Source organism: Nicotiana tabacum, chromosome 2 (assembly GCF_000715075.1).
Source record: "Nicotiana tabacum cultivar K326 chromosome 2, ASM71507v2, whole genome shotgun sequence".
Lineage (NCBI taxonomy): Eukaryota > Viridiplantae > Streptophyta > Magnoliopsida > Solanales > Solanaceae > Nicotiana > Nicotiana tabacum.
In genome coordinates this window covers 76165510-76237598 of record NC_134081.1, presented here as the reverse complement: position 1 = coordinate 76237598, position 72089 = coordinate 76165510, and the positions used below count along the sequence as shown (strand labels likewise).

The 72089-nt window shown below is 38.4% G+C and overlaps 4 protein-coding genes across 4 annotated transcripts; 2 read left to right on the top strand and 2 right to left on the bottom strand.

The window, feature by feature from the left end:
• Window positions 1-16966: 16966 nt before the first annotated feature.
• On the top strand, window positions 16967-34064 carry LOC107791675 (E3 ubiquitin-protein ligase UPL1-like). Its single transcript, XM_016613775.2, is given in 17 exon segments — window positions 16967-17131; window positions 18341-18436; window positions 18537-18743; window positions 19074-19647; window positions 19650-26965; window positions 28121-28438; window positions 28610-28811; window positions 28890-29173; window positions 29277-29566; window positions 29742-30873; window positions 30981-31127; window positions 31216-31296; window positions 31405-31630; window positions 31717-31856; window positions 32407-32513; window positions 32635-32807; window positions 33568-34064. Coding segments are annotated over 16 exon segments (11256 nt in total). The 5' UTR covers window positions 16967-17098; the 3' UTR covers window positions 32738-32807; window positions 33568-34064.
• Window positions 34065-45645: 11581 nt separating this feature from the next.
• Window positions 45646-50334, top strand: LOC107791676 (protein NOI4). Its single transcript, XM_016613776.2, has 3 exons — window positions 45646-45800; window positions 47627-47809; window positions 50138-50334. Exons 1-3 carry the CDS (start codon window positions 45795-45797, stop codon window positions 50189-50191), a joined length of 243 nt encoding a protein of 80 aa, XP_016469262.1. The 5' UTR covers window positions 45646-45794; the 3' UTR covers window positions 50192-50334.
• A 768-nt stretch (window positions 50335-51102) lies between these two features.
• Window positions 51103-54256, bottom strand: LOC107791678 (transmembrane emp24 domain-containing protein p24beta2). The gene is made up of 5 exons (XM_016613778.2): window positions 54121-54256; window positions 53826-54035; window positions 52579-52765; window positions 52386-52493; window positions 51103-51458 (listed from the first exon to the last, which is right to left on the bottom strand). The coding sequence occupies exons 2-5, from the start codon at window positions 54033-54035 to the stop codon at window positions 51325-51327; spliced, it is 639 nt and encodes a 212-aa protein (XP_016469264.1). The 5' UTR covers window positions 54121-54256; the 3' UTR covers window positions 51103-51324.
• A 3232-nt stretch (window positions 54257-57488) lies between these two features.
• Window positions 57489-62025, bottom strand: LOC107791679 (cellulose synthase-like protein E1). The gene is made up of 8 exons (XM_016613779.2): window positions 61473-62025; window positions 61051-61354; window positions 60235-60375; window positions 59904-60035; window positions 59590-59799; window positions 59252-59476; window positions 58747-59094; window positions 57489-58095 (listed from the first exon to the last, which is right to left on the bottom strand). The coding sequence occupies exons 1-8, from the start codon at window positions 61742-61744 to the stop codon at window positions 57541-57543; spliced, it is 2187 nt and encodes a 728-aa protein (XP_016469265.1). The 5' UTR covers window positions 61745-62025; the 3' UTR covers window positions 57489-57540.
• Between the last annotated feature and the right edge of the window lie 10064 nt (window positions 62026-72089).

The following is a 72089-nucleotide window of genomic DNA, read 5'->3' as shown; positions in this document are numbered from 1 at the left end:
GAAGTTGGCAAATATTTAGTGAATAAATCTGTCGGATTGTCACTTGAACGGATTTGTTGCACATCAATGTCACCATTTTTCTGAAGATCATGTGTATAGAATAATTTTGGTGAAATGTGCTTTGTTCTGAAATGTGCTTTGTTCTATCTCCTTTTATAAATCCTCCATTTAATTGGGCTATGCATGTAGCATTTTCTTCGTATAAAATTGTGGATCTTTTATCACATTCCAAACCATATTTTCCTTGAATAAAATGAATCACTGATCTCAACCATACGCATTCCCTACTTGCTTCATGAATAGCTATTATCTCAGCACGATTTGAATAAGTAGCAACAATAGATTATTTTGTGGAGCGCAATGATATGGCAGTACCTTCACATGTAAACACGTACCCGGTTTGAGATCGAACTTTATGTGGATCAGATAAATAACTTGTATCTGCATAACCAACAAGATTTGCACTATCTTTGTTAGAATAAAATAAACTCATATCAAGTGTTCCCTTTAAATATCGCGATATATGCTTAATCTCGTTCCAATGTCTCCGTGCAGGAGAAGAGCTATATATTGCTAGTAAATTAATAGAAAATGTTATGTCGGGCCTTGTAGCATTAGCAAGATACATAAGTGCACCAATTGCACTAAGATAAGGTATTTCGGGACCAAGGAGTTCCCCATCCTCTTCTGGAGGTTGGAATAAATCCTTGTTCACTTCAAGTAATCGAACAACCATTGATGTGCGCTTTGTCCATGTAAAAGCGTTTTAAGACCCTATATGTATAGGCAGATTGATGGATAAAAATCTCGTAAGCTAAATGTTCAATTTGCAGACCAAAACAAAATTTTGTCTTTCCAAGATCTTTCATCTCAAATTATTTCTTAAGATATTCAATTGCCTTTTGGAGCTCTTCTGGAGTTCCAACAAGATTTATGGTATCAACATAAACAGCAAGTATAACAAATTCTGATGCCATTTTCTTTATAAAAATATATGGACAAATAACATCATTTATGTAACCTTCTTTCATCAAATATGCACTGAGGCGATTATATCATATGCGCCCAGATTGATTTAAACCGTACAAAGATCTTTGTAATCTGATTGAGTACATTTCACGATACTTTGAACTATACGCTTCATGCCTTTTAAATCCTACAGGGATCTTCATATAGACTTAATCAAATGAGTCATATAGGTTATGACTTGCATTTAGATGGCATGACATCTTTAGGTGTCTGGACTACAAGTCTGATCCTCACAATCTTTTATAATATTGTGAACTATATTGTATCAAATATATCGTCGGCGATCATTTTGTATCGGTTCCTAAGCGACATAACTTGTTGAGATCTCATCACTTTCTTTATTTTCAGGTACCTGAACTTCTTCTGGAGTTTCATGAAATGTTATGTCGTGGGCTCTTCTAGAGCTCATTTTCTCCTCATTATGATCATTTTCTCCTATCATTTTTCAAGGATTGTTATCTTTGGGACCGATCGGTTTACTACACTTCATGCGTGCAACAAGCTTTATCCTTCAGGGATTTTAATTTTAATAGGAGCATTTGTAGCTAAAATATGATATTTAATTTTGGATCAGCAAATGCTTCTCACATTTGACTTGAATTATCTTCTAAGTGAGGATCATATTAATGATAATTCGATTCATATAGCATATTTTTCAGTTGTTTATTCCATCCCCTAAATGTTAGAAAAACTAATACATATCCCCAATCTTTTTTGGAAAATCTATCTTTGTGCATTGTGGTAGAGAAATTAATCATATACCACACATAAAAAGTTATTAGATAGTAAAAATATTTGGTTTCTGATCCTAAACCAATTGTGAGGGGATGACTTATCATATTTTGTTGGTATGATGCATACAAGTATTGTTGTATACAATTTAGAAAATCTTAATCCAACACATAAGATTTTATTCTCATAAGCAATAGTTTAATCATTAATAGGAGGTATGCAATGCTAAACTAGCTTAGATATAAACCAACATCATCAAGATGAGCTATCTTGATTTCATAATCTGAAAATTATGCCCTTAATTGAGAAAAGCAATTTCAAATGTCAAACTGCAAGTTGACAATAAACAGACATGTGACCATCTCATATATGCATCTATAAGTGGTTTACATGATAGGTGAATGAGCCCATATTCACATTTTATATATTCCAGAATTTAGAGGTCTTAGTCCCAACTTTAGCTGGTATAATCAATTTATTATGAGAACAAGCAACACGAGAGAATTCTTGAAGAATCTTCTAGTTCTTCAATATATGCTTATCTGAATTCTCGAATAGCTCATTTAAAAATGGCAAATGAAAATTTCAAGTTTATCATAGCATGTGCTATATCTTAGTAAGCTTCTGGTTTACTATGGTATAAACTTTTGCATTAGTAAACTTCTGCTTTACTGTAGCTACTTTTGCCTCAGTATAACTTTTGATTTACTGTGACTGGTTTTGTATTAGTAAATTTCTGGTTTACTGTGATACATGATATAGTACAAATTGAGGAATAAGGTGGGTCACTTCTTACATACATATTATTTTACCCCCTATGATTGTGAAAACATGAAGATTTCTAACCCTCCAATCATTTGTAGTCTCAATATGATAGCCATTTGTATTAGTAAACTTCAGGTTTACTACAACATATGTTTTGACCATAATCATATAATATGAATGACATATTTGTATATAAGCTCTTCGAGAGCCTTCGTTTATTATCCACAATCTAATATTTATCGGACACTACTGGTGTCATGTGTCTTCTAGACAAACAGCTAGCTCTTCAGGAATTGTTGATACATTTTGTACTATCAAATATTGCTCACACACTTCTGATATCATGAGAGAAAATTTCTTCAAAATGACATAAAAAAAAAATATGATAGTAAACATCATTATCAAAGCATACTTTTATTTATGTACAACAATTATATAATCATACTATCTATTATAAACAAAAAAAAATAAAATATTTAAATTTTTACAAATTCATCACCGATCACATGACTTGTTTCTCCATCCGGGAGTGCAAAGTAATCAGCTACATCCAAATGCATGAAGTCTAAATCATCTTCAGAAATAAAATTTGCTTCGGCATTTTTCTCTGTCATCTTCAGGGAGGCTTGATACAGCTCAACCAGGTGCTTTGGCGTAAGACATGTACGTGATCAGTGTCCTTTTCCTCCACATCTATAGCATTCATTTTATGCATTTGCTCCTTGCACTGCTTCATGCTTTTGTTCCTTCATTTTCCACTGCTAGTGGTGATGAGGGTTCTTTGGTGCATTATTATTGTCATGACCCAAAACTAACCCCTGTCGTGATGGCGCCTATCGTGGAACTAGACAAGTCGACTCATTTCTAAAACAAACCGATATTTTTATTTTAAATATAATTTCAAGGCTATTTAACATAAAAACCTTCGTAAAGGAGTTCCAATCAAAATAAAAGTGCGGAAGGAAAAGCCCGACATCGGGGTGTCACTAGTCATGTGCATCTACTATAATCTGTCTAACAATATCAAGGCTAACTCAGCCTGGAAAATAGCTAAATACAACTAGAGGAAGATAAGAGGGAGAAGAGCAGGGGCTGCGATCGCCAAACAGCTACCTTGCTATCTCCAAGAAAATCTACAACCAGAACACTCAATAACCGCTACCGTGACCAGCTACACCTGAATCTGCATACAAGATGCAGGGAGTAACGTGAGTACGCCAACTCACTAATTAACAACAATAAATAAAGACTGAGCAGTAGTGACGAGCAACAAAGCATATAACATTCATATCGGAAAATCTCAGTAAAATACCACATGCTTTTAAAATCAGGATTTGAATCAAAATATCTCGTTTAACCCAGTTCCGGTAAAAATCATTTAAAGATATTTTTCAACAGTTTTCAGACAGAGAAAAAATGCAAAGGTGAGCAAAAATGATGAAATCATAAACAGCCCCTCGGACAAAACATCACTCATAAACAGCCCCTCGGGCAAACCTCACAGTCACTCGTGCCACTCGGGCATACCTCACAATCACTCTTGCCACTCGGGCATACCTCACAATCACTCATGCCTCCCAGTCACTCAGCACTCGACACTCACACTCAGTAGGTACCTGCGCTCACTGGGGGTATGTACAGACTCTGGAGGGGCTCCTTCAGCCCAAGCACTATAATCTGTACGAAAAACTCACATGCTGCACGGATAACTTACGTGCCATAATAAGAAAGTATGCTGCAGGCGAGCAGCCCCGAACCGCACTCATCCTCACAAATCAGGCCCCCGGCCTCACTCAGTCATAAACCTCTCGAGCCACTCGGGCATTTCAGTAAAATAGGGCATTCGGACCAAAATATTTATATGCATCAAAATAGAGTCATATAACTCAGTTATGCGGTAAACAAGTATAAACATGACTGAGTATAGATTTTTAATCGAAAACAATGAGAGGATGGTAAGAAACAGCCTCTAAGGGTACAAACAGCATTGGCGCAAGACCCAAACATGCCATTTAGCCCAATTTACAGAACTGCTTTCTAAAACATATAAGTATCATATGGTTTCAACAAAGTATGCAACTTTACAATTGCTACGGGACGAACCAAGTCACAAATCCCTAACAGTGCACGCCCACACGCCCGTCACCTAGCATGTGCATCACTAAAAATAGTAGAATGATAAAAAAAAAATTCGGGGTTTCATACCCTCATGACTAGATTTACAATCGTTACTTATCTCAAACCGGTCAAATCTCTACCCCGCAATGCTCTTGCCTCTGTACTCGGCCTCCAAATGCTCCAAATCTATTCATAATCAGTACAATACCATCAATATATACTAATGGAGTGAATTCCACAAGAAAAGCTTCAAAATTAGACCAAAATCCGAAATTGGCTCAAACCCGCCCCCGGGCCCACGTCTTGAAATCCGACAAAATTTATAAAACTAGAAAGCTTATTCACTCACGAGTTCAACCATGCCAAAGTCATCAAAATCTGACATCGTTTGGTCCTTCAAATCCTTCAATTACTTTCCAAAAATTCCAAGCCCTAACCCCTCATTTTCACTAATTACCATGATTAAACAACGGAAAAATCACCATATATACAAGTATTAGGGCTCAAGTAACTTACCTCAACGAAACCCCCTTGATTCCCTCTTCAAATCTCTCCCCAAAGCTCCAAAACCCGAATAGAAATGGTGAAGAATGCACCAAAATCGCGAAGGGTTCTATTTATGGTTTCTACCCAGGTTTTTCGCACCTGCGGCCATCTTTTTCGCACCCGCGCGACCGTACCCGCGGTCCAAGGAGCCGCACTTGCGCAACTCACTTAATCCCCCAGCTTCCGCACCTACAGACACCTTTCTCGCACCTGCGGACTCGCATCTGCGATCCCTGGTGCGCATCTGCGAAACCAGCCTAAAATTCTCATCTCCGCATCTACGCTTAAGGCCTCGCACCTGCGGGCTCGCAGATGCGGCTAATTCTTCGCACCTGCGTTCCCAGCGTTGCCCGCACCTGCGCACTCCTCACGCGCACCAGCGGCCTTGCACCTGCGAGGCTTTCTTCCGCAGGTGCGAAAATAGCAGTAGCAGCAGCTCCAACTGCAAATTCCAACTTCGACAAATTCGTTAACCACCCGGAATCACCCCGAGGCCCTCGGGACCTCAACCAAAAATACCAAAAAGTCATATATCAACATACAAACTTAGTCAAACCTTCGATTCACTCAAAACAATATCCAATCATCAAATTACCCTCGGATTCAAGCCTAAGAACTTCTAAATTTCCAAATTCGGCAACCGATACCGAAACCAACCAAACCACGTCCGAATGACCTCAAATTTTGCACACACATCACAAATGACACTACGAACCTACTCCAACTTTCGGAATTCCATTCCAACCCCGATATCAAATTTTCCACTGCCGACCGAAATCGCCAAATTTTTAATTTCGCCAATTCAAGCCTAATTCTACCCACGGACCTCCAAATCACATTACAGATGCACTCCTAAGTCCAAAATCACCTAACAGAGCTAACAGAACTATCAGAATTCAAATATGAGATCGTTTACACATAGGTCAACATACGGTTGACTTTTCCAACTTAAGTTTCTACTTAAGAGACTAAGTGTCTCAATTCACTCTGAAACTACTCCGGTCCCGAACCAACTAACCTGACATAATATAATATAGCTGAATAACACAAAAATAAGTAGAAATGGGGAAAAATGGGCTATAACTCTCAAAACGACAGGCCGAGTCGTTATATCCTCCCCCTCTTAAACATCCGTTCGTCCTCGAACAGGTCTAGAAACATACCTGGAGTCTAGAATAGGCGTGGATATCTGCTCCGCATCTCCCGTTCGGTCTCCCAGGTGGCCTCCTCCACAGGCTGACCTCTCCATCGCATCTTCATTGAAGCTATATCCTTTGACCTCAACCTTCGAACCTGCCGATCCAAAATAACCACCGGCTCCACATCATAAGTCATATCACCCTCCAACTGAACCGTGCTGAAATCCAAAACATGGGACGGATCTCCAATATACTTCCGGAGCATGGAAACATGAAACACTGGATGCACACTCGACAAGCTGGGTGGCAAGGCAAGCTTATAATCTACCTCCCTTATTCTCTGAAGCACCTCAAAAGGCCCAATGAACCTGGGGCTCAACTTGACCCTCTTCCCAAACCTCATAACACCCTTCATGGGTGATACCTTCAGCAAAACCTTCTCCCCAACCATAAAAGACATATCACGGACCTTCCTATCTGCGTAGCTCTTCTGCCTAGACTGCACCGTGCGAAGCCGCTCCTGAATTAATTTCACCTCATCTAATGCATCCTGGACCAAGTCTGTACCTAGGAGCCTAGCCTCACCTGACTCAAACCATCCAACCGGAGATCTACACCTCCTCCCATATAAAGCCTCATACGGAGCCATCTGAATACTCGACTGATAACTGTTGTTATATGCAAACTCCTCGAGTGGCAGAAACTGGTCCCATGAACCCCCAAAGTCAATGACACAAGCACGCAACATGTCCTCCAATATCTGAATAGTGCGCTCGGACTGCCCGTCCGTCTGAGGGTGAAAAGTTGTGCTCAACTCAACCTGAGTACCCAACTCTCGCTGCACGGCCCTAAAAAACTGCGATGTGAACTGAGTACCCCTATCTGAAATGATGGAAACTGGGACACCATGCAGGCGAACGATCTCTCGGATGTAAATCTCAGCCAACTGCTCTGAAGAGTAAGTAGTACCGACTGGAATGAAGTGCGCAGACTTGGTCAGCCGATCCACAATAACCCAAATAGCGTCGAACTTCCTCGAAGTCCATGGGAGCCCAACTACAAAGTCCATGGTGATTCGCTCCCACTTTTACTCTGGGATCTCTAACTTCTGAAGCAAGCCACCCGGTCTCTGATGCTCATACTTAACCTGTTGACAGTTGAGACACTGAGCCATAAACCCAACTATATCCTTCTTTATCCGCCTCCACTAATAATGCTGTCTCAAATCCTGGTACATCTTCGCGGCACCCGGATGGACGGAATACCGCGAGTTGTGGGCCTCCTCAAGAATCAACTCTCGAATCCCATCTACATTAGGCACACATATCCTGCCCTGCATTCTCAGCACGCCGTCATCACCAATAGTCATATCCCTAGCATCACCTCTCCGAACCCTGTCCTGAAGAACGAGCAACCGGGGGTCATCATACTGACGCTCCCTGATACGGTCATAAAGAGAAGACCTAAAGACCACACAAGCCAATACCCGACTAGGCTCTGAAATATCCAATCTGACAAGCTGGCCCGCTAAGGTCTGAACATCTAATGCCAAAGGTCTCTCTGCTACTGGAAGATATGCTAAACTCCCCAAACTCTCTGCCCGACGACTCAAAGCATCAGCCACCACATTGGCCTTCTCCGGATGGTACAAAATAGTGATATCATAGTCCTTAAGAAGCTCCAACCATATCCGCTGACGCAAATTAAGATCCTTCTGCTTTAACAGATACTGCAGACTCCGGTGATCTGTATAGATCTCACAATGAACCCCATACAAATAATGACGCCAAATCTTCAAGGCGTGAACAATGGCTGCTAGCTCAAGATCATGGACAGGATAGTTCTTCTCATGGGTCTTCAACTGGCGCGAGGCATATGCAATCACCCTACCCTCCTGCATCAAAACACAACCAATGCCTATCCTCGAGACATCATAATACACGATGTAAGAACCTGAAGCTGATGGTAGAACTAACACTGGAGCTGTGGTCAAAGCAGTCTTGAGCTTCTGAAAGCTCTCCTCACACTCATCCGACCACCTGAATGGAGCACCCTTTTGGGTCAATTTGGTCAAGGGCGATGCAATAGATGAAAATCATTCCACAAAGCGACGGTAGTAACCCGCCAAACCAAGAAAGCTCCTAATCTCCGTGGCTGAGGACGGTCTAGGCCAACTCTGCACCGCCTCTATCTTCTTCGGATCCACCTAAGTACCCTCGCTGGACACCACATGTCCCAAGAATGCTACTGAACTGAGCCAAAACTCACACTTGGAGAACTTTGCATAAAGCTTCTCCTCCCTCAATCTCTGTAATACAATCCTCAAATGCTGAGCGTGCTCCTCCTGGATACGAGAGTACACCAGGATGTCATCAATGAATACAACGACGAATGAGTCTAAATAGGGCTGGAATACACTGTTCATCAAATGCATGAACGCTGTTGGGGCATTGGTCAGCCCAAAAGACATCACCAAGAACTCATAATGGCCATATCGGGTCCTGAAAGCTATCTTAAGAATATCTGAATCCCGAATCTTCAGCTGATGATAACCGGACCTCAAATCAATCTTAGAGAACACCCTCGCTCCCTGAAGCTGGTCGAATAAATCATCAATACGAGGCAAAGGATACTTGTTCTTGACTGTGACCTTGTTCAACTGCCTGTAATCAATACACATTCTTATTGAACCATCCTTCTTTTTCACAAATAGAACCGGTGCACCCCAAGGTGACACACTAGGCCGAATAAACCCTTTATCAAGGAGTTCCTGAAGTTGTTCTTTCAATTCCTTCAACTCCGCCGGTGCCATACGATATGGTGGAATAGAAATGGGTTGAATGCCCGGCACCAAATCAATACCAAAGTCAATATCCCTGTCATGCGGCATGCCCGGCAGGTCTGCAGGAAACACATCCGGAAAATCACGTACCACCGGAACAGAATCAATGACAGGAGTCTCTACACTAACATCCCTCACAAAAGCCAAATAAGATAGGCAACCCTTCTCAACCATGCGCTGAGCCTTCAAATATGAAATCACCATACTTGGTACATAATCTACAGAACCGCTCCACTCAACCCTCGTAATTCCCGGCATAGTCAACATCACCATCTTAGCGTGACAATCTAGAATAGCATGACATGGAGATAACTAATCCATACCCAATATCACATCAAAGTCAACCATATTGAGCAACAATAGATCCACTCGGGTCTCCAAACCCCCAATAGTCACCACACATGACCGATATACGCGGTCCACAATAATAGTATCGCCCACAGGAGTAGATACATGTACAGATGAAACTAAGGACTCATGAGGCATATCTAGAAAATGGGAAAAATACGAGAAAACATATGAATACACGGAACCAGGGTCAAATAATATTGAGGCATCTCGGTGACAAACTGAGAAAATACATGTAATCACAGCATCTGAAGCAATAGTGTTTGGTATGGCAAGGAGAGCATAGAAACGGGCCTAACCAGCCCCTGATCTGCCTCCCCCTCTAGGGCGACCCCTAGCTGACTAACCTCCACCCCGAGCTGACTCAGCGGGTGGTGAAATAACTGGTGTTATAGTCGGAGGCTGACTCATCTACTAAGATAGACCTCCATGATGACGAGGACACTACCTCCACATATTGCCAAGCTCCCCACACTCAAAATAACTCCCTGGTGCTGGCGGCGGAAACTGAAGGGAACCCCTAGCATCGGGATGACTGGTAGAAGAACCTGGCATGGAAGAGCCCTGAGCAGGTGGAGCGCGAGATGAACTCTAAACTGGAAGGGCACTAAGTGATGAGTGGCCCTGGTGAGAACTGTGAGAACCATGGCCAGATGATGCACCCCGATGAAATGGCCGAGCTGACTGAGCCTGCCTGAAATGACGACCTCTACAGTGCTGGAACTGACCCCCCAAAAGAGCACCACTGAATCCACACTAACCACGAGGCCTCTTGGCCTCCCTCTAAACCCTCTCCTGACCGCAAACCATCTCAATCTATTGAGCAATGTCGACAACCTCATCAAAGGTAGCACCCGAAACCCGCTCCCTGGTCATGAGCAATTGTAGCTGATAAGTGAGGCCATCAATAAACCTCATGATCCTCTCTCTGTCCGTGGGAACCAACAAGATAGCATGACGGGCCAACTCAAAGAATCGCATCTCATACTGTGTCACATACATATCACCCTGGCGAAGCTGCTCAAACTATCTGCGCAGCTCCTCTCTGCGGGATCGAGGCACGAACTTCTCCAAAAAGACCACAGAGAACTGCTGCCAAGTAAGGGGTGCTGCGCCAACAGGCCTACGCCTCTCGTAAGTCTCCCACCATCTGAATGCAGCCCCAAAAAACTGAAAGGTAGTGAATGAGACCCCACAAGTCTCCAGAATACCACCAGTACGGAGTATCCTCTAACACCTATCCAAAAAGTCCTGAGCATCCTCTCTCTCTATGCCACTGAAAGGTGGTGGCTGAAGTCTCCCAAACCTCTCCAACCTACACTGATCATCCTCAGGCATAGCAGGTTCCACATAATTCTGAGCAACAACAACCGGTTGGGCTGGTGGTACTTCTGGTGTCTGAAGTCTCTGAATAACCTGCTCGGGTGTGCGAGCGACGGGAGTCTGAGTGCCTCCCCTGGCCTGAGAAGTGGATGCAGCCGTCGAAATAGAGACTGCCTGAGCAAGGCCAGTACACGCAGTCAGAATCTGAGCTAGGGCCTCCTGAAGGCTTGGAATCACAATAGGCACAGATAGTGCTTGAGCTGGTGCATCAACAACTGGAACCTGGTCCTGATCTGGGAAAACTAGTGGATCTGTAGGTACTGCCCCAACTGTTGTATGGGCTGCACCTCTACCCCTACCACGACCTCTACCGTGGCATCGGCCTCTCACGGCCCTAGCTGGTGGTACTGGTGGCTGGCCCACCTGACCGGTAGTATGAGTCCTCACCATCTGTGAGAGAATGAAACAACAGATGTTTAGTTACTAGAATCAACAGATTCGCACGACAAGAATTCAAGAATGTGGAGTTTCCTAAAGGTTCTGCAGCCTCTTGAAGATAAGTACAGACGTCTCCGTACCGATCCGCAAGACTCTACTAAACCCTCTCATGACTCGTGAGACCTTTGTAACCTAGGCTCTGATACCAATCTGTCACGACCCAAAACTAACCCCTGTCGTGATGGCGCCTATCGTGGAACTAAGCAAGCCGACCCATTTCCAAAACAAACCGATATTTTTATTTTAAAGATAATTTCAAGGCTATTTAATATAAAAACCTTCGTAAAGGAGTTCCAATCAAAATAAAAGTGCGGAAGGAAAAGCCCGACATCGGGGTGTCACTAGTCATGAGTATCTACTACAATCTGTCTAACAATATCAAGGCTAACTCAGCCTGGAAAAATAGCTAAATACAACTAGAGGAAGATAAGAGGGAGAAGAGCAGGGGCTGCGATCGCCAAACAACTACCTTGCTATCTCCAAGAAAATCTGCAACCAGAAGACTCAATAACCGCTACCGTGACCAGCTACACCTGAATCTGCACACAAGGTGCAGGGAGTAACGTGAGTACGCCAACTCACTAAGTAACAACAATAAATAAAGACTGAGTAGTAGTGACGAGCAATAAAGAATATAACATTCATATCGGCAAATCTCAGTAAAATACCACATGCTTTTAAAAATCAGGATTTGAATCAAAATATCTCGTTTAACCCTGTTCTAGTAAAAATCATTTAAAGATATTTTTCAACAGTTTTCAGACAGAGAAAAAATGCAAAGGTGAGCAAAAATGATGAAATCATAAACAGCCCCTCGGGCAAAACATCATTCATAAACAGCCCATCGGACAAACCTCACAGTCACTCGTGCCACTCGGGCATACCTTACAATCACTCTTGCCACTCGGGCATACCTCACAATCACTCATGCCTCCCAGTCACTCAGCACTCGACACTCGCACTCAGTAGGTACCTGCACTCACTGGGGGTATGTACAAACTCCGGAGAGGCTCCTTCAGCCTAAGCGCTATAATCTGTACGAAAAACTCACGTGCTGCACGAACAACTTACGTGCCATAATAAGAAAGTATGTTGCAGGCGAGCAGCCCAGATCCACACTCATCCTCACAAATCAGGCCCCCGGCCTCACTCAGTCATAAACCTCTCAAGCCACTCGGGCATTCGGCCCAAAATATTTATATGCATCAAAATAGAGTCATATAACTGAGTTATACGTTAAACAAGTATAAACATGACTGAGTATAGATTTTCAATCGAAAACAATGAGAGGATGGTAAGAAACAGCCCCTAAGGGTCCAAACAACATTGGCGCAAGACCCAAACATGGCATTCAGCCCAATTTACAGAAATTCTTTCTAAAACATATAAGTATCATATGGTTTCAACAAAGTATGCAACTTTACAGTTGCTACGGGGCGGACCAAGTCACAAATCCCCAACAGTGCATGCCTACACGCCCGTCACCTAGCATGTGCGTCACTAAAAATAGTAGAATGATACAAAATCCAGGATTTTATACCCTCAGGACTAGATTTACAATCGTTACTTACCTCAAACCGGTCAAATCTCTACCCCGCAATGCTCTTGCCTCTGGAATCGACCTCCAAATACTCCAAATCTATTCACAATCAGTACAATACCATCAATATACGCTAATGGAATGAATTCCACAAGAAAAGCTTCAAAATTAGACCAAAACCCGAAATTGTCTCAAACCCGCCCCCGGGCCAACATCTCGAAATCCGGCAAAATTTATAAAACTAAAAAGCTTATTCACTCACGAGTCCAACCATACCAAATTCATCAAAATCTGACATCGCTTGGTCCTTCAAATCCTTCAATTACTTTCCAAAAATTCCAAGCCTTAACCCCTCATTTTCACTAATTACTATGATTAAACAACGGAAAAATCACCATATATACAAGTATTAGGGCTCAAGTAACTTACCTCAACGAAACCCCCTTGATTCCCTCTTCAAATCTCTCCCCAAAGCTCCAAAAACCGAATAGAAATGGTGAAGAATGCACCAAAATCGCGAAGGGTTCTATTTATGGTTTCTGCCCAGGTTTTTCGCACATGCGACCATCTTTCTCGCACCCGCACGACCGCACCTTCTGTCCAAGGAGCCGCACCTGCGCAACTCACTTAATCCCCCAGCTGCCGCACGTGCGGACACCTTTCTCGCACCTGCGGACTCACAGCTGCGGTCCATGGTGCGCACCTGCGAAACCAGCCCAAAATTCTCATCTCCGCATCAGCGCTCAAGGCCTCGCACGTGCGGGCTCGCAGATGCGGCCAATTCTTCACACCTGCGTTCCCAGCGTTGCCCGCACCTGCGCACTCCCCTTTCTTCCGCAGGTGCAAAAATAACAGTAGCAGCAGCTCCAACTGCAAATTCCAACTTCGACAAATCCGTTAACCACCCGAAATCACCCCAAGGCCCTCGGGACCACAACCAAAAATACCAACAAGTCATATATCAACATACAAACTTAATCGAACCTTCGAATCACTCAAAACAACATCCAATCATGAAATTACCCTCGGATTCAAGCCTAAAAACTTCTAAATTTCTAAATTCGGCAACCGATACCGAAACCAACCAAACCACGTCCGAATGACCTCAATTTTGCACTCACATCACAAATGACACTACGAACCTACTCCAACTTTCGGAATTCCATTCCGACCCCGATATCAAATTTTCTACTGCCGACCGAAATCGCTAAATTTTCAATTTCACCAATTCAAGCCTAATTCTACCATGGACCTCCAAAACACATTCCGGACACAATTCTAAGTACAAAATTACCTAACGGAGCTAACGGAACCATCAGAATTCAAATCCGAGATCGTTTACACATAGGTCAATATTCGATTGACTTTTACAACTTAAGTTCTACTTAAGAGACTAAGTGTCTCAATTCACTCTGAAACCACTCCGGTCCCAAACCAACTAACCCGACATAACATAATATAGCTGAATAATATAAAAAGAAGTAGAAATGGGGAAAACGAGGCTATAACTCTCGAAACGATCGGGTGGGTCGTTACAATATTACCATGATTAGAGTTTCTTCCCCGACCACGGCCATGACCACGACTGGGGCCACGTCCTCTTCCACGCTTAGTTTGATGGAAGTTCGTCTCATTCACTTCAGGGAATGGATAATAATCAGTAGGTCGGCTTTCGTGGTTTTTCATTAATAGCCCATTATGTTGCTCGGCTACAAGAAGATGTGAGATAAGTTTAGAATACTTTTTGAATCTCATCTCTCGATATTGCTGCTGCAGGAGCATATTCGAGGCATGAAAAGTGGTGAAAGTTTTCTCCAACATATCATGATCAGTAATATTATCACCACATAATTTCAATTGGGAAATAATTTCGAACATAGCAGAATTATACTAACTGATAAATTTAAAATTTTGTAGCCTTAGATGAGTCCAATCATAACGTGCATGTGGGAGAACGACCATCTTCAGGTGATCATATATATCTTTCAAATTATTCCACAGTATGACTGGATCTTTAATAGTGAGATATTCCATTTTCAAGCCTTCATCAAGGTGATGGCGTAGGAATATTATTGACTTGGCACGGTCTTGGTTTGATGCTTGATTTTTGTCCTTGATGGTGTCTGCCAGACCCATCGCATCAATATGAATTTTAGCATCAAGCACCCAAGACATGTAGCTTTTGCCCGATATATCCAGGGCTACAAATTCAAGTTTAGAAAGATTTGACATTATTTAGAAAAAGAAAGTTCGTACCTCTGATACTTTCAAAGTATTTGCTCGAGATGGCAGTCTCGTGCTGATAACGTGTTATAAAATAAAGACTGTAAAGTAAAGACAAGTATAGAGAGAAACTGATATATTATTCAAACTTCAAACTTATGTACATAATGAACTGAAATCTCCTCTATTTATATAAGAAAGCAAGTTATTGTGTAAGCTGTTGTGTAAGCTGCTACTATACTAGATATAGATAATTTTTTACCGGGGGTAATATTTATCCGTAACGGAGTACCGACACGATAAGCTCATTGTACCAGTTATAAATAATCTTCTACCGGAGGTGATGTTTATCCATAACGGGATACCGAAAGGATAAACTCATTGTACCAGATATAGATAATCTTCTACCGGGTGTGATGTTTAACCATAACAGGGGTACCGAAAGGATAAGCTCACTGTACAAGATATAGATAATCTTCTACCGGGGATAATGTTTATCCATAACGGGGTACTGAAAAGATAAGCTCATTGTACCAGATATGGATAATCATCTACCGGGAGTGATGTTTATCCATAATGGGGTACTGAAAGGATAAGCTCATTGTACCAGATATGGATAATCTTCTATCAGGGGTGATATTTATCCATAATGGGGTACCGAAAAGATAAGCTTCTTGAGGAGACTTATTTCCAATAGAGTACTAAATAGATAAACATATTTACGGCGAAGTCTCATACAGATAAGCTTCTTCAGGAAGCTTATTTACAACGGAGTATTAAATGAACATTTATAATATAATATATTTATAGCAGGTAAAACATTGACATGCATCAAATGTACTCATTTTTTTCGAACTTATATTTATATTTTTCTTGCATACTTTTATTTTAGTTTGTTATTTTATGCTAGATGAATCTAGGAGTTATTGTGTCTTTTTTTTAATTATAATTGAAACATCCAATATTTGAAATCTGCATCGGGTAGACTTATTAAACGGGTTAAAGAATTCTCCAACCAAAAGGTTCATTCTCATGACTTGAACATTAAAACTTATATTTAGAAGTAAGGAATTATACTATCCCATCATGTTACTCAATAGTAGTGAATCATGCATTACTAATTACCTGTGCAATAATATGATTTTATCTAAATATACACTTTGCTATAATTTAATGTAAAAATAAAAAAACTGCTTTGCTTCACCAAAGTCTTTAGGTTTCGAAATTAGTAGCGATTTATTGACCAAATTATTATCCATTAAGCAACTTTTTAATTATATTTTCTACTCGTGATTAAGTAAGTAATTTTAATTAGACAATACAAGCAAATTATAAATTTGTTTACCGTCCTATAAGTTTTACAACTATAGGATTTAAAATCTTTTATATTGAATTAAAAGTCGTTTAACTAACTTAATATTTTTATTATATTTTATAATTTTATTATTATTCAAGCAAAAAACTCATAAAATGCAAAGATTTTGTGGTAATTGTACTAAATTATTGTGGTCGAAAAATACTAAATTATTATCTAAACATTTAAACATCACTTATTTTCAAACTAAATTTTTCTACCCCTATTTATATGAATTTAATTTAATATTTCCCACCTTCTATCCACATTCACCTGAAAAAGAAATTCTTCCCCTATTTATTCTCAAAATCCTTGGCATTTTCCTATATATATAGATGCAAGTGGCAAACACACTTATTTTTTGTGTAAAAAAATTAAAATTGCTCTCCTATCTTTCTTCAATTTCTCTCTATTCTCCTCTATCTCTCCGCGATCCTCACTCACCAATCGTTTTAACCAAAAACCCTTTCCCGAAAACCCTAGAAATCGCACGATCTTCCTTAAAACCTCATTGCCTCATTTCAAATTCAATCTCTTTTAGGATATATTAATTTGATCGTTTCAAAGCCTCAGCTTCTTGATTTTACTGATTAATTGGATCGTTTATTGTCCAATGGTTTAATCAATTGGTTGATATTAAGATGAAGTTAAAGCGAAGGAGGGCCGTAGAAGTGGTTAGTTATATATATGTGTGTGTGTTAATTTTCTGATCATACCGATTCGACGTCAATTGATTGAAGTTATCGAGCATGCTTATATAAAATTGATGCTTTTTAGACATCAAGAGTTGATTTTTATTGCTAAGAATTTATTTAATCTAAGTAGTACATGTTAGAAAATTTTGATTATATGTTATAAGCTTTAAATAGATATAGACATTTCATTTAGTTAGGAGCAGTTGATTGATTGATATGTCATAAAGTTTATGGTTTTACGGAGCTGGCACTCATAAGTGGTTGGAGCCCGAGGGGTTTTTCTATCTTGCTACAGACACAGGTGTTGTGACCGGGTCAATACCGACCTAAATTCAGTGGCGGAGCCAGAAATTTTAACAAGGGGATTCAAAGTTTCAAACTTGAAACCTAAAATATGTCAAGGGAATTCAAAAGTTTATATACATATGGAAAAATTTGTTTTTGCCCTATTTGTGCAGTAGAAGGAGATTCAATTGAACCCCGTTCTTGGCTGTGGCTCCACCACTGGTGGTAATTGGCAGAAATTTGTTTTTCATGTCAACTGTTTCTCTCACTGGCAAAGGGGAATGTTTTGTCCACCACCGAGATTAATCTAGTTTGTGTTAGTATAATCTAGGACCCCAGGGAAGAAAATTTAGTCGTGTTTGTTAGTGTATAGTTTGGTAAAGTGAAGATTTTTTAAAGTGTTTTTTGTTAGGCATGCATCCCGGATACTTGGATGGTGGTTAATCAAGGTTGAAGACCATATTTTGTTTGGCAGGAGACACATTTTGTGCGGTTGCTTATATGAATTTAGATATCTGCATTTTAAACTTCCAAAATGACTGGAGCAATTTACTAATCATAGAAGTTGCATAGCCAGGTCCGTCGAGCTTGATCTGTGGAATTTTGGACTTAACATCTCAAAATCATATGATACTTGTATCTTCAAGCTCCTTTAAAAAAAATATATTTCCAAAGTACAGTTTATTTGTGTTTGCTCATTAGGGTGCTTCAGTCAGGCTTCATTTATAGAAGTTTCAAAATTTTGTTGAGTAATTTAGGGAAAGACACCCTCTTGAAGCACACTATTTCATGGTTGGTTTCGTGATAATTGTTTGAAAGTTGCTAGCGTTATATTTAACATATACTGCTTAAAAGAAGTTTAAATATGTGCTGATCACATTTGGTTTGCCTTTCTTTTTTCAGCCTCCAAAGATCCGATCGTTTATCAGTAGCGTCACTGCTACTCCATTAGAGAATATAGAAGAACCCCTGAAAAGTTTTGTTTGGGAGTTTGATAAGGTACTATAGAGATTTCATTTGATGCTGTTACTATTCCCCCTTTTGCACCTCTTCTCTTTTCTTAATCTATTTTTCCCTTTTCTTATTCATGTATATGCAGGGAGATTTTTATCATTGGGTTGATCTCTTTATTCACTTTGATACATTTTTTGAGAAATACATTAAGACTAGGAAGGATTTGCAACTTGATGACCACTTTTTGGAATCCGATCCTCAATTTCCAAGGGAAGCTGTTCTCCAGGTCCTTCGTGTTATAAGGATAATATTGGAGAACTGCACAAATAAGCATTTCTACAGCTCATATGAGGTATCTGAAGATATACTTAAAGCCGCTCTTTTTGTTTTGTTGCTGGCTTTACATGGGTTAGAAGTGGCACATTTTGAGGTGTATTCTTGATAAACTTATATGCATAAGGGGGGATATGGTTTAGTTTCTGAACTGACTTTAAGATGTAGGAAGTTGCTATCTACTCTGAATAAAATAATGTGTATTAATATCTTAGAACGCGTTCCATTTCCATTTTTTGATCCGGTAAAATTATGTTATCGTCTTACTGTTTTTTTAATAATTTTCTAACACACATTGTGAAATTTTATAGTATTTTGAATTTTTGTTTTCTTTTCCCTGGTGCTGCAGCATCACTTGTCAGCTTTGCTTGCTTCCCCCGATGCGGATGTGGTTGAGGCGTGCTTGCAAACTTTGGCTGCCTTTTTGAAGAAAACAATAGGGAAATACGTCATTAGAGATGCTTCTCTTAATTCAAAGCTGTTTGCCCTTGCACAGGGTTGGGGAGGAAAGGAAGAAGGCCTTGGGTTAATTGCGTGTGCTCTGCAGGACCGCTCTGATTCAAGTGCTAATGAGTTAGGTTGCACCTTGCATTTTGAATTCTATGCAGTGACTGAATCTTTAGATGAGCCCACTGCCCCTGCTGGTTTACAGACCATCCATTTGCCCAGCATTGACAGCATACAAGAATCAGATTTGGAACTTTTAAACAATTTAGTCTTACAGTACAAAGTCCCTCCTAGTTTGAGATTTCCTCTTTTGACAAGATTGCGGTACGCTAGGGCATTCAGTTCTCCAGCTTCTCGACAACAGTACACTTGCATACGCCTCTATGCATTTATAGTTCTTGTTCAAGCATGCAGTGATTCAGATGATTTGGTTTCGTTCTTCAACACAGAACCAGAGTTCATTAATGAGTTGGTTACTTATTGAGCTATGAAGACGTAGTTCCTGAGAAGATTAGAATTTTGGCTCTTGTTTCCTTGGTTGCTCTCTGTCAAGATCGGTCACGCCAGCCAAGTGTGTTGACAGCTGTAACATCTGGGGGGCATCGTGGTATTCTCTCCAGCCTTATGCAAAAGGCCATTGATTCTATTGTTAGTAATTCCTCAAAATGGTCTGTTCTTTTTGCTGAAGCTCTGCTATCTCTTGTTACCATTTTGGTCTCATCTTCATCTGGTTGCTCAGCCATGCGAGAAGCAGGTTTCATTCCTACTCTTCTACCTTTACTTAAAGATACGGATCCTCAACACTTGCATTTAGTTAGCATGGCTGTTCATGTTCTAGAAGCATTCATGGATTATAGTAATCCAGCTGCTGCGCTATTCAGAGATTTGGGAGGTTTGGATGATACCATAGCACGCCTTAACATAGAAGTTTCTCGTGTTGAAAATGGTATAAAGATGCCTAGTGCTAGTATTGATCTTGACAGTTCTGACTTCAGTGGTTCTCAGATAGTTGCTGGTACTTCTTCTGATCTAGACAGCAGGCAGGCTCTTTATTCTGATGTGTTGGTTGCTTATCATCGGCGGTTACTGATGAAAGCTTTACTACGTGCCATATCTCTGGGAACCTATGCTCCTGGAACCACTGCTCGTATTTATGGTTCAGAGGAGAGTTTGTTGCCTCAATGCTTGAGCATAATCTTCAGAAGAGCTAAGGATTTTGGTGGAGGGGTGTTTCATCTTGCTGCAACGGTGATGAGTGATCTTATTCACAAAGATCCTACCTGCTTCCCTGTATTGCAAGCAGCTGGTCTTCCTTCTGCCTTCATTGATGCTATTATCGATGGAGTTGTATGCTCTGCTGAAGCTATAACTTGCATACCTCAGTGTTTAGATGCTTTGTGCTTGAATAGCTATGGTCTTCAGGCTGTGAGAGATCGCAATGCTTTGAGGTGTTTTGTAAAAATATTCACTTCAAAAACATATGTCAGAGCCCTTAGTGGAGATACCACTGGATCTTTGTCTAGTGGCCTTGATGAACTAATGCGGCATACCTCATCACTGCGTGAACCTGGAGTGGAAATGATGATCGAGATCTTGAAGGAGATTGCAAAACTTGGATCTGTTCCAGAAGCTATTTCACCCTCAGCTGAAAGTCCTAGCTCTTCTAACCCTGTTCCCATGGAAACAGAAGGTGAGGATAAAGGTGTTGTTTTGCCTGAGAAAGACTCACAAAAGGCTAAAAGTTTGGAGAACGTCGAACCATCTTCTGATTCTTTGGTACCAAACATGGAGTCTTTTCTTCCTGAATGTATAAGCAATGCTGCTCGTCTCCTTGAAACAATTCTTCAGAATTCGGATACATGCCGTATTTTTGTTGAGAAGAAAGGAACTGAAGCTGTTCTGCAGCTATTCACTTTGCCTGCCCTGCCACTTTCTGTTTCTGTTGGTCAGACCTTATCTGTTGCATTTAAGAATTTCTCTCCACAGCATTCTGCTTCTCTTGCTCGTGCAGTCTGTTTGTTTTTAAGAGAACATTTGAAGTTAACGAATGAACTTATAGTTGAAGTTCGAGGATCACAGCTTGTAAAGGTGGAGTCTGCTAAGAGGATAACTGTGTTGAAGAACCTTTCAAGTCTTGAAGGTATTTTATCTCTCTCCAATTCTTTATTGAAGGGAAGTACTACTGTGGTTTCTGAGTTAGGAACTGCGGATGCTGATGTCTTAAAGGATCTTGGGAGAGCGTATAAGGAAGTACTTTGGCAAATCTCCTTATGCTGTGATTCTAAGGTGGATGAGAAACAGAACGTGGAAGTAGAGCCTCAAAATGTAGAAGCAGGTTCTTCCAATATGGGAGGTAGAGATAGTGATGAAGAGACTAATATTCCTTCAGTTAGATACATGAATCCTGTTTCTATCAGGAATAGTTCTCACTCTCAATGGGGTGTAGAACGTGAGTTTCTTTCTGTAATTCGTTCAAGTGAAGGTTTTAATCGTCGTAGTAGACATGGTATAGCACGAATTCGTGGTGGAAGGACCAGTAGGCATTTGGAAAGTTTACAAGCTGATTCTGAAGTTGCTCCCAGTGTAGTGGAGAGTAGCATCCAGGAGATGAAGAAAAAGACTCCTGATGTTCTGGTATTAGAAAATCTGAACAAGCTTGCTTCTAGCATGCGTTCTTTCTTTGTGGCTCTTGTTAAAGGATTTACATCTCCAAATCGTCGGAGAACTGAAACTGGATCTCTAAGTGCAGCTTCAAAGAGCATAGGAACTGCCTTAGCTAAAGTTTTTCTCGAGGCTCTTGGTTTCTCAGGATATCCAGACACTGATGTGCTTGATATACCACCTTCTGTCAAGTGTCGATATCTTGGTAAGGTTGTGGTTGATATGGTATCTCTAACATTTGATGCCAGGCGGCGTACCTGTTATGCATCCATGATCAATAATTTCTATGCACAAGGAACCTTTAAGGAGCTTCTGACAACATTTGAAGCAACCAGTCAGTTGTTGTGGACACTTCCCTATTCTGTACCGCCATCTGGAATGGTTCCTGAAAATAGTGGGGAGGAAAACAAGTTATCTCACTGTTCGTGGCTTCTTGATACACTGCAGAGTTATTGCCGTTTGCTTGAATATTTTGTCAATTCGGCTTTGCTGTTGTCTCCATCCTCAACATCCCAAGCGCAGCTCCTTGTTCAGCCAGTTGCAGTCGGTTTGTCTATTGGGTTATTTCCTGTTCCAAGAGACCCAGAAGTGTTTGTCCGTATGCTGCAGTCTCAGGTTCTGGATGTTATACTTCTTATTTGGAACCATCAGATGTTCCCCAGTTGCAATCCAGGGTTTATTACTTCTATTATTATGCTTATAAATTACATCTACTGTGGTGCTGGGGATGTGAAACGAAATCGCAATGGGTCATCAGGTTCTGCAAACCCACGTGCTATGGCTCCTCCACCTGATGAGGCTACTATTGGTACAATTGTTGAAATGGGCTTTTCACGAGCAAGAGCTGAGGAGGCATTAAGACGTGTAGAAACAAACAGTGTGGAGATGGCCATGGAGTGGTTGTTCAGTCATGCTGAAGATCCTGCTCAAGAAGATGATGAGTTGGCTCGTGCACTAGCTTTGTCACTTGGGAATTCATCAGAGACTTCTAAAGCCGATAATGTTGATAGATCGGTGGATGTTCTTTCTGAAGAGCAACAAACTAAGCCACCACCTGTTGAAGATGTCCTTGCTGCAACAATTAAGCTGTTTCAGAGCACCGACTCCATGGCTTTTCCCTTAATGGATTTACTTGTGACTCTTTGCAATCGGAACAAAGGAGAAGATCGTGCAAAAGTGATTTCATGTCTTATTCAACAGTTGAAAGATTGCCAGCTAGAATTTTCAAGAGATACTGGTGCCTTATGTATGATATCACATACTTTAACATTGCTTCTCTCTGAAGATGCAAGTATACGGGAAATTGCGGCAAAGAATGATATTGTCTCTGTAGTTCTTGAAATATTGATGAAGTTCAAGGCTAGAGCTGAAAATGAGATTATGGCTCCTAGATGCATCAGCGCATTGCTTCTAATCTTATTTAATTTGTTGCAAACCAGGCCTAAAATCTCCAGTGATGACACTGAAAGAGTCATAGCTGCATCTTTACCAGAGTCTTTAGAAGAGCATCTCCCATCCCAAGTTCCTGAAGCAGTGATTGAGAAGAAGTCAACTCTAGTCTCCCAGGATGATGAATCATCCAATGGTTTTGAGAAAATATTTGGGAAACCTACAGGTTATCTGAGTATAGAGGACAGTTGTAGGGTGCTTGATATAGCTTATGACTTGGTTAAACGACATGCACCACCCATGGTTATGCAGGCTTCCCTTCAGCTGTGTGCACGCTTGACAAAGACACATTCTCTTGCCATTCAGTTTCTTGAAAATGGTGGAATGACTTCTCTTTTTGGTCTTCCGAGATCTTGTTACTTCCCTGGATATGACACCTTGGCATCTGCCATTGTTAGACATCTTCTTGAAGATCCTCAGACCCTGCAAACAGCCATGGAGATGGAGATACGGCAGACTCTTAGTGGAAGTCGTCATGCTGGTCGTACTTCTGTTAAAACATTTTTAACATCAATGGCACCTGTAATATGTCGAGACCCTGGAGTATTTGTGAAAGCTGCAGCTGCAGTTTGCCAGTTGGAATCATCTGGAGGTAGATCTATCATTGTCTTATCAAAAGAGAAAGACAAGGAGAGAGAGAAAGGTAAAACATCTGTTGAGTTTGGAGCTTCTAATGAGTGTCTACGTATTTCTGAAAATAAGACCCAGGATGGATCAGGGAAGTGTTCGAAAGGCCACAAAAAGATCCCTGCAAATATTTCTCAGGTTATTGATCATCTTCTTGAAATAGTAGCAACATTTCCTACACAGAGAATGCTAGAAGATTGCGTGGGAAACGCCTGTGCTATGGATATTGATGAGCCTACAGTCAAAGTAAAGGGGAAATTGAAGGTGGATGAGTTGCGGGAGGTTCAGTCTGACAGGGTGTCAGAGAAATCAGCAGGGCTTGCTAAGGTGACTTTCGTACTCAAATTATTGAGTGACATTCTTATGATGTATGTACATGCTCTTGGGGTTATCCTGAGAAGGGATCTGGAGATGTGTCAACTTCGGGGATCCCATCAGCCGGAGAATCCTGGTTATGGTGGCATTATCCATCATGTGTTGCAACGGCTTCTTCCTCTTTCTATGGATAAATCTGCAGGCCCTGATGAATGGAGAGACAAGCTGTCTGAAAAAGCTTCATGGTTTCTGGTAGTTTTGTCTGGTCGATCTAGTGAAGGTCGTAGGAGGGTTATTAATGAACTTGTGAAAGCCTTGTCTTCATTTGTGAAGTCTGAAAACAACTCTGCCTGTGGCAGTTTATTGCCAGATAAAAAAGTCCTTGCCTTTGTTGATCTTGCATATTCCATTTTGTCCAAGAATTCATCCGCAGGTGACTTACCTGGTTCTGGCTGTTCTCCAGATATAGCCAAAAGCATGATAGATGGAGGATTGGTGCAGTGCTTGTCTGGTGTCCTTCAAGCAATGGACTTGGATCACCCTGATGCTCCGAAAGTTGTGAATCTGATTCTTAAAACATTGGAAAGCCTAACAAGGGCTGCCAATGCTAGTGAGCAACTTTTTAAAACTGATTCTGTGAGCAAGAAAAAATTAAATGCCCTTAATGGTGGGTCGGATAATCAAGTGAATACAACATCAGCCTTTCCGAACATAGAGGTCAGTGGAACTGGAAACAGCCTGCAGGGGGTCCCTAATTCAAGTGCAGGGCAACTGCCGGCTAGTGCTTCTCAGAATCACAGCAATGAGAATGTGACTGCAAATCCTTCCATGGAGCAAGAAATGAGAACTGAGCAAGAAGAAGCAACTGCAGGCAATCCTCCTCTCGAGCTTAGGTTGGATTACATGCGTGATGAAATGGAAGACAATGGTGTTCTGAATGACACAGAGCAAATTGGGATGGGTTTCCACGTTGAGAATAGGGCACATCATGAAATGCGAGAAGAAGATGATGATATGGGAGATGACGGCGAGGACGACGAGGATGATGATGAAGGTGAGGATGAGGATGAAGATATAGCTGAAGATGGCACCGGCTTGATGTCTCTGGCTGATACAGATGGGGAAGAGCATGATGATACTGGCCTGGGAGGTGAATATAATGATGACATGGTTGATGAAGAGGATGATGAGTTTCATGAAAATCGAGTCATTGAGGTTAGGTGGAGGGAAGCCTTGGACGGCCTTGACCATTTGCAAGTTTTAGGGCAACCTGGAACAGGAGGTGGGCTTATTAATGTTGGAGGTGAGACAATTGAAGGGTGGAATGTTGATGACCTTTTTGGTCTACGTAGAACCTTTGGCTTTGAGCGTCGCCGCCAGCCAACTAGGAATTCCTTAGAACACTCTGCTACTGAAGTTACTGGTCTGCAACATCCTCTCCTCTTGAGGCCATCACAGTCTGGTGACTCTGCTTCTGTCTGGTCATCTCTTGGGAACTCGTCCAGGGATTCAGAAGCAATATCTGCTGGTAGGCTGGATGTAGCTCGTTTCTACACTTTTGATTCTCCAGTACTCTCGTTTGATAGTGTGCCGTCCAGCCTTTTCAGTGACAGACTCAGTGGTGCAGCAGCCCCACCTTTGGCTGACTTTTCTGTTGGTTTGGAGTCTCTACATGTTCCAGGTCGTAGGCCTGGTGATGGTAGGTGGACTGATGATGGTCAACCACAAGCAGGTGGTCAGTCTGCCGCTATTGCACAGATGGTCGAAGAGCAGTTCATTTGTCAACTAAACAGAATTGCTCCAGCTACTAATCCTCCTGAAAGGCTGTCACATGCTGTTGGATTATTGGAGAGAGAGCAGGACATACCTGTAGTTGGTGAGAGTCGACAGCAGATTGAGGGTGATAGCACCGCTGGTCAACAGAATGATGATCCCCATAACAATAGTGGGCAAGAATCCAATCAACCACTTGAGGTTCAGTCTTGTGAAAGGGAAAACAATCAGGAGGTTGTTGCTGATCAGGTTGGTGAATTCCCCGAAGCTATTGATCCTATGGAAAATGTACTTTCAGACAGGACTAGCAATGGTCATGGCAGCATGTTGATTGGGGAAGGAAATGCAAATCCAAGTGACAACATAGAGGGAACTACAGGTTATGCTGTGTCATCTATACAAGGTGAAGGCGATGCGACTGATGTAGGCAATGACACAACCCCAGTAACAGATGGTCATGCCAGTGATGAGCCACTGCTGATTTCTGGGGAAGCAATGCTGGACTCCAGTGTTCACCATGCTTCCTTAGTTCAGGATGCTGATATACATATGCTTGGTGCAGAACCAGAAAGGGGGAATGACCAACCATTACCTGTTCTGCCTGAGGACCCATCAGTGACTCAGAACCTTCAGGAAGTTCAAGATGCTAGTCAAACTGATGAAACTAGTTTGAATAATGAAGCTTCTACTGCAAATGCTATAGATCCGACCTTTTTAGAAGCACTTCCGGAAGATCTTCGGGCAGAGGTTCTTGCATCGCAGCAGGCTCAGGCTCAACCTCCAACTTATACAGCACCGGCAGCTGAAGATATTGATCCAGAGTTTTTAGCTGCTCTTCCTCCAGATATTCAAGCAGAAGTTCTTGCCCAACAACGTGCTCAAAGAGTCATACAGCAGGCTGAAGGTCAGCCTGTGGAAATGGATAATGCTTCAATCATAGCCACATTTCCAGCTGACCTGCGTGAAGAGGTCTGTGGTTGGAGTGTTTTCTCCTGTTCCTCTGAATATTTTAAGATTTTATTTAGGCAAAATACAGAAGTTACCCCCTAAACTATGGACCAAATCTCTGTTGCACACTTTTTGCAGGTGAAAATTATTTTACACACTCAACCTTTCCGGAGTGTGTCTAATACACACCATTTTGCCCACGTGGCTAGTGTGTTTTTTCCAACAAGTGAAGCGCGTGAACAGGAGAAGTTTTGTGTATATGTCAATTTTTTTTTTAGTTTTAAAAATAAATAAATTGGGTCATCTTCTTCCTTGTTTAAAAAATTCACAAATCTGCCATGGCTGGTCCTAAACACTTAGACCCACTTCAGTTGACTTCAATCCTGTTAATGGGTTAAACCATCCTCCATTGACGCCTAAGTTTGAAAATATATCGGATCTTAATTGAGCTTTCTGGGATGCTTCTTCTGCGGATTTTATTTGGGAATCCAAATTTACCCCAAATAACCAGTATATTTTTCCATAACCCAAATGGAAAAACCTTAATTTGTTGAAGAAAGTTTCTCAGAACAACATTCTTTAGTCATTTTCAACTTCTGGGTTCTCTTGATGTTTCGATCTTCATGTAATTCTTAATGATTTTGTATACTTTTTGCCGGTGAAAAGGATTATTGGGTTATGGAAATGGTTTTGACGGTGGTTTAACTGTTGAAAATGGTGATTGTGGAGGTGGAACCCATGGTGGTGTTGGCAGAGTTAATGAAGCTTGGTGGTTATGGAAGAAAATGAAAGCAGTTGAATGTGTCACAATAGAGTTATTGATATAGTGAAGAAGATGAAAATTAATGGTGGGGTGCCTGTTAATGTTTGGTGGCAGCCATTGTTTTGATGGTTTGCAAAAGAGAAAGAGACGAAGGGAGATGCTAAGGGTATAATTGTAAATTTAGGTGTTTTATTTTTTTTTAAAAACTTATTAACACGTGTCATGGCCTTATTGGTGCGTGGCATTACATATATTCTGAAAAACTGGTTAAGAAAAAAGTAGTGTGTGTTAGTTACACTTTGAAAAGATTGGGTGTGTAATATAATTTTTGTTCTCTACACGGGGATTTGGTGTATAGTTCAGGTGGCTTTGTATTTTCCCTTTTATTTATGCTTATTTTGGGTGTTTTTCAGGTGCTGTTAACATCATCAGAAGCTGTTTTGTCAGCATTGCCATCTCCATTACTCGCTGAAGCACAAATGCTTCGGGACAGAGCTATGAGTCACTACCAAGCACGCAGCTTGTTTGGAGGCAGCCACAGGCTTCACGGTCGGAGAAATGGTCTGGGATTTGACAGACAGACAGTTATGGACAGGGGCGTGGGTGTTACAATCGGCCGGAGGGCTTCATCTTCTTTTTCAGAGAGTTTGAAGTTGAAGGAACTTGAAGGCGAACCACTTTTAGATGCTAACGGCTTGAAAGCATTGATCCGCCTCTTGAGATTAGCACAGGTAAATTGCTTCGCGTCAATGGGACAACTGGCTTTTTAATGAAGATGCTTCTATCGTTGGACAATAGGCTTGCTTCTGTAGAGTTGTAGTTGGTGTTGTAATTGTTTGGTCTATTTATTTTACATTAATTGTTGAACGTATTTAACTGACCCATTCCATCTTTGTTTTCAGCCTCTTGGGAAAGGTCTCTTGCAGAGACTCTTGTTGAATTTGTGTGCTCATAGTAGTACAAGAGCAGTTCTGGTCCACCTTCTTCTTGAAGCTATCAAGCCTGAGACTGGAGGGGCAGTTGGTGGTTTAACAACCATTAATTCACAGAGACTTTATGGCTGTCAGTCGAATATTGTTTATGGCCGATCACAACTGTTTGATGGTATCTGTCTCTTCTAAAGTGACGTTGGAGGTCTGTGTTTATGTATGGTCTTTCGCTAACCAATTAAGTTATTTCCAGGACTTCCTCCACTGGTATTGCGTCGGATTCTGGAGATCTTAACTTACCTCGCTACCAACCACTCTGCGGTTGCCAGTCTTCTTTTCTACTTTGAGCTCTCGATTATTCCAGAGTGGTCAGATGTAAAGTGTTCGGAAAAGAGGGACAAAGGCAAGGAGAAAATTGTTGGAGGAGATTCCTTAAATCCTTTTGGAAGCTCTCACAAGGGAAATGTTCCATTGGTTTTGTTTCTCAAGCTCTTGAATCGACCACTTTTCTTGCGCAGCATTGCACATCTTGAACAGGTAGGTTATAGTCAAGCGTCTTTCGTTTCATACTACTGAAATCTAGGGCTTTTGAGACAGTTAGCTCAGATACATTTATTGTTTCCTTGCACGTACTGTGCAGGTCATGGGCCTTCTTCAAGTAGTTGTCTATACTGCAGCTTCCAAGATGGAGTGTGAGTCTCATTCTGAAGAAACAGTAGACCATTCTCATAATCCTGCTGGCAATGAAACTATGAGTGATCTACAGAAAGATCCTGGATTGCCAGACATAAAGTCCCATCAAGATGATAGCAGCACTGGTTCTGCCAACCCTGCATCTGATGGCAACGGAAGTCTAAACATTCGTGACATCTTCTTGCAGCTGCCACAGTCTGATTTGCACAATCTTTGCTGTCTTCTTGGTCACGAAGGGTACTTATTGTGCTTAAAATTTTCTGCACCTTGATTGCCCTAAATATTTTATATTTCTCTCTGTTCGTGATTTGTGATCTTTCATTTTGTCTTCCTTTTAATTTATCTCTCCTTTTCACTCCTGAAAGATAAATGTTGTGTTGCAACTATTTGACATATAATGTGTATCTTCTAGGCTATCAGACAAAGTTTACATGCTTGCTGGCGAGGTGTTGAAGAAGCTAGCCATAGTTGCTGCTCCCCATCGCAAGTTCTTCATTTCAGAACTTTCAGAGTTGACTCAAAGGCTGAGCAAGTCAGCTGTAGAGGAGCTTATCACACTTAAGAATACACACATGCTTGGACTGAGTGCTGGATCCATGGCTGGAGCTGCTGTTCTTCGTGTACTACAAACACTTAGTTCACTAAGTACAGCTTGCGCTCTTGGCAATGTGGACACATCTATGGAGGAGGAACATGATGAGCATAATATCATGTGGAAGTTAAATGTTTCACTGGAACCATTATGGGAAGAGCTGAGTGAATGCATTGGCACCATGGAGTTAGAGCTCACACAGAGCACTTCTTCTTCAGTTATGTCAAGTTCTAATATCGGGGAGAATACACATGGTGCTTCTTCTGTATCTTCTCCATTGCCTCCTGGAACTCAGCGACTGTTACCTTTTATTGAGGCTTTCTTTGTTTTGTGTGAGAAGCTTCAGGCAAACAGCTCTATTATGCAGCAAGATCATATCAATGCAACTGCACGAGAGGTGAAAGAATTAGCTGGTACTTCAGTCAAGTTGTCCTCCAAGTCTACTGGGGATTCACATAAAAGAGTAGATGGCGCTTTAACATTTGTAAGATTTGCGGAAAAGCACCGACGCTTGCTTAATGCTTTTGTCAGGCAGAACCCTGGCTTACTGGAGAAATCACTTTGTGTGATGCTGAAAGCCCCACGGCTCATTGATTTTGACAATAAAAGAGCTTATTTTCGCTCCAGGATAAGGCAGCAGCATGAACAGCACCTCTCAGGTCCTCTGCGAATTAGTATTCGGCGGGCTTATGTGTTGGAGGATTCTTATAATCAGTTGCGTATGCGACCCAGTCAAGACCTGAAAGGACGGCTAAATGTGCATTTTCAAGGTGAAGAGGGTATTGATGCTGGTGGTTTGACTAGAGAGTGGTATCAATTGCTATCAAGGGTCATATTTGACAAAGGAGCTTTGCTGTTTACAACTGTCGGGAATAATGCGACTTTCCAACCTAATCCGAATTCAGTTTATCAAACTGAACATCTTTCATATTTCAAATTTGTAGGCCGCGTGGTAGGACTTCAGGAACTCCTTTTCAAATCCAAAGCTATGATTTTATTCTTGTAGCATATATACTTTCACATCTTAATCTCAAGCCTTTGACATGATACACTTTGTAGGTTGCCAAAGCACTACTTGATGGGCAGTTGCTGGATGTTTATTTTACCCGGTCGTTCTACAAACATATCCTCAATGTAAAGGTCACATATCATGATATAGAGGCTGTCGATCCTGATTACTATAAGAACTTGAAGTGGATGTTGGAGGTGAGATATCATAAACTTGCAATAATTTGTTAACTGACCTAGAATTTCATCCAGAAACTTCTGACGGTATCTGGGTTTCCTTTACCAGAATGATGTGAGTGATATACCAGATTTGACTTTTAGCATGGATGCTGATGAGGAAAAACTCATTCTTTATGAGAAAACAGAGGTACTAATGCATAAATTTTTTATTCTCCCTTAAAAGTTTAAATGTGCAAGTCAGATTACTCTGTTAAGGTAATATCTAAAGTATTTTTTTATTTTTTGCATGAGTAAGGTTACTGATTATGAGCTTAAACCTGGAGGAAGAAATATAAGGGTCACAGAAGAGACAAAGCACGAGTATGTTGATCTCGTTGCTGACCATATTCTGACAAATGCTATTCGCCCTCAAATAAATGCATTCCTTGAAGGTTTCAATAACTTGGTACCACGCGAACTGATCTCCATTTTCAATGATAAAGAGCTTGAACTTTTGATAAGTGGCCTTCCAGAAATTGATAGTAAGTTGACATGCTTCTCCACCATTGCTTTGTGTATACACTACATTTGTTTCCTATGAAGCTTCTTATCATGATTCTGTATGCAGTGGAAGATCTGAAGGCCAACTCTGAATATACTGGATATACAGCAGCATCTACTGTTGTTCAGTGGTTTTGGGAGGTCGTTAAAGGTTTTAGCAAGGAAGACATGGCAAGATTTCTGCAATTTGTGACTGGTACATCCAAGGTTAGTGGATACCATTATCATATTCATTATTGGTACCTCTTGCTTCTTGATGTCCACTTCTCTACCAGCCGAGGTTTTTTCCCGTCACATATAGAATCTGCTAAGAGGTGATAGTGTGATACAATTTGTTTCTATTGATGTGTGGATCCAATCCCACAAAACCCCATGGACAAGCATTCTACTTCCTTCCCTCCTAGCCATCCTAGTCCAGGCTAATCTTGTAGCAAAAGTCAGTTTTTCTTGAGAAAAGCTCCATTTTTTTCAAACCAATATTCAGGTGCTTATGAATTCTCTGTTACATGTGCTCCTGAATTCTGGTAATTTTGATTCTGTATCTCCTTCCTACTTGTGTCTGCTCCTTCTTCTTCCTTCCATCTCCTGCCCCCACCCCCACCCCACAACACACACACAAAAAAAAAAAAAAAAAAATTACCCCCCTTGTTTGGTGGTTCGGAGTTCTGCATGCCCTTTTGAATGTTTTAAGGAGTGCATTCCCTGCAAATGTCTGAATTTCTTCTTTGAGATTAATTGTGGGTGCTGTTGGCCTTAGGTTCCTTTGGAAGGTTTCAAGGCATTGCAAGGGATTTCTGGCCCTCAGAGATTTCAGATTCACAAGGCTTATGGAGCTCCTGAGCGGCTTCCATCTGCACATACCTGGTTGGTGTTTGTACTTATTGTGTTCTTATCAGTAGTTCACTTGTAATCAAGTAGATGCATCCGGGTGATAGTTCAGCAAGCAATAGTGTCTCTTACCGTCACTTTTCTTTTTTCCTTCCAGCTTCAACCAACTTGACCTACCGGAGTATACTTCCAAGGAACAGCTACAAGAACGTTTGCTTTTGGCTATCCATGAGGCTAGTGAAGGATTTGGTTTTGGTTGAGACAAGCTTCCCTTTTGCAGCTTCCCCGAAAATTGCTTATATTTGATCATCCTGTGATTTCCATGTAAATGTAAGTATTTCCAACTCTCTTTTATATTTTTCTTCTCTTCTCTGTCTTTGTCTTGGGGGTGCCTGTTTGTCTTTGATTGTGTAAGGTACAATCGGAACTGCTAAGATGACAACTGAAATTACTCACTTATTCACGGCTTTTTCTAGTTATGAGAATTATGTTCTTTGATCTGTTGAAATTTGTTTCCTTCACTTCCTTCAGATGAGGTTGCTGGAAAGGTTCTAGGATAGCATAGTTCTGTCTAAATTTGCTGAGTTGCTTAAAGCTTTCTATTTGATGGTAACATATGTTTTGCACTTTTGTGCTCTGTGTCTGTAGTTTCCTCTGAATGTCCTATGGTAAGCATGTCTTCTATGTTTCAGGAATGCTGTAAAATTTTCCATAGATTGTTAAAAAATTGATGGACAAAAATATATAGGTGATTTTGGTTCTTGTCATGCTCAAATATTTGCAATTTTACCACTGAAACTTTCGGTGCTTGTTTGCCTTGAATATCTGTTTTCTCATTTTTTGATTCCCTAGTTTGGGGTGTTCTAGTTGCACTTCCTGTCCTATAGCTGCTCCACTCAAGTAATAATCAAACATTTAATTCTGGAGAACCATCATCATGCATGCCTAATTTACATAAACTGGATGGTTCAAGCGGTCAAGTTTAAAACTGAGAGGTTTCGTGCTTAGTTGATTTACTGGTCAGTTGACAAATTCAGAAATGAACTTGGATATGGCTTACCTGTATTGTGATCTCTTTTTCCTGTTGCAGACCGGCTGATCGATATCAACTGGACAACGTAGATTGGGAGTGTGTTGCTTACAGATTTGAGTCTATATACAGCCTATCTTAAGGATGATGGAAGGATGACGGGGTAATTGCTACGCCTCGGTCATGTACATGGCAGTTTAGTATCATCAGGTAGGGGGTTATGCATTACGAGTGGTAACCTTCTTGCACAGTGGCGAGGAGGTCCGACTTTGTTGTTCCTTCCATTCCAACAGATTCAGAAGAAACTCCGACAGCCTTAGGTCCCTGTGTAGATAAGTAACATATTTCGTTTTCCATTTTCTGTTTGGAAGGGGGTTCGGTGTGGGAGGTCTACATTTATTTTGGGTCTGGGGTAGGTGCTAATTCATTCATGCTTTAGAATTTGATTAATTACCTATGGTTACTGGTTGGCATCAGATCAACACTTTAATCAGCTTATAATGCTATACTTGATCTGATAATTTTTTTTGAAAATGGAGAACTTGGTCGCCATTCAAGATTTTTTTCCTACCACTATCTATTTCTCCTATTTCACTAGAATTCCTTCCTCTAACAGCTGCTTTGAATCATGTGCGAGTTCATGAAGAAGTACCTTATGTTCTGACGTATCGGCAATTAAGACACGCCCGTTGACTGTATCGATATGAACTGTCGAGGTGTGTTTTTATATAATATGTTGTAAAATTAAAAGACCTCTCATAAATAATGCTCTCGGTGGTCAGCTTTTCTGATCAAAATAGTTACTCCATTAAAGAGTGATCATAAATGGCTCCGAGTGGTTTCACCACTAGATCTTTCATAATGTTTGATGGTGGCACTGTGTTGGCATTTTTCTCATCAAAACAGTATAAATTAAAAGGCGATTTGGGTGGTTTGCCTCAAAAGTTTTTTGCAATTTGCTAAGAATTTTTGAGTCAATCCTTTCGAGTTGTATCTCTTATACATGCTAAGGCAGGGGGAATCTGACTCGACTTGGTAGTCCTGCGTTTCCATGTACGTAATGGAAAACGTCACAGGTTTATTTGATTTACGTTTTTAAAAATCGTTATCTCGCAAGTGTAATATCTTAAATGATGCTTGTGTGGCAGAGGATTCAGTTTGAAAGCAAATGAAAGAGCAGGAGAAAACACGTTACGCACTATCCTAGAACAACTGATACTAGGACGATGCATGATAGCGAAATCCGAAGTTAATTTTCGACCCAATAATCCGAGAGAAAGAACGCATGTATGGAGATTCTGTCTGTCGGAGGTTCGAGAATCTATGAATGGACATCTAAGGCTAAGGTTACGAAGTAAAGGAAGTTCATTACCGAGAGAAGTGGTGATCTCGTCTTGCTTGCTGGGAGAGAGGAAGCTTCCGGACCATCTTTTCTAGCCAGATAGCGAGCGATCACTCAACAATGAACACTAACTGAAAGCAGCCGGGAATGAGTACCTATCCCTTACGGGAATCGAACTCGTGTCTTCGACATGAAAATACGATATCCTAACCACTGGACGAAAGGGACAGCTCCGAGAATTGAAGTGGTTCGTTTTGTTTCTATACGCAATTCAAGATTTCGTTTGTCTTCATGTTGGCGATTTCTTATGTGAATTCGACGAGTCGTCCCCCCTTCTTACGGGTTCCCCCACCGACCTAGTGACACACCAACCACGCCCATTCTCTTTCTCCGATCATAAAGCCCCATGATCCCTTTATTTGTCTTTCATCCCCCTGAATAAGTAAGACCCCGCTCTTTCTAATTCAAAAAAAAACAGGGGCAAAACGCCCGTTTGACGTAGCGAAGGCCTATTCTACAGTAAGAAAAAAAGTACGTTGAGATTACGAAGTCACTTAGTCGAACTAGAAAACTATAAAGAAAGGGAGGCTAAGGTTACGAAGTAAGGTCAGCTGATTAAGGAAAGCTCAGGTTATGAAATCGCTTAGCCGTTGATTAATTTAAAAATAAAAGAAAAATGAAAGTAGTAGTGAGGCGTCGGTACGGAGTTGCGTCAGCTGTGGATATAGACTAGGCTAAGGGACGGACTTCATCTCTTCTATTTTCTTCACTTACACCTTACACTTCAGCTAAGTCTAACGAGGCTCAGGTACAGAGCCTTCCACTGTGGACCGAGATGACGCAAAGGTAGAACACCATGGAAACTTCGCTGACTTTATCATCAACCTTGATTTCGTTACGCTCAATAAGAACCCGGAATAGCGGAAATAGGTTCGTGTTCCGCTTCCAAAGTCAGTCGTCTTTGCCCCAAGTGTGAACTGCAGACAACTCTTCAGTGGTTCCATTCCTTCTTACTGTACTTCTGAGTCAACCCAACCCGAATGGGAAGAAGAGGGTCAGCCAAACTGCGGTTCACTTTGTACGTTTGCTGAGCAGACCACTCAGGCATTTTAGAAAAGGGAAGGGAACTTCTCACCCCGAGGGAGGCGGGAAGCAGTAGCTTCTAGAATGGAAGCTTCTCCTTTACCTTTTTAGAGCGTATCACTATTTTGAAATAAAAAAAAGGTTTATGGATGAAGTAATCGGAATGACAAGTGGTTACGGTTGCGGAAAACGGAGAAAGTCGGTTACCGTCGATTACCTTTTGAATCAAAGTAGCGATAAGCCGAGTATTACGACTATAGGGAGAGAAGCAAAGCTTCGTAGACAGCTTCGCCTCCTCCTCGCTTCTTTCCTGGCGACTAGCTTCTCAAGTGGGCGGCTTGGTAAGCAAACTATCTTCAGCATTGGTAAAATCCCTATCAATAATAGGCCAGAATGGTAGGGAAGGAGGCCCTCCCTACTTCAATGAAAATGGGGGAATCGCCGTTTCACAGCCGCTCCTCTATAACTACCTTTCGCCCAATATGATCACGAACAAAGACAGAGAATTGCGTAGATAGGAGGACGAAACGAACCCTTGTCCTGATCGGAACGATTGAAGAAAGAAAGAGAATGGTTGCTCCTTTCGCCCAGGGGACATCGTCGGAGAACAATGTCGGGGACAGGGTGAGAACCTTCCGTTGGTTACGCCCTTGTTGTGTCGGTTCTTCCATATTTAGATATGGAGATAGATCCATATAGAGATCTATATCTTTCTATCGATAAATAGATCTATTGAGAAATGGATATTGATATGGTTTCAAGATCTATGAACAAGAGAGATCCCTAAATATTCATTTGAGAAAATAGATGAATAGATAGGGTGAAGCCAGCTGAAGGAAGGTCGCGTTAGCGCTCCTTATTTCACTAGAGCAAGAAGGGAGAAAGTTGACTTTGAGAAAGAAGGGCTTCTATTTAGATTAGTTACTTAGTAAAAGATAAGTCAAGAAGCAATGGCGTAGCAACTGCACGAAGTTGCGCCTTAGCGCATCCATTCTCTTGCTCGTTGGCGCCCCCTACTCCTATTATTTATATTATAGTCATAAAGGCACTAAAGGAAATTTGACAACCTTACTAATAGAAAGGGGATGCGCTTAAGCATGCGAAGAAAGCTAGAAGAGCTTCTCTTATATTATAGAAAGGTTTGTAGAAAGGGGATTCTTCAAATATCCCATGTTGTAGGGGCTTCAAAGAAAGTTTGTAGTTTAGGGGTGCGCAGGTTTTCCAACCTATACAAGATAAGGGGCTAGCGCGCAATGGCTTTCTCTGATAGAGGCTCGCTTCTTTCAAGTTCAAGTTCCGCTTGCTGCTTCTTATTTTGATAGGAGTAAGTGCTTGCAGCTCACTCGCTGTCTACTAAATGAGCCTTCACTGCCCACCCGACCCATATATTTAATCTTAAGTAAAGTGAAGTCAAATCAATGAAGTGAACAACCCATCCTCTTTGTTTTAAGCTTTGCCAGGAAGCTTCTACTTCTTGAAGCTTTGTTTCCCCTAATTCCGAAACACAACAATAGACTTGCCACTATAGTATAGGAAAAAACTTCTCTTTGATAAGCGGTCATAGGGGAGTTCAGAAAGGATCTGATCGTAGATAGAGACTTCAACCTGTGCGGGGTAGGGGCGGATGTAGCCAAGTGGATCAAGGCAGTGGATTGTGAATCCATCACACGCGGGTTCAATCCCCGTCGTTCACCCATCAATAAATGGACTGTTTGTTTCGGAGACACAAGACAAACCTAGAAAGAATTTATTCTACAAGTCATCTCGAGGCTTTCAAACGCATCCAAGCAATTGGTATCCGATTGAAAGATAGAAAGCATAGATTCGCGTCGCCTACTTGCTGAAAGCAAAAATGGAATGACCGATCATGAATTCTATAACATTTTTAAGACCTCACTAATCAGCCAACCACCTTTTAATTCATAATGAATGAACCTCCGGATGAATAAAAAATATCCCCTCCCTTTTACTAAACCATGGGGAACCCCAAGTAGTTTACCGGACAAACTGAGTTGTTGTGATGATATCTTTCAACATCGGAATTCTTTCCATTTATCAGTCTCACCCAACAAGATACGACTCAACCAAACAAAATAAGCATCTATGGCTAACGTAAACCTTGTTTATTTCTTTTTCTTATCTTTGTTCCTAAAACTGTATGGTTCACCATCACTAAGACCCAGCACCTTAGGTGTAGGAATCCTCAACAACTTCCACATATATGGACATAGTAGCAAAGGAATGATGTGGCTCCTTATTTCTGCAGCTAGTGTGGGAGGCAGGTGGAGCAGCCTCTCTAAGAAGTTCATCTTATTTCTTCAGAGTTCATAAATCGTTCGGAGTTCATAAGAACGATTTATCATTGTTCACGTAGCAGATGGAATATAACAACTTAGCTATGCATCTTCTAGATGGTCTCATGTACATGGACCGGGTTGATTCGGTTTTTATCAAAACCAAACCAAACCAACTATATCGGTTTGGATTGGTTCGGTTTTGTCAGGTTTTTTGTTACTGAAATATTATTTTAATCTTACTTTGTTAAATTTTTGATAAATAAATATATGTTTAGTAAAAATATAAAAAATTGACAAACATATTATCTATTAAAATATTCTTATGAGAGAATTTTCTTAGTAACACATAATAGTTATTTTTTTAGTCGTCTGACAATAATGTTTTGTTGATGTACACTTTCAAGGTTAACCAAATTTAGTAATTAAACATAAAAATCAATATGATACCAAAATAATAATAATCACTTCACATTCGAAAAAGATATAAGAATTTAATAGATCTTAACATATGATATGAATATGGAAGAACAAAGAGATTGACGTATTTCAGTAACACTTGATGAGAAAGTGATCATACAATCCATTATTTAAGGTTAATAAATATGGAGCACTTCATATACTATTAAATATTATATCCCGCAAGAGAATTCCAAATGTTTCTAGATATTTTTTAAAGAAAATTCTATGCAAAATATTAAAAGTATATAAAAAATTTATATATTTATATGTCAGTTTAGTTTGGGTTTTTTTACTCAATACCAAACCAAATCAAACCAAACCTAGTCGGATTTTTTTAATCAGTTTGGTTTGACTTTTCGGTTTGGTGCGATTTTCTGGTTCGGTTTGTACACCCCTCTCATGTGTGCCTATTGTCATCTCGCAACCTCGCATTTGCAAAATTAATGGCACAAATAATTCGATTATGGGCACAATTCCTCGATAATCCAATTAAGCCTATTAGACTTGATAATGCTGCTGAGTTTTCATCCCAAGCATTTAATGATTATTGCTTATCAATTGGGATAAAGGTGGAATATCCTGTAGCTCATCTTCACACTCAAAATGGCCTTGTAGAGTCTTTGATTAAACGCCTGCAATTGATAGCAAGACCGTTACTCATGAAAATGAGGTTACCCACTTCTGTTTGGGGTCATGCTATTTTGCATGCAACAATGCTAGTTCGTCTCAGACCGACAAATTATCATAAATATTCCCCGATGTAATTAGGTTTGGGTCATGAACCTAATATATCCTATTTAAGAATTTTTGGGTACGCAGTATATGTGCCTATACCACAACCATATCGCACCAAGATGGGGTCCCCAAAGAAGGTTAGGAATATATATTGGGTTTGAATCGCCATCTATTATTCGCTACCTCGAAACATTAAAGAGAGATTTGTTCACTGCTCGATTTGCAGATTGTCGATTCGATGAGACATTTTTTCCAAAATTAGGGGGAGAAAATGGTGAAACCAAACGAGAAATTTTGTGAAAAAATCCATCATTGTCTCATCTTGATCCACATGCCTTTATTTGTAAAAAAGAGTTACAAAAGATTATCCATTTGTAAAAAATAGCAACTCAAATGCTAGATGCATTTACGGATCTGAAAAAGGATAACGAAATCACATATCCCTGCAGAGAATGTTTCAATCCGTATTGATGTCCCTGTTGGACAAGCTTCTAGTGTCATAGCTAATGAGTCAAAAGTACGCCTAAAGCATGGCAGACCATTGGGTTCTAAGGATCGAAATCCTAGAAAAATAAAAATAAATGATCAAGGTGACACTACGAATGAGTCTCATAAAGAAACCAATGATTTAACCAATCTTGAGATTCATAAAGAAATCAATGAGACTGAGACTCAAGAAAATAAGGAACTATCAATAAATCCAATCGATATTGAGACAGATTTGAATCGATTGAATATAGTGGTGGATTATGTCTTTGCATATAATGTTGCATCTAGCATTATGCAAGATAATAAGGATCTTGAACCTCAGTTTGTTGGAGAATGTCGACAAAGACGTGATTGGCCAAAATGGCAAAAAGCAATCCAATCTGACTTGGATTCACTTGTGAAACGTGAAGTTTTTGGGCATGTAGTCCAAGCACCTAATGGTGTTAAGTAGGGGTGTACATAGGTCGGGCTGGTTCGGATTTTTCAATTATCAAATCAAACCAATGATGTCGGGTTTTTAAATTTATAAATCAAACCAAACCAACAAAGTCGGGTTTTTCAATCTCGGTTTTTCTCGGGTTTTTTTCGGAGTTTTTTTCGGTAAAGTATTCATAGCATAAAATATGTAGCTTGTGCTCTAAATATTTCTTAAGTCCTAGTAAAATACAACTATATAATATATTTTTCAAGAAACTAACACAATAATATGAGAAAAGTCATATCATTATACTAAAATATTCAATAACAAAGATAAAATAATAAAATTACATAAAACAAATATTGCTAATTAATAAGCCATAATGAAAATTAACATAATCTAAAAATACTACATAGGTCATGCTAAAATAAGTATAGCTAATACGTACTAATATTAATTACATAACTAAGCACTAAAGAAAACGATAAACTAAGTTATGCATTTTTATTATAAACCAATGTAAAACTAAAATAATTATCCAGCACTATCGTCATTCCTAGTATTGAATTGAATTTCTTTTGTTCGCATTAGTATTGATTTGAACTTTGTTTGAGTTACTACGTTTATGAGCTTTAAAATTTATTTACCATTCAAGAATGTTAAGTTTAAACTTGAAATAATACGTTAAAAGATAAAACTATGAAAAAATTTTAAAAATATTTATAAATTACATTACAATAAATATTTATATATATAAAATATTTTTAAAAGTTATATAAATGTACTATCGGGTTGGTTTGGTTTTGCTTTGATTTTTTTTAGTTAAAACTAAATCAAACCAATTATGGTCGGGTTTTATTTTCCAATACCAAACCAAATCAAACCAAACCACATCGGATTTTTTTTTCGGTTTGACTCGGATTATCGGTTTGGTGCAGTTTATCGGTTTTCTTTGTATACCCCTAGTGCTAAGCTTGTTAGCTATAAATGGGTCTTTGTAAGTAAGAGAAATGAGAGAAATGAGGTACAAAGATATAATGCACGCCTTGTTGCACAAGGATTTTCACAAAGGCCTTGTGTCGATTATGAAGAGACATATTCACCTGTTATGGATGCAATAATATTTCGTTATCTCATTAGTTTTGCTGTCCATGAAAAGCTTGGCATGCATTTAATGGATGTGGTTACAACCTACCTTTATGGCACACTTGATAACGAAATATACATGAAAATTTTCGATGGATTTAAAATGCCTGATACACATAACTCAAAGTCCCGAAAAATATTTTCAATCAAATTGCAAAGCTCTTTGTATAGTCTAAAGCAATCAGGAAGAATGTGGTATAATCGCTTTAGTGAATATTTATTAAAGGAAGGTTATATAAATGATGCCATTTGTCCATGTGTTTTTATAAAAATAACATCGGAGTTTGTTGTACTTGACGTATATGTTGATGACATAAATCTTATTGGAACTCCTACAGAACTCCAAAAGGCAATTGATTATTTAAATAAGAAATTCGAGATAAAAGATCTCGGAAAGCAAAATTATGTCTCAGTTTGCAAATTGAACATTTGACAAACGAGATTTTTTTCATCAATCTGCCTACATAGGAAATGTATTGAAATAGTTTTACATGGATGGAGCACATCCATTAAGTACCCCGATAGTTGTTCGATCACTTGATGTGAATAAGGACCCGTTCCGACCTCAAGAAAAGAATGAAGAGCTTTTTGGTCCTGAAGTACCATATCTTAGTGCAATTGGTGCACTAATGTATCTTGCTAATACTACAAGGCCTTACATAACTTTTTCAGTTAATGTATTAGCAAGATATAGCTCTGCTCCTACAAGGAGACATTGGAATGGAATCAAACACATATTGGGGTATCTAAAAGGGACTACCGATATGGGCTTATTTTATGGCAATGATTGCAGTCCCGACCTTGTTGGTTATACTGATACTAGGTATTTATCGGACCCACACAGGGCTCAATCTCAAACAGGCTATGTGTTTACATGTGGAGGCACTGTCATATCTTGGCGATCGACTAAGCAATCAATCGTGGCTACTTCATCTAATCATGCGGAGATAATTGTTATTCATGAAGCAAATCGAGAATGTGTGTGGTTGAGGTCTATAATACATCTTATTCGTGAAAAATATGGTTTGAAGTGTGACAAATTATTCACAATTTTGTATGAAGATAATGCAACATGCATAGCCCAATTATAAAGAGAATTCATAAAAGGAAATAGGACAAAGCACATTTTACCAAAGTTATTTTTCGCACATGATCTTCAAAAGAATGGTGATATCAATGTGCAACAGATTCGTTCAAGTGATAATATGGCTGATTTGTTCATCAAATCTCTACCGACGTCAATCTTCAAAAAACTAGCGTACAAGATTGGGATGCGAAGGTTCAAAGATGTGAATTGATGCTCTTATTAGGGAGAGTTAATACGTGTTGTACTCTTTTTCCTTATAAGATTTAGTCCCATTGAGTTTTCCTTGCAAGGTTTTTAATGAGGCAATCAAAAGGCGTATTATTAAACATATGTACTCTTTTTCCTTCACTAGAACTTTTTCCTACTGGGTTTTTTTCTAGTAAGATTTTAACGAGGCACATTATCTACTAATGAACATTCGGGGAGAGGGGGTGTTATAAATAATATTAAGAGTGAATGTCCATGTACTATGAAATTACTTGAGAGCAAATTATGGCCAAGTGGCACGGCATTCAACAAGTGGCAAGGCCTTTCAACAAATGTCAAGACCTTCAAAAAGTGGCAAGGCCTTTCAACAAATGTCAAGACTTTTTAACAAGTGGCAAAGCCTTTTCAACAAATGTCAAAACTTTCAATAAGTGTCAAGACTTTGGACAAGTGGTCAAATCCTTTCACGCAAAAGTGCCTATAAATAGGCCCAAATTGAAGAAATCAATGAAGAAAAATTTATCAATTATCTCCCTCTAAATTCCTCTTGTTTTACCTTTTTTTTATTATTATTCCATAACACATATCATTTTATCTTTACTCTAACACTGTGGTTTGTGATTAGTACAAGCGATTTCTCTTGATTTTTTTACTTTTTTCCATAACATAGGTGCAAGGAGGTTTAACCAAATTTCCTTCTTCCGAAAATTCCACTATAAATAAAAATCCTGGCTCCACCCGAAGAGACACCGGTGAAGATCGAATCCGCGCTTATATTGTGATCTGCGGAAAAGTTTCACTTCTAAGCTATAAGCGTCGGTAAAATAACAGATTTTAACTATGGGTAAATTGATAGAAACAAATTAAAGTGTGGCGAGAGTTGCTTATGATACTACCAATTATTAAATCTAAAAATGATTTGTTAGTTGAGTAATGTTATGAACTAATACAGTTGTTGGAAATCGAATATATTAAGCAGGCAAATTATAGCAGTGGGGTTGGTAATTGCAGTTTTGATTCTGCTGATTTATGATCCATAGTTTAATTATGTGTATGTGTTTTTGCTCTACCAATCAAATAAAAGTATAATTAACGTAAAAGTCAAATAATAAGTGAGGGCTAATAATGGATATAATGGGAATATTGGAGAAAGCAAAGTCATTCAACACTCCAAATTAATAAATAAAAAACCATGATTTCCTTAATCCTTTTTTGCTTATGCGAATAAATCTTGTAAACACAAAAGTAAGACAAAGTAATAAGATCTCAAGTAATATATACTTAATGCTGCATGGGTCAAATTTGTTTCATCGACATCATATTAATTGTTGACCATGTTAAAATGGGGAGCTACAAGTAGATATATAATTGTATATTGGAAGAGAATTTTAATCACAATTCAAATTGTAAATGTGTAAAACTTTTAAGTAGTATTCTCATCTCATAAATGGTTGTCCAATTAGACTTGTCGTATCCAGTTTCAATTTAATTCATGAGATTAGCTATATGAATAAGTTGGATCCACTTTAACTCGAATATTGATATAGCCACCCTAGTCAATTGACATTCCTTTACTAAAAATATTGCAGTGCATATAGGTATTTTTTATTTATTATATATATATATATATTAAATGTTAAATTCTCTTGGCTATTTTATGTGTTTCTTCTTTATATTTTGACTCTTCTAATAAGTATCCCAACTGCTAAACTAGTCTGGTTGGACACAGTGGCAGATCCAGGATTTTGTGCAAGTGGGTTCAATCTTAGAAGTAGATAATTTTAGTAGTAAAATAGTAGTTGTCAAGTGGGTTCAAATAAAATATTTATACAAAATTTACACAACTTTAATCATAATTTATATATATATATATATAATATTATTTTTTAGTGAAGTGGGTTCAAATAAACCCGCTAGCCACCACGTGGGTCTGCCACTAGTTGGACACATCTCAACAAATTAGTGTTAAGAGGATTCACTAAAGTTAAATTATTTTGTGATTCAGTTGTCAAACTTTATATAGGCAAATTTATCTATTAGTACACAGAGGCGGAGCTGGAATTTTAAGTTTATGGGTTCGGAATTCTAATCGTTTTAAGTTATTGGGTTCTAAATTAATAATTTATATACATTTAATGAATTTTTTAAGACAAATATAAAGTTTGAATCAAAACTATTATGTTCGACCAAACCCGCTCGGAACACTCTAGCTCCGCCCAAGAGTGCACACAAGAAAGAAAAATGGAGACTATAGTAAGAATATCCATATATAGTGACGGTCTTACATTTTTAATGCAAAATTGACGCAGTTTGGGATGCAAATTGGTGTTTTCAAATTCACATGGGTTGGTCCACAAAAACTAAGCTACCTACACATTCCATTCCCTAACTTCTCTTTTATTCTCATCATAATAATAATATGATATAATTAATTTATATACATTGATAATATAATAAAATTTTTATATTATTAATATTAAAATCTCTGTCATAGTAATTTTATCTAATTAATATTATTAAATATTATTATTTGTAATTACTTCCAAATGACTTCATTGTGAAAGTAATTTTTATATCAAAGAGCATAAAAATTAGTAAAATTTAAACTCATACTTCTTTCGGTCCCTTTTAGTTGTCATATTTAAAGAAATATTAATTAAAAGAATAATTTGACTAAATTATTTTTATTTGTTCTTTAATCTGAATTTATTACGTACTCTTGCTTTTATTATATTTATTAGAGTAAGAGTAACGTAAAAAAAATTAATTAGTACTTTCTAGACTTTCTAAAATAATAATTATTTTAAATAATTATTTTTAGTCATCATGACTGAAAAGAACATGAGCGAATATAATATAATAATAGTATGTACCAATTTCCATATATATCTTCCATTCCCAAAATACACCTCAATACACCTAATACCAAATTGCATACTTTTAACATTTTCATACTCTCTCACAAAAATTCCTTCTCTCTCGCTCCGTTCCAGTGAAGAAATCGTCTTATTGTTTTTGGGATTCATGTCGGTATGTATATATATGCCCTAATTCGATATTTAAATCCTTTCGATTACTGGTTTCTTTTCACTTAATTTCATTTACAGTACGTTATATGATTATATGTATTGATTATTTATCTATACTTGTACAAGGCCTTTAGTTATGTTTGTTTTTATTTTATTGGGGTTTTATGTTAAATGGGTTTTCATTGATCGCTTCATCTGTTCTGAATTTACTCTTGAGGTTCTCTTTTTTTTTTGACTTTGATCGAAAATTTGACTTCCAAGCAGATCCTTTATAGTGTATGGTTTTGTTGCATTTTGATACTCTGCTGAGCTCGAAATTAATTTTTAATTCTCGTATGACTTTCGATGCTTAAGCCAAGTTAAAATCCCCCCGGTTCTTGGGGGACAGCTCAAGGGTCAATAGACCATACAACTGGAATGTAGTGTCATGAGCCAGTAGACGCAAAGAAACATCCATCTGCCTAGGCATTGGTGAGCAGAGTTACCCGGTATCTGTGCTGGTGGGAGGCAGCAGGTACCCCGTGGAGTAGTCGAGGCGTGCACAAGCTGGCGCTGACACCTCTATAAGTGCTACCCCCAAATGAATTGTGCCACTTTTAACTTTTTTAAGGGGCACTCTACTTTTTGCAAATTACTAAGCTCGTGGGAGGTAGCAGATACCCCGTGGATTAGTCGAGGTGTGCACAAGCTGGCACAAACACCTCTATAAGTGCTACCCCCAAATGAATTGTGCCACTTTAACTTTTTTAAGGGCACTCTACTTTTTGCAAATTACTAAGCTCAGTTGCTCATCCAAAACCTATGCCTAAGCATAATGGCGTTCCAAGTGGGAGTTCCTGTCTACTATTGCTAAGACCATATGGAGATATTCACATTTAGAATCTTTTGGATGCATTAATTAGATATACTACTTCCTACAATAGTAGTAAGTTTTTGCATTCAATGTTCAGTGTTTGATTTTGTTAAGTTGATTTGCTTGTTTTTTTATCCTCAACTTCTGAATAGCTTAAATTTAATGCTTGCAATGCCTCTTGTGTGGATTTCATAATAAATTTCTACTTTGTTCTCCTTTTAATTCTTAGATCTGCTATGGGCATGATTAATTGAGGGTCCAGTTGGAGTTAAGTTGAGTGGTTTCTAGAAAGGTAGTGGTTGCTATGTTGGTTTTGTTGTGACCATTAGGGCCTATGACCTTCCTGGAGATATTGAAGCCCTTTTATTGGTATTGAGGACTTCGTTCATATTGGTTTAAGAACATTCTAGAGGAAACATGCCAGCAATATCAGGGTACAATTACTGAAATCGGCTTTTATATGAAGTCTAGTTCATATAAGGAGAACGTAATTGACATTTGGTAGATGCATAATGTAGTTTGTTAAATGTTGGAAAACCTGATAATTTTGACTTCCGCATACTGGGGCATGGATTTCAAGCAGGTGTTATTTTTTTAAAATTCACAAGCTTTTGGGACCTCGACCACTTCCTTTTCTAGTTCGCATAACTATGAGCCTTCAGTGAGGTTAAAGGAATTTCAGAATTGTCCTTCAGGAATTACTTTGGACATGCTTCCTAATGCATCAACTTCAAATTGTCATGTTGTAGCTATTATGCTTTTGGAGAGTTTTCACCTTCTTCTCGTGTCCTTTGGTGATTGCGGAATGGAGTCAGAGATTTTCAGCAATATGGTTTTAACAAAATCGTGTGGCTTACTGATAATTTAGCTGCTTTCTCTGCAATTTTTTTTGTTCATATATTGTTCATGAGTATTTTTCTTTTTTGTCCAATTATTTATTTTTCCTGTTTGGCTTTCAATCTACCTTCGAGCAGGAGAAGGGTCGACCGTTGCCTAAGTTTGGTGAATGGGATGTCAATGATCCAGCGTCAGCAGAGGGATTTACTGTGATTTTCAACAAGGCCAGGGATGAGAAAAAAACTGGTGGCAAGCCAGAGTCACCTTCAAAGGCTGATGGTAACACAAAGCAAGGAGAAGAACAATTAAAGCCTCAAACTGTACGTTATTTCAATAGTTTTGGAAATGTGTAGATTCTATTACATATTTAACGTGAAATACATTAGCTGTGTGAATCTGCATCTTTACAGAGAATTTTTTCCATTCAGAGGATAATTCAACTACAAATAGGTGAAATCCCATCCCACTCTACTGCCCTCTCAAACAGTTGAAGGACTTAAGTTGGCCTAATTGATATATTATCTCCACCAACTAAGCCATCTCCGGCTATCTTGAGCTGTCTCATATGTTTAAAGTATTGTGGTTATGATTTAGTGAATTGTACGTGCAAGGTTTATCAAATAAAATTTCCATCACATGGTATAATTATCTTTTTAGAATAATTTGATTGATCAATGCAAAAGGTTGAGCTTAATTACTTGAAGATCCACAGCTATCTCTTGATACAATAGTTTGAAGCATGGTAGTAGGTTATTCACATACCCGTATGGGATAAACACTAAAGTGAAATCCACAGCTCATCTCTTGGGTCAAGAAATTGCACTGCCGCTCAAGCTTGTACTCTCAAAATTTAACTAAATTTCACCAAAAAATTGGATTTCTGTTGGGTAACACCCAGCCATGTGGGTCCCCTTCAATTTTGATGACCGGAGAAAGAGTAAAGATAAGCTAAGGTGGTGCAAATCTTATTGATTCGTCATACCATACAATTAATTATTTCACTTATTATTGCCTTCTCTTTAATCTAAGGTGACCTAATAAATTCAAAAATCCTTTTGCAGTTCTTAGAAGTAGGATTGAGAACTTCCCTCCAGTTGTGAGCATCTGTAGTTCTTGCTTGACTGTGGTCAGATCATATGTTCTGGTTATATTGGAAGGGTTCCTGGAGTTAAGTTTCTCTTTTTCTTTTTTGGGTAAAAGGGAAAGGTGTATTGAGCACAGATAATTAGGGAAACTAGTACTTGATCAAAAAGATTAGAGAAACTAGTATATACGAACCCATAATTACTTACTCTCAGCAAATTGTCAGGTCAAAACTTAACTCTAAGTGGAACTTTCCTTGTAAGCATAGGTTTAAAACCATGACTAGGGAGCTCATGTACTTGCTTTGCCATAATCAATTCCCTTCTAGCCAACGATAAAGTGCGAAAAAGGTTGTGAGGCAATATTTAAAGGCAAAATTAGGATCTTCTGGGATTCGCTGGGTGTATTGTAGGCTTTAAACACACCAAGACAACCATGAAGAGCAAACGTCTTATAGGGCTAATACTTTGATTGGTGGGGCTTTCATCCCGTGCATACCGTACGCATGGGTTGTCCGCCTTGTGTGTCACCAGAATGTCAAGTGTACACTTTACGACTTTGATTGTTCTTCTTGTATATACTAAAACATTAGCTTATATTTTCTTTTAAATGTTTGACTATAATTTTTATTAGTAATCTGTTTGCTCTATTGTTTAGAATTTGATGTCGTAGTATATTTCTTTTTACAGATAAGAAGGGTAGATTCTTTTTAACATTTATTGTTATGACGAGATGTTTATTTGCTTTTGTATATTCTTTAGTTTTGAATTTTATAAAATTCTAAATGTATTTTTCACAATATCAAAATAAAAAAGTTAAGGGGCCTACCCTGCCTTTGCCTCTAGTTTTAGAACATTGGATACAATGACCTAGCTTTCTTACCGGGGATGGTTGAGTTGTCCCCAATAGGAAAGTTGACAGGTTGAGACAAGAATTAACAACCTAGAGATCCGGGTTCTGAATTCGAGTTACAAAACTTACTGTGAGCCAATTTGCTTTAGCCTTGGTGGATAGGTTTACCAGCACCTATGCTTGTGGTCTGTAGCATGCTGCCCGATGAACTAGTCGAGATGCTCGCAAGCTTGCTCTGGTACTAGGGTCATCGAAAAAAGAGTGATATTCAGCCTTTTGATTTCTACTCTCTCATCTAAGTGAACTTTTATAGTTGCTATGAAGCAGTGGTAGAGCCACCTTAGTCCAATCACCGTGAATACACTGTGTAGTTAGGTAATTTTTTATTTATTTATGTATATACTATATGTTGAATCGCCTTGGCTTTTTCATGTGTTTAATTCTTTATATTTTGACTCGCCTTCGTGAAATTCTGGTTGTGCCACTGCTATGAAGTAGTTACTTAATATTGAAGGAAGGTGAGAGCAAGGGTAATTATGTTATTGCTTCTCAAAAAAGGGTAATTATTTTATTGTTGGAATGGTGTTTCTTTTCATACTTGTTATGGGGAAAAAGAAAATACTGCTCAGATTATTTGAGTAGTTGATCAGCTGTATTTTCTTTTCTTTTGTGTTTTTCTTAAATGAGTAAGAGTAGTTGACCTGCTTGGCTAGGTTTGGGAGAGCTGTCCTCTATTGTCAAACTTAGTCTTGGAATTGGCAGGCTAGATTCTTGTGTCTTTGCTAATGTGACTAGATGAGCCACGCCATGTACGTAGTACTAATCTGTAACTGCTTTCTGATGTAAATGTTGGACAAACTGGTCCAATGACCCATCTGATTTTCTTATAAATGCTACTTCTCTCATTAATCTTTGAAGCATTCCTATTTCTTAGAATTTCAACAATATGTTGTTTTGCAGAAGAAATGGTTTTGCTGTATGCAGAGCCCCCACGCAGAATCTTGACAAGGTTATCTGTAAAAGTTGAATATAGGATGCATATTCATAATGAACCCCGCAACTTCTTTTGGCTTGGTGCTGGAGACTGAGATGCCGCTTAAGTCCTTTTTGTCTTGTAAACTTGTGGTTATTGTGGGGACAAAATGTGAAAGACAAAATGTTTGATGTACCTATATGTTGTATCTTTTATTGTACCATTGGCAGACGAGCAGTCTGCTTGCTTTCATATACGTGTGGTGTGGTTTGTAAAGCACCTTTCAACCGTAAATTTTTTCTGTTAATTTCATCAGATTATTTGGTTTTCTTCTTTTCTTTGTTTGCCTGATAAGTAGAAAACGCTTAGAAAATCACAGAGGTTTGTTTGGACGAGAGGAGCTGCAATATAAATTATGATGATGCATGTTTGGTTTTTGTCAAGGGAAAATAGCAGTTTTGGTCCTTATATTATTTCTGTAAACGCATTTAACCTTCAATTAATTTAATGGTGCGGGTTTTGTCAAATTAGTAACTGAAGCTAATTTCCCACCAACATTAGCTTGTTAAGGGCAATTTAACTCTCATGTAATTCCATTTGCTAGAGTTCCTTTTCTGATTAAGTCCTTGAGATCCTTAAACAAAAGACAATTTGACAGCAATTGGAAAAATCTCCAATCATAGATTTGGATAAAGTCAGGATAAATAATCTTTTTATGCTTTGTTCTTTCATTTAAAGTTATTGAGTCGTCAACACCAACTGCCCCAACTAAATTCCGAAAAAAAAGGACTTGTAATAACTTAATTTCTGGAGAAAATCGTTCATTCTAGTTTTTACACCACCTGTCTTCTGAAACGGGACCAGAAAGCCAAATACATTTAAAATTGAAGGATTCTGCAGTTGAAATATCCTCTACTCCCTCGAAAACTAAACTCTGGACTGTCCCAGCTTTCTTTCGAAAAGATGCTTTAGGAGGAAAACTTGCAGGACGCTAACACAAATGAGAGCAGAGGACTCGAACAAAGCTTTGTAGACTGCTCTTTTGCTCATTCCTTCGTTCACTGCATAAAATAGGAAATACACCATCGCGTTAGAAAGACCAGCTTTGGAGTATGTAAACTAAAATGATTATGGCAGATATTTATATCATTAGTTAATAGAAAAGTGACACATGCATGTGAATATCCGAACAACTAACTCGCAAATATATAGGTCCTTAAACCAAAAAGCACGACCTCAGAAGTGCATAAAGCTAGTTGTTGGTCCAAATTTTACAATATGAGCAAATAACACCTACATTCATTCATATATCACCGTATTGGAAAGGACAGCTTTGGATTATGTAGATTATCATGATTCTGGTAGATTTGTGTATGTCATTAGATTAAACTTGAGGTTCCAAGAGAAACACATAATATATAGAAAGAAATGATATTCTCTTCTCATTAATTAACAGCAAAGTGATGCATATGCATGTGAATATCAAAACTACTAAGTCGTGGATATAGAGGTCCGGAAACCAAAGACCACAACCTCAGAAGTGCATAAAGCTAAATGGTTCAAACGTTACAATGCGAGCAAATAACTTGTAAGTTAATTCATAATGTTCTCGATGCTGAGGTAGTTGTAGTTCAGCAAAATGAAAGAGCAACCTCACACCATTACCACTACAAAGATTGAGCTTAGGTGGTCATACGCTAATTGACACGACCATTGACATATTCAAGATGTAGGTGAGGCATGCATCTTCAAGCTTGTGAAATTGCAAATTAGATAAACAAAAAACTGAAAATTAGAAAGAAAACCCAAAATGAAACAATAAGAATGATTTCACTGAATCTAAGACTAAGTGACAGAGAGGAGAATTATCTAATTGAAAACATATGCCAAAAGGAAAAGACAATTGTTTCTACCAGGGAAAACGGTAATTTTGATTTGCTGAAAAGAGGGAGAACCATATGAGAAATATGCACAAGCTTTATTTATACCTATTGCTTGCCGATCTGTCTGGGCCTCTAGCCAATGCTGCTCAAACTGAATGTTGTATAAAGCTTCCTCTAGTTTCCCAATGTGCTCAAACAATGGTTTGAAATGCTCTGCAGCATCATACTAAAAGGTAAGATCTCTAGTGTAAAGTGCTCCAGAACAACATAGTAAGATGAAGCAAAGTGACACGCTAACCGTCTTTTGCATGCTCATCATGGTATACGAAGTGGGCCGCATGTAGATCAAAGTCTATGGTTTCATGATAGGGTGATTTGTTGGTGAAACAGAAACGATAAACTCCTTCGTGATGGGCCACAAACTCAGTCTTCTCACTGATTTTGTCACGAAAATCATGAATCTGTTCCCCAGAAGGTCCCTTCACCTAATTTCCACCAACATAGTGACATCAATTGAATAATCCATCAAATAATGGATGATAAAAGAAGACTTTTTCTCTACAAGAGAATTTAAAACATGGCTATGTAAGCTTCTCCTCTAGATAGCACGAAGAACCCATCGCGAAAACGTAAAAAACTAAAACGAATTGACAAGAAAAGCTGACTGAAGTAATCCTTACGTGGACTAAAAAAAAGGTTCATGAATTTACAGCTCCAAGATTCAAACTTTCTTGAATATGAACCCTTGTAATTCTAATTCTCTCATAATTGGGACTCAATCCCCCCACCCCCACAAGAAAAAAGGAGAAAAAATAGTGACTCCCCTTCCTCCTAACCACCACCAAAACCAAATAACAAGTGATGGTGTCCATTGTTTGTGCATGAGAAAAGGACTGAAGCTGCAAATAACACAACAAAAAGGAAAATAAAAGCAAAGAAAAGACACATCCAGTTTCTCACGGACAATTCAAGCTTCTAATGAAGCTTAAAATCAAAGTCAACACAAATTTGATAATAGCAAAACAACAACAACAACCCAGTATAATCCCACTAGTGGGGTCTGGGAAGGGTAGTGTGTACGCAGACCTTAACCCTACCCTGGGGTAGAGAGGCTGTTTCCAATAGACCCTCGGCATCCTTCCCTCCAAGAACTCCCACTTTGCTCTTGGGGTGACTCGAACTCACAACCTCTTGGTTGGAAGTGGAGGGCACTTACCATCAGAGTAACCCACCTTGTCATAATAGCAAAACAACAAAGCTAGAATTCCGAATCTAGGATTGAACTCGGGAGAAGGAATTCTAGATTGCATAATCACACATGCATTATCAACAGTTCAGTATCATAGAATAATTAATCTGATGACTACAATAAGTCTATAACCCCTTTTATATCTAAAACACAGGCTAATTGTTTTTTAATTACTAATCAACGGAAATCACAAAAAACAAGAACGTAAACATAAAATTACACAAGTATACAGGCTAACGAAGAGAGAGAAAAAAGAAGAAGAAGCAGAAACAGAGAGAGAATTGAGTAATATATACCACAAGATCAACACCCTCTTCACTGTAATGCCAAGAACCTTCTGATTTGATAACAACAAACGAAAAATGAACAGTCTCTCCCATTTCAACCTTATGGGAAAAACATTCTTCTCTGTCTATCACAAATCTAATCCCTAAAGCCCCTCTGGAACTCCATGCCACCACCAATAACGAAATCAAGATCCAAATTTCTGATGACCCAATTCTCATCTGCGATCAATTATCAATTTTAATTTCACAGAAACAATCAAAATTAAGAAAACATCAAAAAACAGTTTTGGGAGTTAGGGTTTACCGTTTCTTGGAAAGAATTAGGAATTTGGACAGCGAAGTGGTGAAAGAGTTGAAAACTAGTAGTAGTACTTTTTTGTCTTTGACGAAGTTAAGGTACACACGACTTTGCGTGTCTTAAAACTTCGATCAACTAACCCCATTCGGATAACCGTATCCGATGACCCGTATTTATTTATCTATTTGTTTATTTATTTTCTTTTAAAAATCACATAAGTAGTTGGAATTTGGAATTTGGAATTTGGAAATTAGGAAGTCTAACTGGTTGAGAATGAGTTCACACTTCACACTCTTCTTCTTATGACTAGTGAGGGGCAGCCCGGGCTAGGACTAGTGAGTGTAGTCCGGGCTAGCCCGGGCCCAATGACTATTTAATGTTGTGGTTAATATTTTTTAAATATTACTTACTTTTAAATTTAAATTCGTTATGTTGTTTTTGCATATAGTTATAGATTTATGTCTTTGAGACTACTTGCAATAGGTTGGCCAATTGTATATTTTGGGTTTTCTGTTTATTCTCTATGGTAATACGCCTAGTATTATTCAAAAACTTTTGAAGTTTATATCCATCCAATTGTATTTGTAGGAGGCAAGTTAAGTGATTACAATAAAGGTCAAATACATACCCAGCCCCTTAAAATTGTCATCATTTTCTATTTAGACACTTAAACTGAACCTATTACTTATTGGACACTCAAACTATTGACGAAGTATACATATTGAACACTTTACACAGACGTGGCATAATTAATGAATCTCACCATGAGTTGCGCGCGTGAAGCCTTTAATAACTGAAGTAAAGTTTTTTCTCTTTTTTATTCAAATACTTGTTTTCTCCTACTTTCTCCTTCTTCTTCCTCCTAATAATTCTGGTTTTTGTACAGATTCACTTCAAAGATACAATATCAAAATTGCAAAATCAAATTTTTATTAAGCACTAGAATATAAGGTTTTCTAACCCCCTTCGCAGGTCCTCTATTTCTTCCGAAGAGGGGAGCGGGATCGTGGTGATCGAAAAATCCGACATCAATGTGATGACCCAGAAATTGCACTGTTGTTTCTCTATTGACATTCTTCGAACATGCCAAAAAACATATATTGGAACTATTAATTTTCTGCAATCTGCATATATTCAGCTAAGTCGTGGTGGAACGGGGGTGGTGGATTTCTCGGGTGTTGTTGATTCATTATTATCCTCACCCTAGAAGATCCAAAGCAACAACTTGGTGATTGATTTTATGTTTTTTATAAGTATGATTGTAGTGTTCTGTCTTTTTTTAATTTTTAGTTTAAATTTCAATGACGTTAGTGATTTTGTATGGTGATTATTGTTGGTGCGGTGACTGAAGATGAACAATCAGGTGATGAGGGAAATGAGAGAAAGAGGAAGGTGGTGGGTCTGGTCTGAAGAGCAAATGTATATTTTTTTTAGTGATGTGATTTTCTTTTATTGGTTACATTGCCATGTAAGCATAGCTTGATTTCACGTACTTGTTTTTTTGTGGGTATGAGTTTTTTGTGTTTAATAGGTACACTTCGCCAATAGTTTGAGTGTCCAATAGGTAATAGGTTCAGTTTAAGTGTCCAAATAAAAAATGGTAACAACTTTAAGGGATTGTGTATGTATTTGGCCTAAAATAAAACAGGGGCAAAATGTGACTTGAAAAAAGAGAGCTAGGAAACAAGTATATGTAATATACTACAAAAGAGGTTTGGAACTTGGAACTTAACTGATTTATTAGCAACATATTTGAGTAGCTGTAGGAATAAAGTAAAAATATAGGGGATGCATCATGCATACTAACGGAACGTTTTAGATTGATTCTTCAAATAAAATAAGTTACTCTATTTGTTATCTCTAAATTGTATATAGTTAACCTGGCAGTTATGTTTTATGCACAAGAATGCATAAGCAGTACACTTCGGTAATATCAATTATTTGTTTTGATTTTCAAAGAAAATCTCAATAATTATCTCGAGCTAATATAGTGTCATAGAATAATTATCTCGAGTGGTTTATACTGTTTAGACTTTAGACTACCTTAGTAGAGCAGTGTGTATAGATTCAAAAAAAATTTACACTTTTAGTCTTTAATAAATACCTATTACCTAGGGTAACATAATATATGATCCACTTTTAAAAATGAAAATTCGATTGAGAAATAACAAGTTCAAGTAAATTATATTTATTCAGAAATAATTTTTTTTACAGAATTATTAAAGAAATAATTTTTGAATATTTACATCAGCCCCAATTCAAAAATTTGGCTGCCCAATAAACATTACAACAGAGCAAGTAAAGAGTAACCAAAAAGAGTCAAACAAAACAATGATGGAGAGTCGAATTTTATCAATTGGGGCCCACCAGTGCAGAGAAATAACACGTATGTCCAGGGATAAGAAAGATAGACCAGAAATTCCCAAGATACCCCCGACGACCCCAACCCTTATTAATAGTAGGAATAAGTGCCGCAATCAAATTGACTTGATGCAATAAAATAGGAGTTTTAATAAATTACTAATAAATAAAACTTCACAATATAAACTATAATTACGAGTTTAAATCTAATGTTTCTTTACTTTCCTAATAACCCTTTAGAAGAAACAAATTACAATTCTTTCTTTACTTTTTTGTAAGGATTAAAATTGATATCTTTGACACTCCATTATCTAGTTTATGTCAAAAAAAACTAATAACTCAAACTTGATCATGTAAAATCGTCTAAGTCTTGTGAAAACAAGTGCTCCCATAAGGAAATTTAGTAAACCTAATCTTTGACGTAATATAATTCTAGTATTACTGCTCTAGTATTTTTAGTCATAGATGGCAATTTGTTTGGAGTACATGATACATTTTACAGATTAATTATCAAGCTGTTAAATTTTGTATTAGTATCTAATGTAGCAGTAAGATGTGACAGATCAAGTTAATCCTTTTTTTCAATAGAAAGACTTGTATCTAATCGTCTAGTCAAATTGTTCCGTTCTCCTTCCTTTTTTCTTTAGGTATTTGAGGACAATTTTCCTAACAAAGCAATCTTATTCTATCTTTTCTCATTACATGCATTACTACCTTCTTTATTTTGAGCATTATTCAAAAAATTACGCTCTATGTTGCACGGACTCTCCAAAATGCTATCGTACGCATATCAGATCTTCCAAGACACATATCCAGTGAATATTTTCGGAGAGTCCGAGTAACATAGCTTTGACTACATTGCTTCGTTATATTCAGATGCTACAAAAAGAATAAAAGAACAAAAAAACATATTGCCTAACATATAAATGACAAATTATCCAATCCTTTTGTTTTTTGTTTTGTTTCTTTTCTCATTTGGTTTTCCTTCTTTTCTGCTAAATAAAACACGAACATTTTATCTCATGATTCCATACATTGTTGCTCAAAGATCCAAAAGGTACTGTACTAGTAATACACATATGCAACACATGAAAGTGCAAAAATAACTGACTGAACTACAGTGGAGCTAGGAATCTTGCCCTTGTCTTGCCTAAAGAAGAGAGCATTGTATAAAGGCAAGTTAATCAAAACCAGAAACCCACACAACAATATTTGCAAAGCCATAGTTTCAAATGCATATTTCAATCCCACTTCTCTGGTTATGATCAGTTCTTTCACTAATCCCACAAGGCAAAACAGATTGAGCATTGCCAATGTTGACAAAATGGTAAGCATAGGTGAAGCACTTCCAAATTCCATTTTCTCTTGCTTGTATCTCAACAAAACATCCTCATCAGACACTTTTGGAGTGACTATGAATGTTGAATTGGAAGAACCAAATAACTTCAACATGACATCAAGAAAGGCAAAGATGTAAGAGCTTGTTCTCTTGTAAAGCCACATTCTTAGTTCATTCCACGATCCCAAAATCGTTCCACCACTCCAGAGAAACTCAGCAGAACTACATATTAGTTCCGCGATTATCACATAAGCAAATGGCAAAAACCATTTGCTGGAAACCTTCATAAGATCAGAAGGAGAATTTGTCAATTTCTTTTGAAGGCCAGTAATTTGCTTACCATGTGCTTTTAGTGCTACTTATAACCCCTTTGTGCCAGTTATTACTAAAAAATTGCATTTCGTTCTGTAAAGCCTATTTGTTCCTTATTTTTACGTACCAAACCATAACGGATAGTAAATTTTAGTAGAATGAGATCAGCTGTTGTATGTATAATTTGTCAACAGTATCATTACCTCTAATGAGATCACTTCAATTTCGACACATATATAGTAAGGTTTTTTAAGTCGAATTCTGCTATTTATTGACTCAAGGGGGCTATGATATTTTTCCCGAGCTATCAACTTGTAGAGAAATCCAAGACTGGAACTATTGATGATTCTTCATTAGCTCTAAAGTAAGATGAATTCACACCAAGCAGAAACATAATAAGTTTCTAATTTCCAGAATCGTCTTAGATAAACCAATAGGATTCAATTTCTTTTTTCCATTTTCTCTCCAATTTAAAATGCATTATAGGGAGAAAGACCAGAAACTCTACACTGAATGTGGCTCATAACCATTACTGGTGCAGTCACATATTACACAAGACTGACATGAAAGCTTATGTATGATATTGTCAGAAAAATGTGATGATTAAGGGAGACAAATACCTGTGGAAACAAGGAAATTCCTTTGAGTAGATAAAGGGAAGGGACGATAGAGTAGTAGAGAGTCGCCACGCAATTAGGAGACCAGAGGCAGTAAGTGAGATACCCCAGCAGAAGGCCAGGATTGAGCTTTCCAAGTCCATACCAAGCTGGGCTGTACTTTGAAAACAGAATCATTAGATCGCCCTCGGACCATCTCTTGTGCTGCACCAGTGTCTGATCCAAAGTAGTTGCAGTAACCCCTAAAAATCCCTTCCTTTCTGGTTTATAATAAACAGATCTCCAACCTTTGCACTGAATTGTCAACCCGGTCAATACATCTTCAACTGGGCATCCGTACTTCAAACCAATCTGCCATGTCAATAAAGTTCACAATGAGTCAGTTGTTGAAGTGTGCGACCATCTCATCTAAATTTTAAGCTTTTAGAGATAGCATTATATTGTTTACTTAATCATGTCTTCAACTTCAGTTTGGACAATTACAAAATTGAAAAGGAGATAAACATACCTCATTTCCCCATTGAGTATTTTCCTCATACGTGGAACTAGCTAATATTTCTAGTCTTTCTTCCAACTCGTGCACATTTTCTTCCGTTTTTCCAGGACGTGCACTCTTCAAATCAATCCGAGCATCCTTGCTAAACTCTCTACCACAAAGGGTGTCTCTCCTATGAAAGCAGCCGGTTCCAGTATACAAAGGGCCTCCATTACCATCCATACCATGGAATTCCACCTTAATTTGATGTAAATAATGGAGAAGAAAAATTCATTTAACGACACTAGCATGATTTTGTCAACACACATTGAATGATTCAGGAGATGAACAAAAATGTGAGATGTACTGACCCCATCAATTACTCTTAGAGAACCATAAAGCTCATTTTTAGTGGTATTTTCGAATGACTGTGGAAACTGCACAAATGCAATTCCATGACTTCGTTCTTCATCCATAAAGAAGCAAAGAGCATCTTGAATTGAGTTTGAGTTGTTTGAGTACATATCACAATCTACATTTAGAATTATTGGCCCATTGCTGATCTCTGAGGACACCCTGATCTGAAAGTTTTGGCACAAAATTTTCCACATTATTCTCCAAGATTTCATGAAGAAACAAAAAAATCTTACTCACTTATGTGATGACAAATTGGTATTAAACATACCAATGCGTTCATTGCCCCAGCTTTGAAATTATGGAAGTGCTGGGGACGCTTCTCCCGAGCCAAGTAGACCAAAGTTGGCAGTGTTACCCCGTCAACGTCCTTTGTCTCTTCATCTCTGCTGTCAATTAGTATCTGGTTTGATAACGAAAGAAGAAATAGACAAGATTAGACAACTAAAGTTACATGAATTTGAACCTGTAGGTGATAGTTCAGCTTGTCAACATGTGTCCTAGCATTAGCTAAGATGATAAATTGGCTCGGAAGAAAAGAAACGAGAACTACTCCTGGCTAGCAACACTAATTTTGATAATTTATTCCTTTCCTTTCCTACCTGCAAGATGGCAGCATGATTTCCCTTAGATGAATATAAATCCCATTTGGAGAATGCTGTATGTTCTAGTTTTGCCTGTTCTGGGATTGCTCCAGCCTTGCATGCAACTTCAATTCTGTTTGCCATGCCCTCATATAATTTCTACAGCAGTAAGAACAAAAGATTTACTGATTTCACCTACTAACTGGCTAGTAGTGAGATTTATGCTTGAAATTTACTTGACATTAAACAGTTTTATGGTAAAGAATAGTACAGATTGTCACTCGTGTAACAGTTCTGCATATAGTGGACAGTTATTTAATTGGATGAAACTAGATTAACACTTTTTACAGAGCGAGCACTACATTGTGAGATGCAGCCTCATCATCAAGTAGTTGGTAATGGGAATTAAAAAGAAAAAAGAAGTATACACGACCCCTTTAAGGTGGTTAGCAGACATCATTCACCTACTTTGTTGTATTTGTTATTTCAATAATTGAGAAGTTTAGCAACGTAATCATTTGGTTCAATAACTTCCAATGAAACAAAACAATGCTTTTAACACTTTCATCCTATCGGACAGTGAAGAACAGGCAAAGCCTGAAACTGCTATTGCTGAAAATAAGATAAAAACTACTCAAATGTTTTATGGTGTTGTTTGACTAAGCCCGTCGTTTAAGAAAGAAAAGCCAAAAGTACCTTAAAAACTCGTAATCGGCTATAAGAGCATGCCGCTAAGGGTAATATGAGAAGTTTAAACTTGAAAAGCTTTCGACTATTCTTCTTGTAACAGATTAAATAAAAACAATGTCATATCAAATGGAACATATGGAATACCTTTATTTCGGAAAAATGTGCATCAGATGCAGACTGAGACGTAAAATAGGCAGCTGGGGATCTTGGGTCAACATTGAATTTCTTACAATAGGGAAGCCAATACTTTGAGAAGCGAGAAGCCTCTAGCAAGGCATAAAAGGTAAGCTCAGAGCCAGCATCATCTGAGAGATAAACACTAAGTTTTTCTGGTGGATAATTGTAAGACATGACTGATAAAACCGTATTGATCACCATAATTGGTGGCTCTATTGCAGGGTCAGCTGTGCACACAAATACATCTACTCTTGGCAACTCATTTCCATACCTGTTTCATGGACAACAGTAGTAAATAAAATCATGATTTCTCTAACTATTTAAATAAATATAATTACTGTGTTTTCTCTAGCAATTTAAACATTTGGATAGTAAAGTATTATCCGTACCTTTGTAAGAGCCTGTCTCTAAATGTGTGACGATGAGTTCTGTTCCAACGAAGAGATTGAGTGAGGAGCCAGTAAATCCCGAACCATAGTTCAGCGCCAAACATTCCAATCCAACCCAATCTGCCATTTTCGCCTGGTTTTGGTATGTTACATAATCTGTAACTCCAAATCAAGATGATGCCACAAAGCAGAGAAGTGGCAAATAGCCTATATAGTATCCTGCCCTTTTCCTTCTTGGTCTCGAACAAAGGCTCATATTGTGCCTTTCCCATATATATCTCTTTTTCTAGATATTTCTCATACACTTTTGAGTCTGTCTTCTGAGGATTCTCTTCTTCTCTATATAATATATATACTACTAGTTTCTCGTGTACTTGTTTTCTTCCTTATGTAATTTTGTAGTGACGTTTTACTGACTACTGCAGGAATTCAACAACGGCAACTGAAGATGAAACTTTTATTTATAATTAAATCCTAAGAAGATAAATCATGAAAGGAGTGGCGGGGTAGGGAGCTCTGCCAAAGCTGGCCAGTAGTTTACTCACAAAATTTCAACAAATTCAAAGAAATGGGCAACTTGAAATTAAAAATTAATATCTGGTTGGGGCCTCCATGTGACCCCATGATTGATGGTCGTGGTCTCGTGGACTAACAAGTTAGGAGAAAGTTGAAGAGAATAAGCTCTAAAATCTGTAAATATCGTGAAGTAAACAGTTATGAAAGTAAAAAAAAGGGGTGAATTGTAACCAAATTAAAAACTGGCAAGACTCATGAGAGAATTAGTGGACTTCATTGTATAGCAGGTTTGATTTGCAGTGAAAATAAATTGAGTGTAATTTAAAAGCTGAGAACACAAAAGTTTTATACTAGTTCAATATCGGTGTGGTACTTACATACCGCTCCTTTGGGTCACAAGGGTTCTCTTAGATGTTCAATAGTTCGTTACATCACTAGTGGTTTTTGGATCGTTTACCACCAACGATTTTCAGCAACAATATTTTCAAGCTTGACACAACTTTTTTTTTATTTCCTAATACTTTCTATCTTTTGAGAAACTTGTAAACTCAGGAATACAGTGTTTGTGCTAAGAACTAGAAAGGTATAAAAACAGTGATTTGTTGCGTAATCGATTTCTTGAGTCTGTCAGTCTTCCTATACGAGAGTCTTGTGATCATGCCACCTCCTTATTTTTGAGTTAGCTATTGCAAATTGACCCTTGATTGAGGCACAGAATATTCTAAGAGTTTTGACGCAAGGAGTGCCTCAGAATCCTGCTCAATAGATGGGTTGGATTCACTAATTTCCTTCCTTTCTGCATTCACAATCAAGGGAGTGATTTGTGACTTGACTTGATCGATCAATCCTCAAAACCATCAGATTTCGTTTACCAAATCGATCCTTGAAGTAAGGACTGTCTTCCTATAGCGACTACACTTGATCTTGCTTCCTTTTTGATGGCCTTGACATCCTTTGATTTAGCATTGTCCTCGGTGCACTTGATCTTGTTTCCTATTTTATGTCCTTGACATCTTAACTTCCTTTGATTGAGCATTGTCCTCCTAATTTCCTGCAATCAAATAGATACAATTAGATTTGCACTATTGTCATCATTGAAACTTGAGTGTAACAAGTTATGCATGTGATTGTTTGACCAAAAAATATAGATCTTGGTTCAAGTAATTAAATTTATGTGAACAAGGGTTAATCTTAGCTAATAATAATATCCTTAGATGAGATTTTTTTAAAGTTGTGTAATGAATTTCTTGAGTTTGCCAGTCTTCTTATACGAGAGTCTTGTGATCATGCCACCTCCTTCTTTTTGAGCTAGCCATTGCAGATTGCCCCTTGATTGAGGCACAAAATATTCTAAGAGTTTTGACCCAAGGAGTGCCTCAGAATCCTGCTCAATAAATAGGTTGGATTCACTAATTTCCTTCCTTTTCGTATTCACAATCAAGGGAGTGATTTGTGACTTGACTTGATCGATCAATCCTCAGAATCATCAGATTTCTTTTACCAAATCGATCCTTGAAGTAAAGACTGTCTTCCTATAGTGACTACACTTGATCTTGTTCCCTTTTTAATGGCCTTGATATCCTATGATTTAGCATTATCCTCGTTGCACTTGATCTTGTTTCCTTTTTGATGTCCTTGACATCTTGACTTCATTTGATTGAGCATTGTCCTCCTAATTTCCTGCAATCAAATAGATACAATTAGATTTGCACTATTGTCATCATTGAAACTTGGTGTAACAATCTTCCCCTTTTTGATGATGACAATAAAAAAGAGTAAACATAGTACACTTCCCTTTCATGTACTGGAATTATGAGCCGCTGCTCCCCCTGAGTTGTTGCTTTGCCGCAAAACCCTTTTTAGAGGTCGTTCAAATCATGTCGAACGCGGGGCAAAAGGGGCTACCGCAGGTTCCCGGGAATCCACCCGTGGAAGGAACTTCGATGGTCAAAGGCGAAGCCTCACATAATGAGATTTGGGCAGCTTTGGAAACAAAGGAGTGTCTGCTTTACTCTCGCGTTTTCTCCCCCTTTGACATCAATCAAAAAGAAAGAAGAAAGTACAGACAGAACATATATAATAGAGTATATAATGAACATAGTAGTTAGGGTAGGAGATAATATGCCTTCAGCAGAGGCACATAGTGATGGCTCTTACAGACCAAAGCAAAAGCGATTAACAAAACAAAAAAGAGAAAAAGAGATTGTTTTAAACACACACACAACTGCCTTAGTTCCTCTCCAGAAAGTATTTCAGGGTATTGATCACTTTGGTGCAAAAAGAGTCATAGGAGGTTTCAACTTCTTTGGTGATTTTGTCCATTTTCTCTGTCATGGAGTTAAATTCTCTGATTCTTTGCCTCCTTGTGGCTCCCATGTCCATCCTGGGTTAGCCACATCTGTACCTGTTTCTTTAGTGACTTCCCTGATCTTGTCCACCTATTCTTTCATTGCAATGAGCATGGTTTTTACCCCATCTAGTCCTTGCTGAATCTATTGTAAGTTGTTGGTAGCAGTCGACTGAGGCTCTATTGGTTCAATGGTTGGCTCAACCTATACTGGAGTGCTTTCAATCTTGGCACGTCTGAACCATCCATCGTCACTTAAGGTGTAGCCCATCATAGCAAAGGTTGTCTTATCATAGGTGCTTGAAATGTACTTAGGAGAAAAAGGTGCCAGATCAACCTTTATAACCTCAAACATATGTGAGATGAGCAGGCCATAAGGTAAACAAGCAGCAGAAGAAGAAGATATGTCCCTCATACTTTCAAGAATACTAACGAATCCACACAAACCAGTCTAGCCTTTGATTATTCACAAGGCAGTATTGAACAAAGATATCCCTAATAGTCAAAGTACTGAGAGACCCAATCCTAGGAAGAAGAGTAGTAGCAATCATGTAGGTTAACACACGGTGTTCAAACTTAAGACTTTTAGGACCAATGTTAGGAGGGTTTTCAGACAGAAAAACTTTTACCTCTTCTAAGGTAACTTCAAAGTCTTTTTGGCCAAGAGTTTTACACAAAAATATCATATCCATGAAACTTAGCAGAAAAAATCTTCTCAAATTGATAAGCATCAAGAACAATACGAGTACCTAGGACCATTGACTCCAAATCATCTTTTTAATTAACAAACAAATTTGCATAAAACATCCCCACAGGTTCTTCATACACAGAATTTCCAACAGTATCAAACAGAGGAGAGAAATATTGAAAATCAAAAATTAAAATCACTACAAGATCAGTTTATCCTCTGGCCCAAAATCAGTGCTTTCCACTTCCTTTTTCTTGCATGCAGGCCTTTTGGGGTTTGATCCATGGGTCTTTTTCCTACTTTTTTCTGGCTTATAGGTTTGGACCAGCTACTGATCGTCACCTTGGTAAGCTATTGCCTCACCAACTAGTTAATCAGATGCGAGCCTCTCCTTGGGTGGATTCCTCCTTTTGATCACTGCAAGATAAGGCCAAAAACATGAATTTACTAAACAAGCGAGAAAGTCCCTTTATATCTAGAAACAGAAAGTGCTTCGAAAGGGGACAATTATTGTATGATGTCTAACCAATGCTAGATGCAGAGGAGCATAATAGATTGATATGAACATCATGAGTTGTCCCATAATAAAACTAGTTGTTGTTGATACCTTCTTCTCGGTTCCTTCTTCCATAATCAGAGATAGATCTTCCGATGAGTCACTGCTTTTATTAACGATTTTGAGAGGGTCTGAGTCATGGTATGATTCAAGGTCGATGGTTTTTTCAGGATTTTGGGATTTTTGAAACCGTATGCTTCGTCTTGTAGCAGTGGAGGATGAGAGGTTTCTCTTAGCCATGGTAGAGGAGTTGGTGAAAAGTGATGGAAAATGAGAGAAGAGGAGGATACTTAACTAGGCTCTTGGAAGATTGAAGGGTTGCATCGGTTAGAGGAAATGGTAGGTTCAGATTGAAGTGACACTTCCGAGGAGTTGCTTCGGCGGCATTAATGGAAGGTAATAATTGCACTCACATCAAATTAATAAACCCATCAATTAAGAAAACTCAAAAAGGAAGTGAAATATTTTGCAAAGATACAAAGGATTTTTTTATGCAATAGACATAATACCGATCTTTTTACGCAGTAGACAAAATCGTTCTTCCAAAAGCGATTTTGTAAAACTATCAGTAAGTTGGGACTCAGTGCTAATGAACTCTAATAAAATATCACCTTTTGCAATATGATCACGAATAAAATAATGCTTAATTTCTATATGTTTTGCCCAAGAATGATGCACAAAATTTTTTGACAGACTTATAGCACTTGTATTATCACAAAAAATAGGAGTAGAAGTAAGAATTAAATCATAATCGAGAAGTTGATGCATGATCCAAAGAATTTGTATACAACAGCTTCCAACAGCTAAATACTATACTTCAGTAGTTGACAAGGCAACACAATTTTATTTCTTGCTATGCCAGGAAATTAGAGCATTTCCCAGTAGTTTGCATGTGCTACTAGTGCTTTTCCTATTTGTCCTATCACCTGCAAAATCTGCATCTGAAAAACCTTATAAATCAAAATTGTTAGAATGAGCATAACATAAGCCTAATTTAGTGGTCCCAATGAGGTATCTAATGATACATTTAACTGCAGTCAAATGAGATTCCTATGGAACCGACTGAAATCTTGCACACTTACAAATACTGAATATTATATCTGGTCGACGAGTCGTGAGATACATTAGGGATCCAATCATTCCTCCATACATCATTTCATCCACACTTTTTCTATTCTTGTCCTCTTCAAGAGTTGTTGTTGGACTCACTGGAGTTCCAATGGGTTTTACATTCTCCATTCCAAACTTTTTTTATGAGTTCCTTGATGTACTTGGTTTGGCTAATGAAGATTCCTTTGGAAGATCGCTTGATTTGTAATCCAAGAAAGAAAGTTAGCTCTCCTATCATGCTCATTTCTAATTCTCCTTTCATAATATGAGCAAATTCTTCACATAATACAGAGTTAGAACTTCCAAAATAATATCGTCTACATAAATTTGAGTAGTAAGATTAACTGAATTTGAACGCTAAATAAACAGAGTTGTATTGATATTACCTTGTTTGAAGCCTTGATTTAGATGAAAAGAGCTTAGTCTTTCATACCAAGCTCGGGGGGCTTGTTTGAGTCTGTATAAAGCTTTTGACAACTTGAATACATGGTTTGGGAAACTATTGCTTACAAAGCCAGGAGGTTGTTTCACATATACTTCTTCAGGGATATATCCACTTAGGAAGGTGCTTTTTATCCATTTGAAATAGCCTGAATCCTTTATGAGCAACAAAAGCAAGTAGTATTCGAAAGATTCTAATCTTTCTAGAGGAGCAAATGTTTCATCGTAGACGATTCCTTCTTGTTATGAGTAACCTTGGGCGACTAGTCTTGCTTTGTTATAAACTACTTGACCAGATTCATTCCGCTTATTTTCGAAAACCCATTTAGTTCCTACGATGGAAGCATTGAATGGTTTTGGAACCAAGTCCCACACTTTATTTCTTTCAAACTGATCAAGTTCATCTTTCATGGCTTTGACCCAGTAGTCATCTTTGAGAACTTCAACCTTTTTTGGCTTAAGTTGTGATATTAAGGCCACGTGTGAGTTGAGCTTTTGAGATCTTTTGGTAGTGATACCTTCTTGTGGATTTCCGATGATGAACTTGTGGGGATATCCAGGTTTACTTTTTCATTCATTTGGAACACCTATGACTGTTGTTTTTCCAATATAGTTGATTGCTCAGCAGAAGATGGTTCCTGGATTTCAATGTGCTCCTCAGTTGACTAATTTTGCTGATTGGTCACCTCATCGTGACTGTCCTTTCCTGTAACAACAGACTTTAGGACAATAGAAATTTCCTCATCTTCAGGAAGTTTTTCATTCCTTAAGCGAGGGTTAGTATCCACAAAAATAACATGAATGGATTCCTTAATACATAAAGTTCTTTTATTGAATACTCTATATACTCTACTTGAGGGAGAATATCCAAGAAAAATACTTTCATCCCTTTTTGGATCAAACTTAACAAGGTTGTCCTTTTTATTATTGTGAATGGAGCATTTACAGCTAAATAGATGAAAATAATTGATATTGGGTCTCTTACCATTCCATAGCTAATATGGAATCTTTTTAAGAATGGATCAAATCAGGCATCTGTTAATGATATGACATGTAGTGCTTACAGCTTCTGCCCAGAAGTGGTGTAGGAGAGAGTTTTCCACAATCATGGTTCTTGCCATTTCTTGCAAGGTTTTGTTCTTACGTTCTACCACTCTATTTTGTTCAGGTAATCTTGGGGAAGAGAAGTTGTGAGAAATTCCTTGATCATTACAGAAGTTTTCAAAGGCTTTACTTTCGAACTCTCCTCCATGGTCAGTTCTTATAGAAGAAATGCAATATCTTTTTTCACGTTGTACCTTCTTATAGAAGACCTCAAAATTCCTTAGTGCTTCATCTTTATGACTCAGAAAAATAACCCAGGTGAAACAAGAAATATCATCTACAATAACAAAGGCATATTTTCTACCACCAATACTAGCAGTTCTGGTTGGACCAAAAAGATCCATATGCAAAAGTTGAATAGGTTTTGTCGTAGAAACAATGTTTTTGATTTTAAAAGATGAACGAGTTTGTTTTCCTAATTGACATGCATCACAAATTTGATCTTTTGAAAAATCTAGTTTTGGAAGACTAGTGACAAGATCACGTTTGGAATGTTTTTGAAAGTATACATGCTAGCATGACCAAGCTTTCTATGCCATAACCAGGGATCATCAATCATTGAAGCTAAACTAATTTGATTCCATAGACTGTCAATATTTCTAAGAGCATAGACATTTCTATCTTTACTTCCAGATAGAATAATTTTACCAGATTCGTCTTCAATGAACCAATCATATTTTTTGAAACGAACCTCATAGTCATTGTCGCATAGTTGACTGATGCTAAGCAGGTTGTAACCAAGTTCATCTACTAAGTAGACCTCATCTACATCACATGATGAGCTGAGGGGAACTCTTCGTACTCCAATTACATTTCCTTTTGATTTGTCTCCAAAAGTGACAGATCCACCATCGAGCTTAGTGACAGATTTGAATAATTGTTTGTCACATGTCATGTGTCTGGAACACGCGTTATTGGGATACCATTTTCCTTTTTAATTCTTCTTGCGGTATTCCTGCAAAAATAAATTACTTATTTTTAGGTACCCAAGCCTGCTTAGGTCCTGGACGGTTAGTGTTCTCATTGTTAGCCTGGTTAGAGGCCTTGGGTCGCCAAACCCATCTTTTGTTATTTTTGAACCTGGAAAGATTGGAGATATGACCAGGTTTTCCGCAATAAAAACAAGATGGATTGATAGGACTTTCAAAAGTCTTATCTCTTAACCTGCAATGGTTAGATTTATGCCCTATTTTACCACAATGAATGCATGTAGTGTGAGTTCTTGCCCTAAATGAATTGTTACGAGGAGTTGACTGGTTAGATCTGATGGAACTGTGACTGGTGAATTTTCTCAATCCATTCAGTTGAAGTTGAAGTTCATGAATTTCTTCTTGAAGCATGTCTTTTTCTATTTCACATACTTCAAGTTTCAGAGCCCAGTCTTTCTTTTCTTGTTGAATATTTCGAAGCTTATTTAGGACCTTCTCAATGTCAACAAGACTAATATCAATAAATTCTTGAAGTTCAATACATTTGGGATACATAGGAGAATGTACTTCAATGGGTCCTTCATCTGCCATGAGACCCAACTCACTTGAGTTTTCATCAGTGTCATCATTTATAGCCATGAAGTCCATGTTGGCAATTTCTTCATGATCAGATTTTTCTTCATCACCCCATGCTCCAAAAGACTTTTTCTTTTGAAAGTTTCTGCTGAGTTTCTTTTTCACTTCAGGTCATTCTACTTGAATATGTCAGTGTTTTCCACATTCATAGCATCTTCCATCATTTTGTTATTTTCGTTTCACATCTTCCCTTTCTGAAGTTCGTCTTGCCTCTTCTATTATTCATGTTCCTCCTCATTATGATTGTCATGACTTTGGAGAGCATAGCTATGTTTTCATCTTGTTCTATTCCTCCTCCTCCTACTCCTCCTACTCCTCATCCTCCTTCTTCTTCTTCTTCTTCTTCTTCTTCTTCTTCTTCTTCTTCTTCTTCTTCTTCTTCTTCTTCTTCTTTTCATTCAGCCACAGTTTCTTTAAATGCGACTATTTTCCTTTTCTCTTGATGAACTTTCCTATCTAAGTGTGTTTTCTCAAAAGCAATCAGATCGCCTCTGAGTTTATCATATGATATCTTGTCGAGGTCTTGACATTCAAGAGCAATAACTTTGGGTTGCCAAATAGTGGGTAGACTGCTTAGACTTTTTCTGACATGTTCTCCATTTCTTATTGGTCTACCAAATGATTTCAAGTCCCCAAGAATTTTGCTGAATCGAGAGAACATTTCTTCAACTGATCCTCCGTCTTTCATTTGAAATAGTTCATAGTCATGAACAAAGAGATTTATCCTTGTTTCATTCACTTTGCTGGTTCCTTCATATGTGACTTCTAACTTGTCCCACATTTCTTTAGTAGTTTCATAACTTGATATCTTATCATACTCTTCACCACTTATGACGTTGTATATAAGATTTTTAGCCTTAGCATTCACTTGAATAACAACTTCTTGCTCTTCAGTGTAATCATCTAAGTCTAGAGGATCAGATGATACTATGATCTCAGCGTCTTTATCCTTCTTTGGAGGAATTGGAAGATTTTCCTCTTTCATCACACACCATACTTTGATGTCGTATGACATTGTATAGGTTTCCATACGCACTTTCCAATGTGAAAAGTGTTGGCCATTGAAGTATGGTGGTCTTACCTGAGAAGTTCCTTCTTGAAATAGAGATCCAACAACTGTGTTTGACGTCATGATCTTTTCCTCACTTGATGTTAGGCAATATTTATATGTCCTTGCTCTGATACCAATTGAAAGTATAAGAGAGGGGGTGAATTGTAACCAAATTAAAAACTTAGTCGACTCATAGAGAATTAGTCGACTTCACTGTATCAACAGGTTTGATTTGCAGTGGAAATAAATTGCATGGAATTTAAAAACTGAGAACACAGAAGTTTTATAATAGTTCAGTACCGGTGTGGTACCTACATCTCGTTTCTTTGGGTCACAAGGGTTCTCTTAGATCTTCAATAGTTCATTACATCAGTAGTGGTTTTTGGATCGTTTACACCAACGATTTTCAGCAACAATGTTTTTCAAGCTTGACACAACTCTTTTTTTATTTCCTAATACTTCCTATCTTTTGAGAAACTTGTAACTCAGGAATACGGTGTTTGTGCTAAGAACTAGAAAGATATAAAAATAGTGATAAGTTGCGTAATCGATTTCTTGAGTCTGTCAGTCTTCTTATACGAGAGTCTTGTGATCATGCCACCTCCTTATTTTTGAGTTAGCCATTGCAAATTGACCCTTGATTGAGGCACAGAATATTCTAAGAGTTTTGACCCAAGGAGTGCCTCAGAATCCTGCTCAATAGATGGGTTGGATTCACTAATTTCCTTTCTTTCTGCATTCATAATCAAGGGAGTGATTTGTGACTTGACTCGATCGATCAATCCTCAAAACCATCATATTTCGTTTACCAAATCGATCCTTGAAGTAAGGATTGTCTTCCTATAGCGACTACACTTGATCTTTCTTCCTTTTTGATGGCCTTGACATCCTTTGATTTAGCATTGTCCTAGGTGCACTTGATCTTGTTTCTTATTTTATGTCCTTGACATCTTCACTTCCTTTGATTGAGCATTGTCCTCCTAATTTCCTGCAATCAAATAGATACAATTAGATTTGCACTATTGTCATCATTGAAACTTGGGTGTAATAAGTTATGCATGTGAGTGTTTGACCGAAAAATATAGATCTTGGTCCAAATAATTAAATTTATGTGAACAAGGGTTAATCTTAGCTAATAATTATATCCTTAGATGGGATTTTTTTAAAGTTGCGTAATCGATTTCTTAGGTTTGCCAGTCTTCTTATGCGAGAGTCTTGTGATCATGCCACCTCCTTATT

Excerpts from the sequence above, each read along its gene's own strand:
- LOC107791676 (XM_016613776.2), top strand. Across the intron at positions 47,810-50,137 it reads AACAATTAAAGCCTCAAACT|GTTTGGGAGAGCTGTCCTCT; the intron begins GTACGTTATTTC and ends CTGCTTGGCTAG.
- LOC107791679 (XM_016613779.2), bottom strand. The coding sequence starts at position 61,744 with ATGGGAAAGGCACAATATGAGCCTTTGTTCGAGACCAAGAAGGAAAAG. Across the intron at positions 60,376-61,050 it reads CACATTTTTCCGAAATAAAG|AAATTATATGAGGGCATGGC; the intron begins GTATTCCATATG and ends TTACTGCTGTAG. Across the intron at positions 59,477-59,589 it reads CTCTAAGAGTAATTGATGGG|GTGGAATTCCATGGTATGGA; the intron begins GTCAGTACATCT and ends CATCAAATTAAG.
- LOC107791678 (XM_016613778.2), bottom strand. The coding sequence starts at position 54,035 with ATGAGAATTGGGTCATCAGAAATTTGGATCTTGATTTCGTTATTGGTG. Across the intron at positions 52,766-53,825 it reads AAGAGGGTGTTGATCTTGTG|GTGAAGGGACCTTCTGGGGA; the intron begins GTATATATTACT and ends GGTGGAAATTAG. Across the intron at positions 52,494-52,578 it reads TGATGAGCATGCAAAAGACG|AGCATTTCAAACCATTGTTT; the intron begins GTTAGCGTGTCA and ends ATGATGCTGCAG.